The sequence below is a fragment of the Mytilus californianus genome, unplaced genomic scaffold, assembly GCF_021869535.1.
Source record: "Mytilus californianus isolate M0D057914Y unplaced genomic scaffold, xbMytCali1.0.p SCAF_7, whole genome shotgun sequence".
Taxonomy (NCBI): Eukaryota; Metazoa; Mollusca; class Bivalvia; order Mytilida; family Mytilidae; genus Mytilus; species Mytilus californianus.
Genome location: NW_026262723.1, coordinates 81,104,621 through 81,176,709, shown reverse-complemented (window position 1 = coordinate 81,176,709; position 72,089 = coordinate 81,104,621). Strand labels below are relative to the sequence as shown.

Genomic DNA, 72,089 nt, shown 5'->3' with positions numbered 1-72,089 from the left:
ATGATTTACATGTACATGTAGGTTCTCTTTCTATTTAAATGTATTATAATTTTTTCATGTTTATGTTTGAAATCAAAGAATATAATTTCGTTGTAATACAGAATACAAAATGATTTTGTTAAAACCACATTGAAAACGCAGAAATTGACAGATTCTGCACATAGTTTCACCAAAATTAGCCATTTAGTATCAAACAACAACGCGATTCTGGCTATTTTTAAGAAAACATCTATTTTTTCATGAAAATCAAAGAAAAGAAGGTACATTTGTACTTTTTTTCAGGAAATGTTGCTTAAATTGTGATTTCTATTGCTGAAATGTGTTTCGGTACATGTATATCCCTTCACAGTGACAACACACTTTATCCAGAAATGTATACTATAAGTGTTTAAGCCTTTTTGTCTCAAAAACATATGCCTAACTATATAGCAGTTTCTTAAATACCATATAGAAAGTACAGTGAAAGCACTTTTTTCAATATTGACAACTAAAAGAAGGCTCTTTTGGTCACAACCTGTACATATTACTGTTATTATAATAAGTACGTCTAAACACTGTTATTATATACACTAGCTGTATATATTCAACATTTATGGAGGGTGATATTACCTATTCTTTCAATTTATTTATTTGAAAATTGAGATTTTATATGTGCACCCAATCAGAAGCTTGAAAATGCTTATTACACACTATAGGGTATAAATAGGAGTATAGTTCAGTTGTTTTCACTTAAAAAATTACAACAGGTGTTTTCAAGGCTCAGTGTACATCATGTTATCAAGTTTAGTCATTAGAATGGTCAATATTTACCAAAAAAACTTGAGGTTCCATATGGCATTTCATGCTTCAAGGTGTTTCAATGCACAAAATTATCTTGAGAAACTTGCATATTAAAAAGGCTATTTTCTTCTTTTTACTCAACAGAAGTCTTTAAAATAATTTATTACATTGCTTGCAATGATTTACCGTGATTTCCCAGTGAAATAAAAACCGAAAATTTCCCATGTGAAATAAACTCGGTTATTTCACTCCTCTGACGTCATACAACAATAGGTGTTGTCAAGACGTTGTCGATGACGTCGCATCAAAGCAACAGTGAATGCGTAGAAAAAGATATAGTTCTTTAAATTACATTTTTCTACTTTTGATTCCACTAAAAATCCCATTGTCAATGTAATGAAAAGAATAACTAATCAAAGAATTCAAATATCGAAAAAATATTCAACTCGTGACCGAACAACATTGATAATTCACTCATGCGCTACGCGCATTCGTAAATTAAGGGCATACGATAAAGTTTTGATCCCATGGTGAATTTGTGGCGAAAGTTTGCATACAAGATATAATTCACCTAGTCAATTCAAATATGTAATAAAATATATACCTTCATGTGCTACTTTTAGAGATAAATGGGATCGTTATTTTAGACATTTACTGGAAATTTCGGTTTCTTGGACATATCTATCCTCTGGAAAGACATACCTAACTTTTTTGTTTCAAAAAATAAACGCAAGTAGATTTTTGTTAAAGCATCTGGAATATCTTCTCTACATAAGTGTGTTTTGAATTTGTGTAACAATATTTGGAAATTATTCATTTCATTACATTTTCATGATTTTAGTTAAAGAACTGAATTTTTGCTGGATACAAATCTATCTAATTTAAAATAAAATTCATCGGTGATTTGTTCATAAAAATTGGCACAAATAATCGTCATACATAATCAAGCCAAATGTCATTTTTAAAAAGAGGGGTTCATGAACTCGTTTTCAATTAAATCAATCTGAATGATAAATAGCGGTCGAAAATGCATCTTTTCCCGATATGTCAGTTTGACGTCGTGAAAAATAACATTTTACGTTAGCAACGTCATTATCTCCCCTGTAATTGTATCGTATGCCCTTAACTCTCTGAGTCCCAAGCGGACATATATGTCCACCACCGACCGGGTCCCAAGAGGACACATATGTCCATTTCACCTTGTTATGAAATGTTATCGAGTAGAACTTGGTAAATAACCGACAAAACTTATATAATTATGTACTCATTTTAAAACCGTGGTCTCCGCAAATATTTTACACTTATTTTCATGCAAATCTATCCAGGCAAAGATCATCAAACAGACCGTCAATGTTTTGAAAAAATTGTTACATTTCTCCAGTTAGCTTTCATTTTCTTTATCATAGTTTACTTCTTATAATCTGTGAAGTAATTTATTCTCAAGCTGGCAAACTATAGGATTTTGATTTTATTAACAACAGGTTCGATATTTAGTTCTGAATATTTCTCGGTATAATGTTTAAAAAATTAAGAATATTGACAATTTGTGTACTAAGGTTTTGGCGTTTCGTGACGTCAACGAAATTCATCTAAATGATGTCAAATATTACGTCGTAAATAAAGGCAACAGTAGTAAATTACTGACTGTCGGGCACTCACCGTCGTCTTCATTTACTTGATAGCTGCAAAATGCTAACTAAGAATAAATTAATAACGCTTTTTAATAAATAACCAACACAATTTTAAGAGATGATATTTAGTACTCATCCTTGACATGAATAAGTTTGACAAAAAAGCATGCTTGTTGAATACCTCTATGTCATTTGGTCTCTGGGGAGAGTTGTCTCCACGTGGTTGTCTCATTGGGTATCGTACCACATCTTCTTATTCTAATATTTTGGAATAATCTTGAGTTCCAAATCTAAACACCACAGAGAATGTGACTTAACATATACATATCTTTTAATATGCCAAACTGGTTTTTAAGAGGTTTTGTTGTTAAAATATACCAAGATTTCCATTTCGAATTTTGAAAATGCGAGACCACACAAAAAAAAAATATTATCGACAAAAATTCAATTTCGGGACATCGTCATAACTTCTAAAAAATATATGTGTAGGCCAAAATATTATATTTAAGTCAGTATTTACGTTTTTGTTCTTCTTTTTTTTCAGAAAAAGCTGAATTATGAGAAAGAAAAAAACATATTGAATCAAAGATACAATTAAGTTCAAATATAAATAACAAATGGATTTGCAAAATATGATATATTAGTAGTTTGCATCTCTATGATTTGAGTAAATAAAAAAGTCTAGTAACTAATCAGTACAGGATGCATACTCATGTATAATAGTGCACTTTTATGTTTTGAATTTGATTTGCTTTTTGTTATTTTTTTTCTTTTTAATGCTCTTCAATTTCGTTACTGTTTTTGTTTCCAACTTTTCATTTGAGAGAGACGAAACGGGCGTCTTGCAGACTTAGTTATGATAAAAATTAGAAGAAATTGTATGATTACCAACGAGACAACTATCCACCAAAGACCAAATGGCGTAGAAGTTAGCAACTATAGGTCACCGTACGGCCTTGAACCTGAAAACTTTTTTTTGTACAATAAGCAAACATTATGACGATATATCAAACTCTAAATAGCATTAGTATAGACAAGTTGTAAGCAACTATCACAGGGGGAAGGGGGGAGGGAGGAGGTCATACTTATTCCTCGTCCTTTCTACGTCGATTAGTGAAATATGAAAGAACATTAACACTGTGACCATTGTTGAAGAATATATGATTCTAAATGACCCATTTTAACGAAAGAAGTTTTAAATAAAAATCTTCTATAGAATATTATGTTGCAAACTAGATGTTTAACAAGCCACAATCAATCAAAATACAAAGTGATAATGGTCTATATATAATATTATCCCCTTTCTTGCAAGATCATAAAGAAGACAACAACATTTGCTAAATGAAAAACCAATCAACTTAAAATATAGATCTCTGATTTCGTTATGTCCATATTTAAGAGTAAGCGAACTACGACAGATCTTCATTTTAATCAGATTGAGGAAACACTTATTTAGGGCATGACATATTGTGGTAATACCAAAAATGTCTTCTAGATGTCTATTTGCGGTTTTGTTGTTTGCTTGCTGTCTCATTGATGTATACCCTGCATCTCCTTTTATTCATAACTGTTCCGTATTGAAGATTGGCCTGTTCTAATAGAATCACCCCTAAACTTCACTTCCCAAAAAACATAGTAAAGTGAGTTTATCATTTAGTAACTTTTGACAAACACGTACAATAGAACAAATGCATCAGTGTTTCAAGGGGTTAATTAGATGACTTAGATTTTATCTATTTTGTCCAAATTATTGGAAGGCTTTTAAAAAAAATAAAAAATGGAAATCTTTGAGTAGATGTACAACGCCAGTGTTTCCTTTATTTGCTGGAGAATTATTTTTTTCTTTGCTATTCAATGATTATAAAATATTTATTAGTCCCATTCTTACATCTCAACTTTGTCTAAATTACAGGGTTCATTCCATCGTAACTGAAAAGAACTCGTATAAAGTTGGCAAAATGTAATTCCACATTGAGGCTATAACAAAAAAAAAATCCTAGATTCTCATCCCCATGTGATGTTTGGCTATTTTCTTTCTATTTGCTAAAGGTTTCAACAACAAAAAAATGATGAAAAGTTAAATTGAAATCGGAAAAAAAAAGAATTCAATTTGTATGGAATGGTTCTTTGAATTATTTAGATAGTTAAATAATTTTCGAATTTTTGAAGTAGTCTGACGACGCATTACCGATTAAACAGACGGACATAAATAATCCTATGGCATGCTCTTTTAAGACGGAGTATACAGATGTATGCTTTAGGTAAATGCATGTATTTCAATAAATGACGTTGTTTATCATCTTAAAAACGTGTTATAGGAGTTCCACATAAGACAGCTGTGGCGTTCCATATACCCACCATGGTGCTCGTTAGTTTAAACTGAGACTACAATAACAGATTTTTAGATCTTTGTTATAGTAGTCTGTTTAAAATGCCCTGTGCAAGTCCGTTCATTTTCCACAAAATTCATATAGCTCTGCCGGCCTTTTCCAAAGTATTTTATACGTAGTGAAAGCTTCCGCATTTTTGTTGCATGGAGTAATTTTAGAATTTTTAAGATTAAACTAGATTTTTATCCTAGTATTTAAGATACAACTTTTCAGTGCCGATGCCTTCAATTCTTTCACTTGTCCTTCTTGGATGACACTGAGTGGTGAAAAAACAATCACAGTACCATCCAAGATTAGCGGAGCCAGTTGGTATAAAAGGCTTTTACCATAGCCAGTGGGCAAAATCGCTAATGTTTCAAGCGTTCCTTTCACGATTTCGTCGAGCACTTCAATCTGTTTAGATTTAAGAATGATGTCAGGATGCCCAAGACGTCTAAGAGGTATTTCATTATCCGCCATTTTTGACACAGTGCCTTTTCACCTCATACGAGTCCTTCCGCTTGTCCTCATGGAGTCAGCCAATCGTATTGCAGAGGTCATATTAAGTGAAGTATTGCGGAGCATGTACGGAACGGATATGAACTCTGCGCCGGAGATTGAGAAAACTAAGGACCACATCAAAACGAGGATGAACAAAGTTACAGAATACATCAATAGTGTGTCGTTATAAAAAGCTAAGAGTACATTTAACAGAGGATTTTGTAGCACGACTGATATACCATTTAGAAATGAGTATGGCAACATCAAAGAATTTTGTCTCACGGAAACTACTAACAAAACAACCAGCACAACCAGAAAAAGCTTTTGTAGTTAGAGCATTCAAATATGTTAGATTTTACCCTTCAACTTAAATTGTTAAATTTACTTACTGAATTGCTACCGTCTATCAAAGATAAATGTTGTTAAGCAGTTAAATTGATTGTAAACTTTGATTAATAAACATCTGTTGACACGAAACAGTCTGTGGTGATTGTAAACACAGAGCAAGAGATAAAAGTCTGAGCCAGTGAAAAAGATATCAATCCATGATTGCTGACATTATTAGTGACTTATATTTGTATGTATACAGATTTTTTTTTTTCATTTGTTGACTGTATATATCTCACTTATTAACAAATCATTCAAATAAAATGTCCTTTTGATGTCGTTAAATGTCAATCAAAGGTAAGTAAAAAGTTGGGTTTTTTTTTTGCAAATCTTCTTGTTCTCTGTTTCTAACTTACTTTCTGCGTTTAACAATAATGATAAGTATAACTATGGCAATAACAACCAATACACCAATACAACAACCAACTATTAATCCTAATGGCGACGAATATGTAATAAAGATCACAGTACACCGGCCCATACATAAATGATCATGTCGGTATAAAGTCATATGAGATAGTATTAGCCTTTTCTGTCATTCGAAAAGGTAACAGATGTTTTTTTTATTTGTTGTGCATGCATATATTAATCTAATTTATGCTATGTACTTGCAAATGCCATAAAAAAACTACGTGTTAGGTTGTCGTTTTAGTCCGTGAACTATTGTTGACATGATTATAACTGTTTTCTTTGGAAAGTCCTAACTTTTTTCGTGCCTTCCGGCATAATTTAATGACCTAATTTTTCGGTATGTAACAGTGATGAGTTCCAACTGAGTTTTGCACTTTAAATTTTACCTTTCGATAGATAAAAAAATGATGAAATGAAAAATGGTAATATATAAATGGGAGTAAATTGAGTCTTTATTTTTTAATGGTCCAATTCAAATTGAGACTAGTATGTGCATTAAAAAAATGGTTCCAAATGGAGGAAAATTCCGAAATTGAAGAGACTATGATGAAAGGGGTGTCAAGAGTCTGAACTTCAAGAAACTGGAACTCAATCTTACTGTGAACAACATTTAAATGAGAATATGCAGTTTTGCGAACGATCTTTTTTAACAGTGTATGTAATATAGAAAGTAGTTTTAGTAATTTGAGTAATGAGGAAAAGTTTTTATTTATGTTTCATGACGACAGAGTTTGCTATTTTACAGCCAAAATCTGCCATGAAGTACTTTTTAAGAGAAAGTGTATTTTATACTCGTAATAACTGTATATAATGTTGTTTGATTTTTGTTTAATTGTTTTTAATATTATGGTGTTTTATGCTAAGATATATTGATATATCATGTTATATATGTAATATAAATGTATTTTTAATGTGTGTTTTACAGTCTCTCATAACTCTTTTTAGGTTGGCTCTTTTATAAATTGATCTGTTAATATTATATTGTGTTTTATATCAAATGTTTTAAAGAGGTGAGACTCTAATAAAGTATTTGTTGTTGTTGTTGTTGTTTAAAATAAACAGATAAGTACTAATTTATTATTTGGTATAAATCGTTATTTTTTTAATTACATATATATGCGAAATAAACAGATTACCGTTATTTGCTGTAATATTCCGATGATCTCTGTGCAGTTAATGTGTATAACACAGAGTGGCTAATTGTTCTGTACAAAATCTGGACACGAGTGATACTGATCCGTTTGGAAAAATGGTTATGACAGCACAGACATCTTCGTCGCAACCTTCAATAAGGAAAATTCTTTGGACTTTATTCAAATTTGTTTATTATAGGTTTCCCATATTTTAATTTATATAGGTTATTTGCAGCACAGCAAATGTCATGTAAAAGTAGAACGATGTCGGTGAATATTTTATTACTCATATCAGTTTTTCTCTAACTGATTTAGTTTTTGAGATATAAGCCAAACACTGCAATCCTCCCCCCCTCCCCCCCTCCAAAAAAATGTTCTATTGTAGAAATGCTCGTCATATTTTGTTAACAAATTAAACATTTGGAAGTCATTATACACTAGACATACATGGGATCATTCACACAACATTTGATTAAAATCCATTTAGTGGTTTCATATGAGAAATGTTTTTAACAAGGTTATGTCGACGACGTTTTTCTTTCTAGATATTTTTTTGTACTGATTTGTATTGTTTGAATTTTCTGAACGTAATATTAGCCCACTCATAGAGATTGAAAGGTGTACGGTTAAGGCCTCAAATTTACCCCAACTCATGTGCATATGCCTGTCTCAATCAGGTACCACTTCAGTGCTTGTCTACTGTCATAGAAATAGGAAGATGTGGTATGAGTGCCAATGAGACAACTCTCCATCCAAGTCACAATGTGTAAAAAGTAAACAATTATAGGTCAACGTACGGCCTTTGACACGGAGCATTGGCTCACACCGAACAGCAAGCTATAAAGGGCCCCAAAATGACTAGTGTAAAACAATTCAAACAGGAAAACCAACGGTATAATCTATATAAAAACGAGAAACGAGAAACACTTAAGAACCACATCAACAAACGACAACCACTGAACAACAGGCTCTTGACTTGGGACAGGTGCATAAAAATGCAGCGGGTTTTAACGTTTTAACAGGCGCCAACCTTCACCCTTACCTGAGACAGTAGTATAACATTACAACATAAAGTTCATAAGCTTAAATTTCCTTCGATTAAAAAAAAATAGATTTACCGATTCACATAGAGCGAACGAAAACTAGAAATATAAAAAATATAAGGGAAAGTAAAAATACAAGACAATGGAACACATGTATCGTGAGCATGAGACATTTTTTAAATTTTTTGTTGGCAGGACTGAAATTATTACTATACCATATATAATCAAAGTGCTGTTTACTCGGATGAACCCAAGATCTGATGGCTGGCAAATAAATAAATAAAAAAAATGTTCTACCTCCATGCGGACTACAAGCAGGTGCTTTTTAAAGTCAAATATCAAACACTTCAGCCACATTTGAGACGTTAACATACTAGTATTTAACATGCAATCAATTGTCTAGGTTCTGTGGACATAGAGGGTCGAAAGGGATAACAAAAACTAAAAGAACTCCCCAGTCTATGCTCTTACTCCTAAATGCCGCGTGCCTAACGGAGAAGAGGCAAAGACGTATTTCCAATTCTTTGGTTAGAACCTGTCGGTATTCGAACCCGCAACTTCCCTCATTCGGGGGGAGTACGCTACAAACAAACCAAGAGGCGGTCAAAGAAAATTAAATTAGCATATAAACTTTAAACAATAACTTTGTGACAAATACAAAATAAGTAATCAATATAACTGAAATTCACATATATATACACAATCATTTAATTACAGTAAATAGTCCAGAGTCCCATGTCCTCAGTTCTAATGACTTTTTTTAATGTAGGACCCCAATTTATTTACTTGTAATGTTGTTGATGGGTTGAACATAAAAATCACCTTTTCTTCATCAGACAAATCTTGAACAGAAAAGTTTATTTCCAAATTATCACAAAAGTTGTTTCTCAGCTCCCTATTTGATTCACAATCTAATAAAACATGTTTTTCATCTTCTAAATAAATATGTGTTACATTGAAGACATAATCTCTGCTCTCTAGGAATATTAGAATGTCTTCCTTTTTTCTATATTTAAATTATGGTCACTAACTCTATGTTCAGTTCTTAATTTTCGATATATAAAATTTGGTGTTCTTAAATAGTCTTCAAAAATCAAATTTTGTTTAAGGCTCTTACATGAATTAAGTTTACTTTTTACAACACTTTTTGCATATAAAATGTATAAAGTTTTCAAAGTCATTTTTAGAAATTGCTGTTATATAAACCTTTAAATGAATTATTCATTTTTAGGTCTGAACTAGTCATGATCTTGTAGGATTTGTGTAATATCTTAATTAAGTTCAAATAAGAATATTTTGTCCATAGGTAAACCTTATAATGATTACATAAAAATACGGACGCACACATAATAATGTCTTTGAAACAATTATTCTATTAGAACTATTGTACAAAATAAATGCATTCAGTTTCATATATTAATCCTATGTTAACCATAATAGTTTAGCGTTACCTGTTAAGTTGATAAGAAGTGAAACCTGATCGTTCGATGATGTAAAAAACTAGTGATAGTATTCAAAAGGTAGACAACTTTGATATAATCGTTCGTCATATACAATATACAATTAATATTCATCCGCGTGCATTATGGGTACTTAGATGAACCATGTATCTAGGTACCTGTTTGTTATGATGATATTAATAATTTTTTACTGATATATATTACTCAAGACAAAACATGTTGATTACAAATAAATGTTTTTAAAAAGATATTTTCATGAAATTTCATTGATAATATTAATATATACGAAGCGATAAATAATACTATTTTGCACTAGATAACGATAACGATAACAGCGTATTTACATGTATACGCAGTAATGCGTGTTTAAAAGCACACACAGAAATTGCCATAGCATTACTTCGGATTCCCTCACGGTAGTTCGAGTAAAAATGAAGTTTGTGGTGAACCATTTGGGTCGGAAAATACTTCCACATTTTTCAAGAGTAGGGAAAGAAATACAAATAATGTGAATATTCAGAACCCCGATCCAATCTTTCTTTTGCTAAAAGAGTTCATTATTCCCTATTTTATATCTACTAAAAGTATTCCATTCTTAATAATTGCCATTTTAGTATGAAAAATCGGCGTTAAAAATATATATGTTCAAAATTATATTTCCGCTGATTGGTTGAACTACACTGTGACGATCCCAAAGATTAAGCCGCCTCACAAAAAAATCCTCTCCTCAAATGTAATTCCTGATGAAGTTTACTGTTTAGGTTATATATACATCTTTACAAAAATATATAAAACGTATGTTGATATGCTTATGTATGTTTATATTCATTTACACTGCATTATAGTTTATGGAATTCTATAACAATTTTGTTATGTAAAGCGCTAGTGAATAAGGATCTCTCGCGTTGAACGGCATGATTGATACATTTCAATTACCTTCTTAGTCTTCTATTGAGAATTCAACCTTTTTGTTATTCAGAAATTTCGGTAAGCATAATTTGTTATTGATTTTTATTGTATTTTGGTTCCGTCGATCTTCTTGACAGTAAGGAACAATCCCATTTTATAGAAATGTGAACCGAGCCGATTTGTATTTAGGTCACGGAAATTTTCATTTTATCTTGATTTTTTTTATCAATATAATTTCTGAATTAACTGTATATGTAATCTATCTTTGTATTTAATGTGTCACCGTTCACATATCTTTTGCACGTCATGATTTTTGTTTAAAAATAATGCAAGGAAAATGGCGTATGCATGTGAGGAATTATATATGTAAGCACATAAAGATGGCGGACGATGTTCTAGAATAATGTAGAATCTGACGTCATTGTATAATCACGTGACATTATTATTTGTAAACAAACAGGCATCCAACAGAATACGTGTCGGGACTTTTCAAACCAATAACAATGTGCAATCAATCGTATACGCTAATGGAATTTTTTTTCGTCTCTTAGTAGGTATTACAGTTGATTCAGTATTGAATACACACATGTAGCATACAGGAAATGAAAAGAAACAAATCATAAAAGGTTAAAGTCTACAAGTTTATAAAAAAGTGGAACAGTACACTGTGTTTGTGTGAAAAAAAGTTTACTTTCCCTCTATTTTTTAACATACTCATATTATAAAGAGTGACTGATGTACGTAGATTTGTCCCCCCGTTTGCTAATTGAAAGCAAAGAAAATTTAGTTTATGTATCGGATGTACATGTACATTAACCCTCTTGCTGCAGCTACTTTAATACGATTGCTTTTTGTGTGCCAGGAAATACAGCAGTTTGACGTCTGTGATTGTCAAATGCCCAATAGACCACTTTCGAGTTATGTCCTTCACCGGAAAAGTTCTTCAATTTTGTGCGCCTTTGTGACGTCATTTACCAGATAGAGGGGATCGCCTGTATCCCTGCTCTATTAAATTTCGTCAAGCGTCTTTGTGATCGTCATTATGCAGGATAAACTAGAAATAATATTTGTTCCGTAAGTGCTTAATCGCAATTCCCTAATGATAGCAGTGCTGAATATCAATTATAAGAATTTAATTTGCCGAATAATTCGCGCAATATAGCATTATCATTTTTCAACCAATCGCTCAACACAGGAACGGAAGTGACGACGCCCCTAAACGCACGAATGATGTTCACTAAACCAAAGTTTTTGACGGAAATGCAACGAACTCGAAAGTTGTCTATTGCGACGTCATTCGATATACGATGTCGCCCCTTATAATGACATTAAATTATCGACCCATTGAAGAAAAATATTACACTGTGTAACCCTCTCGCTGTCGCTAATTTTACATGGTTGCATTTCGTGTTCCAGAAAATACGACACTGCAGCTTGACGTTTTTGATGTCACATGCCCAATAATGACGTCATTCGATATGTGACGTTACGCCGCCCTAATGACGTTACATTGGGGACCCATTGCATACAAATAGTACACTGTTTAATCTTCGGTATTTTAATTGAAAAAGATACAGCAATGATAAGAAGCTTGCGTAATTGAATATATGGACATATGTGTCCCTCTGGCAGCAAGAGTGTTAACCTTCAGTGTTTTTTTTTAAAGAGATACAGTTATGAACAGGTGCTTGCATAAATCAAACATATGGTCATTTGTGTCTCTCCTGCAGCAATTGTGTCCCTCCTGCAGCAAGAAGGTTAAAGAGTTATAAGTCGTATCTTTTCATAAAAGAATTGGGATATTGTTGACAGTGTATGGAAATATGTTGGTGAGTTGCAGAGTTCCTGCATGAATTCTTGTATGCATATTGATCATCGATTGGCTTTACTATTGGAATTATTTTAAGTATTTTTTTTTATTTTGTATACGTTCAAACCAATAACGTATGTAATCGTATCTACATTCATATATGTAGTGATGGAATATTCAGCATGCTGTAAATACGTTAATGCATGAGTGGTGAACTTTATATTTTACGTTTATGTGCATACAATCTATGCTGACTTTCACCAAGACTGCTCTGGATGTAAGGGTTAAGGGTGCAAATTATTACCCTATGGAACGAAGCTCCTGTTAGAGGAGGAAGATCAAGTAAAGTAACAGGCAACATTTGGCTTCTCAGTTGAATTTCAAAACAAAATTTTGTGACCAACTGATCAGCATGTTGCAAGTGTAATAAAACGTAATTAAAATTACATTGTACACTTTACTTAAAATGTACTTTTATTTTTAAGTCTAGACAGTTCAACTGTACATGTGATAATTTAAATTTTGTATTCGGATTTGTATTTTGTGATTCGAAATAACTAAATCATTGACCTTTTAATAACATAACAACATTGCACCCTAAAACACCACATTGTGTCCAGACAACTGTCTCATCCATACATAGCTTTAAGTCTGCACGAAGCAACATTTTGAAAAATGTGATTTTAAAAAACCGTTAAATACTTTGAAGAAAAAACATGAGTGAATATATTTTAGTTAAAGTACACAAACAAAAATTATGGTTGGATATAATTTTTGGATAATTTTGCTTTACCCCTGCATTTTATGCATGAACTTTTTGTAAAGTGCACATTGTGTGGTCCCAAGTAAGGAGTAATATATGTAGGACTCAAATCCATGGTGGGTTCCAGATCTATGGCAGATTCCTTATCTATGGTGGATATGACGTCATGCCATTCCCAATCTATGGCAGATTTTTTAGAATCCATATCAATGGCAAATTTTCTAGTTTCCAAATCTATGGCAGATTTTCCAGTTTCCAAATCTATTGCATATTTTCTGCAAATGGAGGACCTATGATTATTATTTTCGGTAAACGGAGTACCTGTGATTATTTTTTCTGCAAATGGAGGACCTATAATGATAACTCACACCCATGGCGGGTTCCAGATTTATGGCAGATTCCAAATTTATGGTAATTATGACGCCATGTCAAACACAAACAATTTAACATATGTACTGAAAGTTTTTATGAGGTGGCATCTTTTTTAAGTCAATTTGACATCGCTAATTAGGATAACCTGGATAAGTAGCCGGTATCGGGCGGCTTGTTCTTTCTGTTTTTGGTAGTGATATTGAAAATCCCATGTTTTTCTAAATCAAATTACAATATATATATAATAATAACAGCAGAAAAGCAATTAAATTATTGAATCCCATGTAATTCTGCACATTTTGGTTATAAACACGACTCTGTAGCTCTGAGGAGAGGCGGCGGCGGATTTGCAAATGACTGTTTTGCCAATTAAAAGTGTCCCATGTTATATTACACTTTTTACATTGTTTATAGTCCCCATAGATATCAAATAGAAGCTTTACGTTTTCCCTTACAACTGGAAAGACAAATCTTCTAACAGATATTTTCTGTGATCTATAAAGTGATTCTTTTTTCTCCAGGTCAATTAATTCCTCCTTTGAAAGACATTGTCTATGTGGAGCGGCTAAGTGCTTACTTTATTTGTACAAATGGTAAGAATTTTAATCGTAAAAATAGTTTTTTTTAAATATTTTCGTACCATTCTATCATTTAATTGTTCATTCAAAAACTTGATAATTCTTGCGGATCACAATTTATTTCTTTTTAATTTGCAAATGAACAGTTCCTTTGCACACCCTCCAAAAACGATTCTAGATTAGGGTCCTTGGAAACAGGCCTTCTTTCATTCGATACTACATAAACGTCATCTGGAATGATATTCGAATCTATGGTCATCTATGTGTTCCGCGATCGTAAGCGACGGCGACGACGAAATATGAGGGTTTGGATGGGGGGTCCTTCATTTGTATATTCTTTAATTTTTCTTTTTCTTTAAATTTAATTTTATTCTGTAAAACTCTCATAAAAACTAGTTTGCTATCAAATTTATCTGTAATTATGTCACTTCTTTATTCTGAACATCCTTCATTTTTGTAATCGTATTTTATTACAAAATTCTTTTATTTTCCAGTTATTCTTTATACTTTTGCACTCCATTATTCTCTATTCTTTAATTTTTTTTTACTTAATTTTCTCTATTCAATATTTATTTTGGACATTATTCTCTATTCTGTAAACCCCATCCAGACCCACTAATATGCTGTTATTTAATTTTGACGTTATAGTTTACTTTTTTCCCCGGAAAATTACGCAATTTTAAAATCTGCCATAGATTTGGAAAGAAACAAAATACTGCCATAGATTAATGATTTGTATGGAGTTTGTGACGTTATATTGACCATAGATTAGGAATCTGCCATAGATCTGGAACCCACCATATGAGAAATAGTCTTCTGGCTATTCCTACATTTTGAATTTTCATATTCTGTCTATTCCTACATGGAAAGAACAATAGATGTTGTGATTGCAAAATATGTTTTTTTAGTCATTAGTGTCTAATCAAATAAGAGGTAAATTTACCTGTTCAAAGTAAAGAAAAAATAACAATTAAATGAAATTAATGGTTAATTTATACTGAATAAAATTAATTTTGTTAGGGTGAAATAATGAATAAAAGTTTTTTTTTGGGGAAGATCATCTTTAAAATTCAAAACCACCAAAAATACAAATTTACTTTTTAAAAAGAAGGAATTCAATCATATTTCAGTAACTAAACTGCTTGCTTCAACATCAAATAACAATCAATGTTTATTACGAATAAGTTATTATTTATTTAAAAAGAAATTTCATAATTAAAGATCATTTATTATAAATTGTTAAGTATTGTAATTATGAACAATACAGTTATTTGACTATTAAATTAAGCTATGCCAAGTAACTTTGAGCTCTGATATGGAGGAACGCATAAAACATGGCTTGCAGACAGCATACAAAGAAAACGACAACCTCCATCTACTTGTTCATAGAGCTGATGTTCTACCACTTTTACCACCAAATACAGTTGAAGATATTTGGTTTAGAATGGTGCAGATACTAATATACCAACTCTTGCTTTCACTTATTATATTACTAGCAACTGGGTGGAAGACAACCAAAGCCTATGGAACCATTACAAAGTTCAATAGTCTATTATAGTCTCACCACATACATACAAAATATGACATTTAATACACAATATAAAATTTAGAATGCATGTGCCATTCTTAAAAGAACTAGAGACTGTTATATACAATATTAAAACATCAGAATAAAACATAGTTTTGCTATTTACACAAAACATAAAAGTGCAATATCAACATGCACATTCATGGATAAAAATGAAACATGTACATAGAAATACCATCTTCAAATTTCAACGATATAAAATACTATTTCGTCGCAATAAAATATTATTGCAGGTTTTGGCAACAGAACTACAAACATTTTCATTTTTGAATAAAAATATAAATTTTTCATCATCTGATAAAGTAATAATGGACATGTTAACAATACATGTTTTTCATCTTCTATATTATCACAATTGAAACACAATCTTTTATCTAAATCTAATGTTTTGTAACGACCAGTTTCAATTTTTAAAGGTGCTACTCCACATCTAAATTTAGCATATGCACTGCGACACCGAGTAGGTATATTTTGTAACAAATATTGTTCAGTAGAGTATGAAAATTTAAACAATTTATAAGTTCTCAACTTATTTCCTTGACCATAAGGATCAAGCCTTGTACTCCATTCAGTTTTAACTGATAAATTGTATTTTTACCCAGTATATACTCATCTACATTACAAAATCTGTCCATATTGTAAAGTTTCAAAATTTCCATAACTTTATAACTCCAATTTTTAATTTTATAACTACCTTTTCTAATTGACCAGTTGAACACTTTATAATTTATTCTGTCATTATCCATTTTCGTACATCTAACCCAGTGTCTTAAAATGATAGTCCACTGTTTAACATATGGAGGCTTCCAGCCCATGTCACCTGAAACAGCATCATTGGGAGTTTACTTTCCAACTCCCATATAAAAACTCAAGGCTCGGTTCTGAACTGCTGAAATGCAAGAGAACTCACTCGTACCCCAAATAGCTGAGCCGTAATTGAAGACTGGCCAAACTAAAGTGTCAAACAATTTGGTGAAAATATTGTGTTGGAAGCCACCATGTGCCTTACATTTTACAATAAAAAGGCCTAATGCTCGACTTGCTGACTTTGCAACTGCCTTTGCCATAACTTTATAATCTAAAAATTCATTTAATTCCAATCCTAAATATTGATAACTAGAAACATAATTAATGACTTCACCATTTATATTAAAAACAAAATCTGATCTTATCACAGAGGGATTTCTAAAAAATGCATGATTTTCGATTTACTTAAATTAACTCAATACACCTAATACACCAATCAATTTCTACATATCTTCTGTATTTTCAGACAATAATACAAGATCATCTGCATATAACAAAATAACAACCTTTTCATCATCAATGTCTATACCAACATTTAATTCTTTTATATCATGAATTAACTTATTAATGAAAATATTAATTAAAACATGACTGGATAAAACACATCCTTGTATCAAACCAGTATTACCACTAACCCAATCAGTAGTGTTACCGTTCACACGAACACAGCATTCTATATTTGAATAAATGGCTTGCAAAGCAAACATAAACTTTGTACTAATACCTATATCATTTAATTTGTTAAACAATAATGACCTGTCAATTGTATCGTATGCCTTCTTAACATCTATAAAGGAGACAAAAGTTGACAATTAACACCTTTTTCTAGTTTCAATAATTGACGTCAAAGAGGAGACATGGTCAATTGTACTCCTGCCTTTAATAAAACCATTTTGTTCATCGTTAATTATCTCCCTTTCATCAGCTAATCTATTATTTAAAACACTACAATACAGTTTGTAAGCACATGGTGCACATGGTGCTAAAGTAATACCTCTGTATGCCAATGGATCTCTAGAATCAGAAGTTGAACATTTTGGTATTGGATTAATTATACCTTTATTCCAAGTATTTGGAATTGTACCAGATTTAAAACATAAATTAAATAGTTTTGTTAAAGTACAAATAACTATGAAAGTTTTACACAGTTCAGACTGAATTAAATCTACACCTGGACTTTTGTTATTCTTTGAACTCATGACAATATTGTGAACTTCATCAAAAGTAATTTCATTATCTGATAAATCACAAACAATAATATTTTCTATATTTAAATCTTCATTTACAACTTTAGGATCTGATTTATCAAGTTATAAAAACAATCTTTCCATTTCAATACTGAGTCCAAATTGTTTGTTACAGAGCCATCTGACAGCATAACTTAATTCGGAATAGCTGATTGTCTTTCGTTGCCTATACCAATGCTACCAATTTTTCGCCAAAATAGTTTTCATTCTCTTTCATTTCCACTAGTTTCATCTGTTTTTACCTTGATTAATTAGTCAATTGTTGTTACAACATAATCCAACTTTATCTCTTTGTTGACAAAATAATTCTGGGAACTCCTACATGAATTTCTTAATATTTTAACTATAAAATTCAAAATGTAGGAATAGCCAGAATAAACCTTGAGAAATCAACAGTCACAAAATTTGTGTCATAATTTTTAATACAGGTAATCCACTTATTTGATGGGTGGTTAATGAAAAGAATCGGTCAGTCAGCATTTAAATTTTAATAAATTTTCACACGATCTCGCAGTTGGTAACGTCTGCCGTAGTTGCAAAACACACCTATTTCTTTTTTTTTTTTTTTGGCTTAAATGAAACTGCGCATAATTATATTAAAGAACCAATAATTGTAAAAAAATTTTCCCCCTTTTTATTGATAATTGGACTTATTTTGTGGCAGTCACCATTACACAATTAACACTTCCAGCTGCAATAGCAGGTGAGGAACCCTTTCGTATTTTGTCTCCTGCTTAAACAATGTCGGCCCAGGTTAAAATGCGTGCTATTTTTGGCTTAGCCAATGACGGTAAACTATTTGTTAAAGATTGCAATTACAATTTTATTTTATTCCAATATAATCTTAATTGACTAGGATTGTCAGTCTTCCTACTGAAGATTGGTGGTTCTATCTGGGCACTCTGGTTTCCTCCATCAATAAAAACTGACCGCCACATTTAGCCAATAGTGCTGAAAGTGGGGTTAAAACACCAATCAATCAAAAAATAATTACATGTACACATATAGGTCATGTTTAACGGGAACCACTTATGGGAAGTCAATGATATGACTGGCAGAATAAGATAAGATATTCATAAGTGTAAACTCTAAACAATCGGATTGCTACTTAATCCATGAGAAAAAACAAATAAAAAATAAACAATACAAATATATGTAACATTTAAAAAAAATATTTAAAACAAAAATACATTTTTTTTACATAGTTATAATTAGAGGTGAGGGAATACCAAAATTTATGGCTGTTTTCGAGTGACCTATAGTATTTTTATATAGTACTACTACTTCTACGAAACCCAAATACATGTATATGAATAGATCAACTATGTCCCTGGAATTTATAGAAAAGAAAGACTTGACCAATTTTTATAAAACTTGGCATGACTTAAGCTTAGGAATTTATATGACTGTTAACCCAGTTTCATGGCAATAGGATTTATAGGATATATAATAGGGCCATTTTATTTTTGAACTTTGGTTGTTTTATTTTTGAACATTTTAATTCAACAATGTCAAATATCAAAATTTGGGCCTAAATAATTTAATATTGCAAACATTCGCTTTTAAAATGCCCTAATGTAGACAAGGCTTACGATAGCAGGCGACTTGGGCAAAGAAATCGCTTTCCCGTCGGTCACTTTGTTTTGCCGAACCGTCAAAAGCGATATGTAGTAACCCTGGTGTTATCAATAGTCGATTGCAGTCGCTTTTGACTTTGGCAATTTTCCATTTTTACCAAGTCAATGAAACAGCAATTTTTCATTTATAAATAAAGAAATTCTAAATTATAAATGATTTATTTCCTGAGAAAAGATGTGAAAGTATTTACTTTACAGATTGGTCGTATGTTATTTCAAAGAAACAACTTTTATGAAGTACATGTACTTTCTTTCACGTCCGGTATATGTTACTCGAGAGCATATATCAAAACATATATATTTCCATGTAAAGGCATTGTATTTATTGATTAAAGTTGCTGAACTTTATTAAATCTATATATCTTTTTAATGATAAACAATGAATTTCATAAACATGATAAACAGAATAGTTTCTGATTGAATTTTTGTTGATATATGATACTTTCTTCAAATTTCTTTTTAGTGCTAGATATTTAGTTGTTAGTTTCTGACAAGAGGAAAAAATATAGTTGTGTAACCATAAATGATTATTTAAGACATAAACTGAAGCAACTGTTTCTTCAATTGTATTCTCAGGTATGCATTGAACAATATAAAAACTAATTAAATAAATAAGCTGTATGGAAATGTAATTTTTTCCCATCAATTTAAAAATTTAAAGTTTTTTGTTATAAATAATTCCTCCATATATATTCAATGTACTTTGAATGGAAAGACAAGTTACAAATAACATACCACAGGAGTATTAGATGGTCTTGGCCATGTCAGACTGAGAATTATATTTGGTAAATTTAGACTAAGGTCTTTTTACATATGAAAAACATACACTGATAAAGAATCTATAAGAAATTGAAATTTGTTACTTTTTGATCAGATGACCTACGTCTTTGCTGCATTTAATGTGCATGCGAAAGTTGGAAAAAAGGGGGAACATATATATATGTACATGTTGGAAGGCATGGTTTCTTTTTCATTTTGCTCAATTTGTTATTCCTTGCATAAACATGATAAGTGGGAAGAACATGACAATGACCCTCCTTACACCAAATTATTTCAAGAAAGGGGTATTTATTTATTTGTGCACGTAGCAACATCTACTTGCTATTTACTGACTATTTTTACCAGAACTTTGTATAAGTTTTATATACATATACATTTATATTTACATATAATATAATTAATTGGCATGTCTATTTTCAGAACCTCCGTTCCATGTACTTAGTAATTTGGCATGTTTGTTAGCGGTGTTCCTGAAGAGCCTGTAAAGCAAAGTATATCACTGGGTTGAGCTCTCCGTTTACGTGTATTATTAAAGTGTTTTGCATTGAGCTCAGTTCATTGTTATGCAAATGCATTCTTTGTGAATTTGAGATTCATAAACAGACAACCTATATCTACATATGAACTGCAGGTGAGATGGTTGAAACTGTCAGCACAAGAAATTAATGAAGCAGCATCCACGGAACATAAGTAATTAAAGAGAGATTAAAAGAATTAGTTATATTTGAACCAAATATTTCTTCAGTGATAGCCAAATAAAAAAAAGCACATTGAAATATACTAAAAATTGCTACCTGCATTATAATACTTGATGGTTTTGTAACACCTTTTAAATCATCTGTCCTTGCTACTGAAAAGTCCTTAGTGCAACTGCTTATTCATTTATACATATGGACGAAACTCACAAGGCCTAGTCAGTTTCTAAAATCATCTTTCAACTTTATCGTTCATTCGTTTATTTCTAAATTTGTGTTAATGTTTATAACCAGATTATCTCTCTTAATGTTTATGATACAATAAAACTGCATCCTACAGGTTTCATTTATATTTTTATCCACATAACTAGAACAATTCTGCAATACCTTTTTCATTTGGAATACTACGGAATCGATTCATAGTTCATATTTCCTTTAGTCTACACTATTTGTCATAATTTATTTATAGAAATTAAAATTCATAAACAAATAAATTGGAATTACTATGTTATTAAAATTATTTCATACTGGTAAAATTTGTAGCTCATCTAGCCCCATGTGCATTCCAGGTATTATCGTCACTTTGGACTATTATACATCTTCTTAGAAACAATTTCGATCATTTAAACGAAATCTTCTATAAATAATACTGGGATGATCCTCAACTAATTTAAAGTTCCAAGTAAGAAATGGCCACCACAAGGGACAAAATAGAACCATACGAGAAGAACATACATACAGGTTCTGACTCATAAACCATCTTGCATCTTAAAATCACATCATGCACAAATTTACCTAATATGTTCATCTACTAATTTTGATTTTTTGCATTATAATATCAAGAAGCAAAGTAGTGGAACATATTACAATCATTTGGTAATCTATACAACATGTACAAATAGTGTCTTCTCCATGACAGTCTTGGACATAAAAGCCAAATATTGAATAAACGACCCTGCTAATTTTTAGTGTATGGTACTGGTCTGATATTCAGAATGGTTGTCACTGTGGAACACAGCTCAACATGAGACACTATGGGGAAAAAAACATAGAAAGTTTTTTTGACAGAAAATACTGTCAAACATTCAAACATACTATCCACACTGATCTGTGTCCACGCTTGTAAATAAAAATTTATAAATAAATTAAAAAATATCAAAAATAAATAAATAATAAAAATTCTTCTAATACTGTTCAACTTCCGATTATAATCTAAAAATAAAAATATCAAATGAGCAGATCTCATTGAGCCGTTACATTTACGTAATGCCTGAGTTAGAATGTTATATAAACATTTTTAGTTGTAAAAGAAGCTGAACTATATACACATTTCATAACAATAGTATATTTTTCATCGAATCAAAGATACATATTTTTTCTAAGTGTATGGCTGGATCAGTTGATTTCAAAAATTAATCCTAAACAGACACGAATCTAGGATTTTGATAAGGGGTTCGTTATTCCGCCCATCGAGCATTCTTCAACATTACCTAGAGAAGCTTATTTTTCCACAACACGCAATACATTTTTTTCAGATACTATATTAAAGCAATAGGCTAACTATATTTGGTGTATGGTATGATTGTAAAGTGTACATAGAAAAACAAAGGATATGGGGTATCCATCTATGACACTAAATCAGTACATGCACAGCAAAAAACACAAAAAAGCAAAGGAACAGCGCTTTTATTACTGTACTTCATCTCAAAGTCACAGTAAGGCCTTCAACAAGTAGCAAGAAAACTAAACTCACCTCACTGTAATTTTAAGACGGCCCCTAGTACCGGTTTGGGAGACATGTCTGTCTGGCAGGGTTCATATGACCTTTACCTCATTTACATTTTACTCTATGTGCTTGATTTAAAGATTTTAATTTTTTGTGTAATACAAATGTACTATAAATATGTCAGCAATTAAAAGCATTTTCTTGTACATAATTTCAAGATTATGTAGTGTATTTGTCCAACAGTGTTAATATTGTTGATAGTTTTATACCATTGAAAACTAGTTTTGTTGTTATATTGGTGCTCTTTGATGAACTTGTTTTTTTCCAATTTTGACTTTTTTCAACTATCAATCCGTCAGAATATTTAAAAGTTAATTTGAGCTGAATTCACAATAACTCCATTTACAGGTCAATTTCATTATTCCCTATTGCCAAAAAAATCACGTTTCTCCAACAAGAAATCATTTACCTGTATGCAAAAATTTTAACTGTTGGAAAAACGTGAACACACCGATTTTTCTTCTTCTGATTTTCGGATGTCTAATGTATGTTGCATCGATATTCTTTAGAAGTTAACTTGACAGCTATAGTATATTTCCTTGACTAGTTTATTGTTTAACATATTTGAACAAATTTTACTACTTTTAAAAAATTGTCTTAGAATGAATATTTCTATACGATTTTAGGGACTTCAATGAATTCCTCCCCTTATGGTAATTGAAAAGTCCAAAACTTTTATAATGAATGAAGACTTTTGGGATCTTCCGATCATAATGTTCTCTGTAAATCAGGATAACGTTTCGAATTCCGTCATACTCCGAAAGAATGGAGATTAAGGACAGTCACTAAAATATGTTTAGGAGCTACAACTTGCCTACACTGTGACATGGAAAGATAATACAAATTCCCTTGAAATGGAATTTAAAATATTGTACGGTATGATGGTTAGTAAATTTAAAATATGTATTTATTCTTGTCATATTTATAAATTAAATCAAACAAATCAGATATGAGCGATTAAAAAAAAATCACATACATGTTTAAAATTGTCGGTTGGTTTAGTTTTCTAATTTGAAATCAGTCCACAGCTCCTTAATCTAATGATACTTCCTTTGCACAGCAAAACATATGTTCCATTGATGAAATGATAAATCGATTTGTTAATTTGACACATCAACGGTCAATATAGATTTAAAATGACAAGATAAACAAACGTCAAAGCTGATTTATTTCAATATTTGAAAATTTTATTTCAACTTTACTTCTTACAAGAAAAGCTTTATGATACTATGCAAATAATTAATATAGCTGTGAGTAATAATAGCATTAACGATTTAAACATTGCATGTACTACTAATAAAAAGTCATAAGACGCTCCGAATTCAGAGCATGCGATACAGGTCTCCGTTGGAAAAACAACAACATAAAACACTTAAAAGCGTCAAACCCTCAAACTGACCTATTCTATAAATTTGACAATTATTAGATAAAATAAAATAAGACTAGATTTAAACAACCCGTAAATTTTTATTGCGCTATTTAACAAGATATCAACCATTATGATACATTTATATTAATAAATAACAATACAATAACAATTATAAGTAACAAAGCAATATGCTAAAATCAAGTAAAATCCTTCAAATTTATGTTCAAACACCAGCCAATAAATTATCTATATCTTATAATGTAGTGTATTCATAAAATTAAAAGACAGAAACATTATAAGAAGGATTTCATTTTGATTAGGGAAATGTTTACATATTGAGGACTTGGTTCTCTAACACCAACCAATATTGGTTCGCACAATAAATACAGCACTATTCGTCACAATCAACATTCTTTTTCCAATCACAATTCCCTGTTCTAGTATTCCACCAAAATGGCGGAGGACAGTCACGTATATATTGTGTAATCCCTACACATGTTATGTATTTGGAACAATCTGGTAAATGTGGATAATTCCAAAGAGACTTGCAAACGCAGACATCTAAAAAAAATACAATCAACTACAAATGCTTTATGTCATTATCAATTTTATTCATAAATACAATCTGATATGATACTGACTGATACAAAATGCAAATTATAATGAAATAATTGAAATTTTGTTTCTGTTATTTCTTTTTAGTTAGTGTCTCTTTTGTTTACGTTAAATACATCTTTTTTTTATAAATGTACATAGTAGTATATTTTTGAGTGTAAAGATTCCATTTATAAGTTCGTACAGAACATTCTTCAATAGATCTACATTTGTAATTTTAAAGCTAATTTACATTTGTTGGGGTCTAGGTTTTGCCCACTCTCGGTCGTACAGTGACCTATAGTTGCTTACATCTACGTCATTTGGTCTCTGATGGGCAGTTGCCTCATTGGCTATCAGACCATATCTTCATAGTTTATATTGAAGAAAGAGACAATGCACGCAAACTATGTTTGATATTTTTTTTGTACAATTATTTTTGAACAGCGATGAATTAAAAGTGTATATATTATTCAAATGTTGAAAATCCTAAGACTTGGTTATACATACCTAAAGTTACTGTTTTAGGTGAGGTCGTTATAAATAATGTCAGTGAAGTTGTAGCAGTATGTATTGGCGTCTTTGTTGGAACTATTGATGAAGATTTAGAAGTACTAGTTGATTTCAGTATTATTAATATAGTACTGGCACTGCTTATTGTCTGCGTGTCTAAAGACGTTGTGAATGGCTTACTAGCACTTGTAAGTGGTACTGATATAGACTGTGTAGTAGAAGATAAAGCTACTGTTGTTATTAAAGACATGATGATACTAGTTGCAGGTTTGATTGTTGTTGTTCTTGTTGAAGACTTGAGGGTACTAGTAGATGAAGGCTCCTGTGTTGTTGATCAAAGATCACAAATTGAATGAAAACATCTCTTTTTTTTAAACAAAATAAACAGTCATCAGTTTATGGAAACTAAACTGGAATTAAACGTACCCTTATATTGTTGTAGTTGAAACCTATAACATCATATGAGGGTTCTCGAGTATAAATTGACTATCGATTATAAATCTGATACGATTTACTTTACATTTGTTCATACTAGAGATAGAGAAGCCTATTTTGTGTATTACCTTCAGTATGTTTTGGTTAGAAGCACTTGTGTAATAATACCAAAACATATCATCTTATTTACCTATTGGAGACAGATCGATTGTTGGAGTTGTTGGAGTACCAGGCATCATAGATGAAGACATTGGATTTTGACTTGAGGAGGGAGATATTGATGTGGAAGTGACGGTTGAACTTTGGGTTGATAAAACGGATGATGAATTGAATGAACTAGTCGAAGGCGATTTTTGAATACTAGACGCCGATGAAAATGACGGCAAAATTATTGAATCGTCGATGTAAAAGTACTAGACGTAACAATTGGTGAAACTGATGATGAACTTGGAGCAAATGTCGATGTTGCCTTGTTTGATACATTTGTTTTTATGGTACAGACTACATTGCTGGGATAATCACGGTATTTTCTGTTTGAGTTATAAAGTAAATTAGTTGAACAGTTCATGTGGAATGCCACCCCTCCTTCACAATTATAAAACTTGGAACAATCTTCTGGATCAGCATAGCGTCTACTGAATTGAGCATGGATAGCCTGTAATATGATTCAAAATTACGATTAGACTATTTTTACCGAAAAGTTGTAGCAGAAATGATTTGAAAGAGTTAATAGGCTGAGGTGAATTGCAAATTTAAACTGTTTCAATATATTAAAAAGCTGTTAGCCTGACAACTTGCATGTTTGTACCTTTAAATCTTAAACCTGGCAATATTCATCATACCGACAAAAGTTTAGTTGGTATGTTGTTGTAAATTAATATTACTTTTTTTTCACAGTGCTTGAAGTGGGTAGCATTTGTAACTCAAGTTCTAAGATTTTGAAAAAAGGATCTATCATACAAATTTAAAGTTTGATCTTAGCCAACCGGTAATGTCGTATATAGAATAGAGAATAGAAACGAAAAATGGGTCAAAGAGAGAACAACCCGACCAAAAGGCAGAAAACAGAACATTGCCACGCAAGTAAAATATTTATACTTATACTATAAATAGGAATTTGTATTGATTCTTTGAAAAATTATGATTGTGTGGCAGACATGGGGTATCAATGATAATTTGATATGTAAATTATATCTAGCTCTTACAAGGTTTATATTTTTAGATCACAATATAAAACAAACGAATATTAGTCCTTTATTTGCCATATTTCAATTGAATTTCTTTAATGAGAAATGTTACAATCTGCACCTGCTTTATTTTTTTCGGATTTAATGTAGCTCGCACTGATTCAAAAATAATGGGATAAAAGGATTGAAAAAGTGTCATTTTTTATTATTATGTAGGATTCTTAAATCTAATAATTGTGAATGTTCCTATAAAAGCTTTTTTTGGAATGTTGGAAATATGCATTGGACATTGATTAGCTTTTCAGAATAATGGTGTCGAAAGATTCATTTTGACCTTGTTATTATTTCGCGCTCTGTGCAACTCTTAACTGTTATCCCTTTTGTTCATTTCACTGTACGATATACCTGAACTAGTTCCTCCATGTGTCGTCGAACCAGATCCTCCTTGTGTCGTTGAACTAGACCCTCCCTGTTTCGTTGACCTGATGTTGTCGGCATTGCAGAAGACATTACAGTTTGGACTGCAGGAGTTGTAAGTGTGCCACCATTCTAGGCAATTATCAGTCCATCCTTATTTGTATTTAAAAGAGGGTATTTACGATTACTTTTAGAACATGTCTGCTTGAAATCATCAAGAGGTAGAGACCACAACATGGCACCACCATATCCCTCGGACACCAACCATTCAATCTGCAAAAATTATAGAAATATTGAAACTGAAGTTTCCAGATTCAAAATTTCACCCGTGAAATAAAATGCCAAAAATTAAACTAGTATGCTAATGTTTGAATCTAGAATACTTGTCCTTGTTTGTTACTAACAAAAAACATAGTGGTACATGGTTAATTTTGTTGTCGTAGTTGATTTGAGTGGCAGACAATACAATGGTTTCTTAGTATACTATAATATTTAGTATACTAGAATATCAGCAATCTTTCTTTTTGCTACTGCATCTACTGAATAGATTTCATCAAAACACGTACGATTTTTAGTATATTTAGTGTTCACACAATTTAAGATTTTTGCGTATGTCACTTTTATTTTTTTTCTAATGTTAATTTGACACTTTCATAACCCGGATTTTATAATTCAAAGGAATAAATGGTCAAACTGAATGCTAACTTTAATTTGAAGACTAACTTATTCGTCGAAACCAACCCACAATGAACCGTTGGTATACTGTGGATTCATTTATTTTCGTGGGTATCAATTTTCGTGGATAGAGAAAAAAAAGACATTTGGTGGTATACGTAAATTCGTGGATCGCTGATAACAAAAAAAAAAAATTCAGATACGTAATACGTGGATTTCGTTTTGATTTAATAGAGCATATAACCTCCTTGGTTTGATCAATAATAAAACAAACAAAAAGAAGGAATTCATTGAAAAAGTTTTGAATTGTCAAAATCCTCGCTTGGTCATTCTAGGTTAAAATGTTCATTGGAAACTTCTATTACAATAATGGACAGAGACAATTTATTATTTGTTTGTTTAACAATTTATAAATTCTTGTCGAAATTTTATAAGGCATTCAAAACTCTATAATTGAAAGCTCAGTTCCCTAATCACGATATAATAAACAGTCATATAAGTAAAAGGTGTGAAAATAAATGTTCCTGTCTTAGAATATAGCAAAGTACTCTCGACCAATGAAATTGTAGAATTAGATGCCTCTTAATTGTGAAGAATGAATGTAAATCATGTTCTTAGTAAGGGATTATCCTATTATTTAGGTCTATTTACTGTAACAGTTCAAAACAAAGAGTCTCTACAACTGCCCCGAAGCACATTTATCAGATTGAAAGGATTTATCACACAATAATTGAAACTGACTAAAAGTTGAATTGTGAAACAAACAAAAATCTCAAAATAAGTTGAAGTTTACTGGTGCAGTAAAATTGGTTCCGTGAATTTTATTATGAAAATATTAATAACTTCAAATTACTATAAAATTAAACAATACCAATCAATGCAAAAAAAAATTTTAAAAAATCTTTCAGATAAAAAATAACCTAAATCTTTAGCTTTCCAAAACTTTGATTACTTGATCAGCGGTCGGGAAGAATAGTTATTTCCAATACATGTATTCATATAAAAAAAACAGGAATTCAATTTTGAACATATTAAAAACTTTTAAAGGCATTATTTTGGAAAATTTCCCTGACATAATGAAACAGTATTAATAACTTTTAAGGGCATTATTTTTGAACATTTCCCTGACATAATGAAACAGTATTTGATGTAAAAGCCGGACTAAATTATTGGCTGTGAAATAAAATTTAGTTGTAACTCAAATGTATTAATTGATTTAAACTGTAAATAAAAAAGGATAATTCCTCACTAAAATATTACATGATTTACATTCATACTCACAATCAGGAAACATACAATTCATACCTTTTTTTCTACTGTTGTGTCACCTAATATCTATAACGCATTTTTTATAAAAATATTTCCCAAATGATAAGAAAATCCTCACATCACTAAAACTTATCCGTAAATGACATGCCGAAAAAGGAAGTCATGCATCAATTATAAACATTGTACTGACAATGAAACTAATTCTTGAATAGATCATTTGAGCCTTGAGCACTTTACAATATTCTAAGTTTGTAAGAGAATGATAATCCCTGACTTCATGAATAGTACTTGCTAACGCTCGTACTTATTCATGAAGAAAGGGATTATCATTCTCTTACATATACATAAACAATATTGCCTACGGGCAATATCCCCGTACTTAATCCTATTGATTTTTAATCACCAGTAAACCAAACTATGACACGGTAATTAACAACTTGCAGTTATTTTCCATGAACAGTTTAATCAATTTTAAAAAGTAAATTATCACTGATATTCGATATATTAATTATTGATTTAATCAAAACACTTGTATCTTCTTTCAATAAAAACACGAGTTATGGTACAATGTTTATAGCTAGTCAACACTATACTAGAACTGCATAACATAACCGGAAATAAACATCCGACTCCATACACATTTCTCGGGATTATTCTTCGTTGAATTCTTAAATTCGTGGTTCGCTGTGACCCACGAAACCCACGAAAATTGGTATTTCACGAATAAAAATGAATCCACAGTAATTTGGAACCATGTTTTCTCTGTCGTACACTGTCCGACCTTTTCCACTTTCTTTAAGAGCACATATCTGTTACAATGATAATTTCCATGAATAATATTAACTTTGTAAAAATTATATTGTTGATGAGAATTATTTCTAAGACTTTTAGCTGTAGACAAAAGTATACTCTAAACTATAAAAAAAAAATAGAATAAAGACTGACAACAGTCGCAGGAGAATATCGATGTAGATGTGCATTTGTAAAATATGCTAAAAAATATGGCTGTGTTGAAAATGAGATTCGTTTATGGTTTATTTAATGGGTTTTTGTTAATGGTTAACAAAATGGTACTGCTTTCAGGGAAAACAATACACGTTAAAAAAATCTACGCTCGAAATGGAACAATAAAGCCTGTTTAAACAAATCATACGAATGTTTTTGCAAGACATAAAGATATTGAAAACAAAAGTATAATATATAATACCTCATAATAAGACATGAATCCAGATTCTCTGGTATATTGTCCTTTTATACCTGGCCCGCTAGCCGCCGCTCCGATACTTGTCTGACTACCAGAAAATGTGAATGTTCACCCGTACGCAGCTAAACCAATAATTAATTTTTCTTTCGGTGCTCAAGAGTAAACTTTTCTGAATGAGAAATATATTTTGACAATATTGAGCACAAATTTACTTATGCACGCATTTACATTAAAAGTTTAGGATAGATAGCATGCTTATCACAAAACCAGAGTGCTATTTTTAGTATTAGATTACTCCCAGAACGTGATGTGTCAGTTCAAGATTTAATGTAGTAGTTGAAAATATGCATATGGGTTTCGCTTATTGTTAAAGACCGTACGGTGACCTATAGTTGTAAACTTCTATGTCATTTGGTCTCTGGTGAAGAGTAGTCTCATTGGCAGTTATACCATATCTTCTTTTTTTTATATAAAGAAAAGTGATACATGCATAATTCAGGATATACATGGTTTTCTTGACGTTAAACCTGAGGTAAAATATTAAGAGATCTGTGAAAATAAAATAAAAAAGATTGTATATATTGACACCTTAATCAACCCAGTCTATCCGGAGATTATTTAACTTATATAAGTTAATATTTAAGTATTTCTGATCGCCGTATTCATTGGACTTAGGAAATAAAGGACCATTATGTCCTGTAGTAGATTGCCAGGATCCATGAAGGTCGTAAGACATAATGTTGATAAAATCCATGTACCTATAAAAATAGGTAAACATTGTAAAAATGCAACATAATGTTAGCAAATATTGTAACAGATGAATGTTGAATTGAATAATCCCCAACACAATAACATATACAATGTACCACAACCTAAACAATACGAACTAATGTTTTGAACAAAACTTTTATGAATAAATTGTAATGAATACAATGAAAATGATTAGACAACCTGTATCTTATCATTGTTGCACGCGTATAAAGGGAAAAATAGAATGGAAAGAGGCCTACAGAATATTAAGCCAACAGTTTTGGGATCTCAAACACTCCGATACGTATCTGAGTGTTTACACTTTACATCTATTGGTTTTTATGATACTAAAAAATAATATATCAAAAATAGCTTACTGTGCCATTGTGAGGATATCATATGCGGTATCTGCTGTGTATTTTCCAGCAGCTACTGCAGCAGTCAAAAGAAGACAGACTAAACCAGAAGTATGTGATTCTGCATCAAAGGCTTCTTTAAGTTTCTGTTACGTAAGGATTTTTGACATATATAATCTTAAATAAATAGTGTAGAACCAATATGAATGAGAGAAGTAAGGAAGCGTTAATGAGACTCAATATCACATTAGATATTAGACATCAGACATTTTTTTTATTTTACCAATCATGGGCCCTTAGCAGGCAAGATACATAAACATCATAATATAATAATTATTATAAAGCATGCAAGTTTTTGGTGAAAATACACAATACACAAAGAAATACAGAAAAATATGAGCAATATAGGATTGTATTACAGTATGAAGCATTTAGTGTAATGAGATCGATTTTATATATATATAAAAAAAATAGATATAAAATTTATTAACAGGAAATAAAAGAACCAGACATATAGTTTCTCATTTTGTAGTAGTTCTCCTCATGGCCAGTGCACAGCAGTGAGGAACTTTACATCACCACAATGCAGAGGTCATAAAGGGGAGGTCATTCAGAACCAGCTGCAGATATTATAAGATTATCCCCAATAGTGGTTCTCCTCATGACTAGTGCACAGCAAGAAGGGGTTGACAATGCTACTGTGCAAGATTCATCAAGGGACGGTGCTCTAGAACTCGCCATGGAGAAATTATAACAAAGAAAGTAAGTGCACAAATACACAACGAAAGTTGCTGACAGTATATCAAGAACTATATTCTGCATTTACTTTTCATTTTTATATTGAAACATACGGTCTTATAACATACATGCAAATAGTTATAACTGAACTAATAATCCAAAGTTGACTTTGTCTTCAGGTTTACCACCCCTGTTTGATGGATATTCCCAGTCTATATCTAATCCTTCGAAAATATATTTCCTCAGGTACTGTATAACTGAACTAATAAATTCTGCCCTTGAATCGTGGGTGCTGACATCTGAGAATATACTACACTTCCAGTGGTCCAACCACCTAGCGCTAGTAATGTTTCTAATGATGGATTTTGTCGTTTCAAATCATTTAGCTGAGCATGGCTGTCATAAATATATAAAAAAAAACATTTCAAAATAAAAATTCCTTCTTCTACTTTCATTTTGAAATGTTTGGTACCCGATTTCGTGGCTACTTTAGCTCTCTTTATTCATTTCTTTGAGAAACACATTTGAATCTTATATTGAACTAAACACAACCCCTGTTCCTTTGCTTTTTGTGTTTTTTGCTGTGCATGTACTGATTTTTGTCATGGAAGGATACCCCATATCCATTGTTTTTTCTATTTTATATACACAATAGAATATAAACTCATCATAGATACCAAGTTTGCCAGATTGTTTCAATTTTATCTATAAACCCGATAAATAAATAAACCTAATTTCGATGACAACTCCTGTACTTTTACTTCTGTCTTCTATGTTTTATCGAAAAATGCAATCTTTATCAACCAACAAACTAAATTTTATCTGATATTACTGTTTCCCTTCAACACAGGTCAAGAACTCATTTAAAGTAATTGTAAATTGTCGACTAAATCTTACAGTTCATAGTCATTGTACTCTAGTTTCTGTATCATGTTGCCATGAAGTTTACCAAATGCATAGATAATATGTGTACACAAGTATGGATCTATATCACTAGGGAGGAACTTCCCAGTACCAAGTCTGTACTGTGACCAATTAGTGTAGTAACAAACTCTTTTGTATTCTGTGGATTCTAAAATATGTTGTGGATTCTAAAATATGGAAATAAATATATTGTTCATACAGAGAATAAATACCTTAAAGATGAAAAAGGAGTTAAAAAGCAATGATAAAACGACGATATTGCAGATTTACAGCTTCAATATTTGCATTTTCATAATTCAGTTTTTATCAATTTTATTAGGGGATATCCGCTAACTGCTGAAAATTTTAATTCAAATTATAAAGATCTTTGAGTTAGACAAGTTCACATCACCGACAAGCTCATTTTTAATTTACCGATATTCACAATATCACAGCTTTATGTTTGTACTTGAGGTTTTAACTTCAATATTTTTTTTACATATGAACATTTCTTGTTCTATAATACTTAGAGATGACAAAAAATGCAAATATGTAATTTGACAAATTTTTAGTATTATCTAAAAATTAATCGACAATTTCGAATTCACATGAAGATTAATTTTTTTTATATTTTAGATGCAAATTAATCTATTTAGGATTTCGGATGTCTTTTATTGCAAGTTTTGTCTTATTTTGTTTTATCAAATTTGTCCTCGGACGCATATGTTCACGTAAATATTTCATGCCTAGTCAAGTCATTAAACAAACAATCAATGCTGACGGTGGTTAAAACAAATAAAAAAGAAAGTGTTCATAACTGTCACATACAAGTAATATAGCTTTTTTTATGTCTTTCAATATCCTGGTTAGTTCGAAATATTATTTCACTACTATTTTTCATCAAATTACTTTGACAGATTCCTCTGGGGCTATGTTGGTATTAATGCAAAGATCAACTACAGCCCTTGGATGGTGTAAACTTCCCAAAAAACGTGTATGGTGTAATGGTGTATGGCATATGGTGCAATGGTAGAAGGTGTATGGTGCTATGGTGTATGGTGTAAGGGGAATGGTGTAAAAGAGGGACGAAAGATACCAGAGGGAAAGTCAAACTCATAGATCGAAAACAAACTGACAACGCCATGGCCAAAAATAAAAAGACAAACAGACAAATAATAGTACAGATGACACAACATAGAAAACCAAAGACTAAGTGTAATAGTGTAACGTGCGATCGGGAATGGTGTGAATGAATGGTGTACGACATTTAAAACTATGCAAAATATTGATAAGAACTGATTTTTAATTTTATACAATGATTTACAATATTGTGATCAAAATTCGTTTTTTAAAATATATAAATAACTTTGTAGTGGCACGCTTTCTTTGAAATTAAATTGCATTATGGTGTAATGTGTAAGGTGTATGGTGCAAAGGTGTAACGTGTATGGTGTAATGGCACAGGGTGTATGGTGTAATGGTGTATGGTGAATGGTGTAATTGTATATGGTGTTAGTGTGAAGTTTACACCATCCAAGGACTGTATACTGTTCCATGATTGTAAATAGAATAAATTTAATTGGTTTTAAAATACAGAATTGCCGTTCTAATCTAATATACATATATTCTCTTTGAGATTAAAATGTGTATACTAATACATGTATATGGATTTAAAAGTCGGATGTATCTTTGCAGCGTATTTAGGCATCCCTTGCTTTATAATATTTAGGTTTGAGCATTCATAATGAAGAAAAGCACGAAATTTAATGTGTTCATTGACATTTCTTATATAATAAAGGGTCTACATTTTTTTAATTTAAAACATGATCTTACAAAATTCATTCATTGTCATTTTGGTAATTTATTTAGTAAAATAAAGCTATCATGTGTTTAATTTTATGTTATTGAATACACGTCAATTTGGATCCAATTTTTCCAATCCAGTGACACACTTTTACCCCAAAATCAAGACTGTTATCACCCCCCCCGTCCCCAAGGAACGCATTGATTTTCAAAATATTCATTTGTACTCATTATATTTTAGTCTCGTAACCATAAAACACAGCTAACGGTTCACAAAATTTAAAAAGTCGAATGATAGTTAAACACAAAGTTATAGCACTGACATAGTTCTATACAATTCTTTTAAAATGCAAAATAAAAACCTTTTATTCTCCTAAAAATATATTAAACTTCCTGGTTTAAAAAAGATATTGATATTTTACTGACAATATATATGACATGTATGGGGTGAAGACGACCTGTCTCAGCATATAATAACACAAACCCCGAGGGTCGATGTTATCACAAATAACTACATATCTCCACCTATTTCCTCGTTTGCATTGTGAGATATGGTAGACAGTTGATTTTTTTTTTATTCACGTTTTCAAGACGTTTCTTTACATGATCCGATCAAAGACTATATGTTTATGATATATGTGAGAGAAAAACATTTCTTTAAAACAAAAATCATGGTCACTGAGGAGAGTGGACTCAACTGCATATATATATATATATATATATATTATATCATGTCTTGTACTTTTACTATTCTTGTGCTGTTTTGTGAACTGTTTTATTTTGTTATTTTTATGTCTACATGCCATCAACCTCATTGGGGTATAACTGTGCATTTGAATAAATAAATTAATTACAAATAAAATGAACCCCAGGAGAGTAAGATAATGATATTGAATCCAGAAAAATATGATAAAAGTACTTTAAAATACATACCTGCTATATAGTATGATAAAGCTACCAGAACTAATAGTAGTCTCTGAATAATCATTGTCAGTATTTGGTCAGTCTTACCGTCGATAACTGATCTTTGGCAGTTTTTATTTCCACAATTTGTATATCAAGTTTCCGGTTGGACCGTTACACATTCTCTGAGGCTCACCCATGACTTGAGATATATTTATCATTTTAATTGTCCGTCTTATTTTTTAATTACTTTAGCCGTACTTCAATTAATATTATTTTTTCCCGTATTTGAAATATTCAAAGTCGTAGTTTATTGTAAGTAAACATGACTGGTCAAACAATGCGTCACTTGTTTACATAGTGCACTGGTCATTATGAAATATCTTTTGTCTTCCATTCAAGTACTAAGACGTAATACTGTGCATAACATTTTAACAGTTGAAAGACCTTAAATGAAATATGATAGCATGGGCATTACTGATTTATATATTTCTAGTGTTTAAAATACGTCAATATGACCTTATCTCTTTATGAATAAAAATACGTTAGTCTTGTACTTTTTATAGGACATATTTGTAAAGAACGTTAAAATCTTTAACACAATGAAAACAGACAAAAAGTAAAATTAGAGGGTATGTCAGTACGTTTTTAGTTCCTGTGTCCAAAATGGCCTTTATAAGCTAATGACCTTGCTTTTCGTCTGTTGTCCGGTCATTCATTTGTTGACTTTTCACATTTTTTATCATCTCCTTTTAAAATACTGGAATTAACTGAATACTTTTTCTTTGGAAATAACATCATTTCATTTCGTGGAGAGAAAGGAGTGGTTTCACTCAGTGTTAGAATGGGTCCTAAGATATTAATGATTTTTAATCAGGTCAAAAAACTAAACATTTTACAAATTTGACTTTGGAGCCTACAATATACTCTTATGGAAAGATTTGTTTACATAGCGTTATTGCCTATAAAATACACCAATTTAGATCCATGTTAGGCCATTTTTATATTTTATTTTAAAGATAACAATTAATGCACCATTTTGCCTAAAGTGAACGTTATCCTATGTCTTTTGAAACATTTTGAATTCTTAATATTTAGTATTCAAATTTTGCTGGTCACGTTTGTTGCTTTCAATTTTTGACTTTTTGTACCGAATCTAAACTTCTTCTGATTCTTAAATTTCTTCAAAAGCGATTTTTCATACAGTTATGGTCACTTTCTGTTTTGTATAAGCTTCTGACATGATGAAGCAAGCATTTTTTGCCCGATTAAAAATGCAGTCACTGCCCATCACAACTGCAGGAATAGGCAAGTGTCACCAACATGTACTTTGTAACAGTCAATAGTGCAAGCTGCTACCTAGATTTGACAATTCACAATCCTCCCCAAGTATTCAGTCGTCTCTCTGATAGGTACATTATTACACCGCATGTATGAATCGTGGTGATGCCTACTCTTTATTCACATACATTTTTTGTTACCAGGTTAATTTCTTTGTGTGTCTCTTGGAATCCTTTGGATACACGATTGTATCTGTAAGTAATTGTTCAATAACTAAATGCTCATTAATAAATGGTAAGTTTTTCAACGAACAATTTCTCGTTACCATGAGTTATATGGTTTAAAGTTAGCTGAACATTGTCCTTGGTAATCAGATCGAGCGGGATTCTCTTAATGGATCTGAAAGGGGTTTTAATGATGCAGTGCAACGATATTCTTCATTGCTGCCTCCTAAACCCTGACTTCTTATTTCTTACTTAAAATATAAATTAGACTTCTTTAAATATCCCCCTTCTTAAAGTTTGAAATGACTGGTAGAAGGCGATGAGCCCCTTTTAAAAATATTTCAAAATATATATTTTTCCATCATCGTCAATCAGTTTTGCCCAATGTCATCAAAAAGCATCAAAAAGCAATTAACAGCATTCATCATGTGCTAAGGTTAGACTTATCTTTTTAGTTTAAACATATTTTATTTGCTTGAATATCCAATCGTTTGGAACAAATTCAATAGCATTCTACCACGTGTGACAGTAAAGAATCAATTCTATAACTTATGTCTGAAGTACCATAAAATCATCAATATGTCAAAAGAATGTACGCACATTCTGCCACACGGTGTCGTTACTAATATGCAAAATTAAGACAAACACCAAGAAACCAATTTACTTTTATTTGGTAAAACATTTTTTTACAAAAAAATTAATTCAAAATGAAAGAAACTTACATGATTTTATAATTTTCAATGAACAAATATTTTCAACTTATAAGTAAAAATTGCAACTGAAAAATGATGACAAGCTTAACTAAAATGTAAACTAAAATACATTTTTTTTTAACTTCATCAATGTGTCGAAAAGTGTATACGTAGGTATGCAAAATTTAATTTTAGTACCATTTTGTGTGATGCAATTCGATTCTTCTTTCATTAAATTTGCATGCAATGTAACGTTAGTGTCGGTATCAAAACAATTGATTGACTAGAACAGGTTCATTATTTACTGATTTTTTTCTGTACGGAGTGCTTTCTACTTGATATTAATTTTTTTTTTATTGAATTGAAACGTTTCACCAATTAAAGGTCAGGACAGGTCTTTCGCATTCGTTCCGTTGGTTGATATAGTCGAGCGTTTGAATTAATCATGTTGTATGGGCTCCCCCTTTTTGAATTTACCTTGGAGTTCGGAAATTTTGTTAACACTTTTTTATTATTCTTTTGCGCTATTTACAGTTTCAGAAATATATCAAAAGTGCTATGAATTAAAAAATCATATATATCAAAAGCGCCAAAATCGCATTATCAAAGGCGTAAATTTTTCTTGCAACGGTTAGATGTTACTCAGTACATGTAAAATACAAAATATTGCAAGTAAAAAATACATATATATTAAAATAATCTAAAATATGTGAAAGCCATGACATATAGAATAACGAGAGACGGTTATTTACATAAAACAATTACTTGGAAAAACTGTAAATCATTAAAGAAAATACAAAAAGAAATATGTAAATATCTACAAGGCATTCAGTTCCAAAACGTCTACTAAAATGTATCTGTAGGTTTTGGCACACAAACGGATATTTATTACTCCCCGTAGAATCACAGATACCTTTTCTTCAATATAAATCTTGATTAGAAAAGTAAAAGTTCAAACCGTCAAATTGTATATGTTTTTTCGAAAAATATTGCAACGGAGGAACCTCTAACCAAAATAAAGTAATTTGGATCTGGAAGAAAAATTTTGCTTAAATTCCAACAAAAATCTGGTTTTGGTTAAGATTGGCCATTTTATATCGTTTTTGAAAAAAAACAAAAAAACAAAAAAACAAAACAAAACAAAAAAAAAGTATTTCAAATTTTAAAAATTGCAGTTTTCAGCTATCTCCATGCGTTACTAATATGGGCTGACTAATACATTTTGTTTAGAAGTAAGTCATTTTACTGTTTATACCTCAAAGTACACAGATGTAGCTGTGCTACTGCCATTTACAGCAAAACATTGGTAGACGTTATGAAAATGGTTCCAATATGAAATTTATAGAATTTTTAGAATTATGTTTTTTCCATAAATGATGCAAAACTTAAGTTGACTATGTACAAAAATATTACACTTGAAGTAAAAATATCAACTGAAAAATCATGAAAAGTAATACTAAAAGTAAACTAAAATACAATTATTTTCAAAATTTCATTCATGCGCGTCGAAAAGGGTACATGTATGAACAATTTAATTGAGTCCCAATTTGTGTGACGCAAAACACTTGTGCAGACAATTAACAATGCGAATCTGCTTTCTAAAATAACGTTACGCATGGAATGTCAGAATAGTTGTAGGTACCAAAATCTTTGAGTGAAAAATATGTCTAATGTATTCTGATTTATTTTCAGCACTGCGGGTTTTCTGCTCGGTTTGAATTTTTATTGAACTGAAACTTCAAATCAAATGCAACAAATATAGGTTATCATATATTTCGTATTAACAGTTTCAGAAATATATCAAATGCACAATGAAGGAAGTACGCCACTAATTCATGGCCCCATTGCTTTCTATGTTAAATTCCTCAATTTCAAGCAGGCACAGCTCTTTTGTTTTAAGTACAAATAAAGTGACAATCATTGCTTGTCAAAGCAGCACTTTATGGTGTCTTGTACTGAAAAAATCAACATACCTTCAATGGCATATAAGAAAGAACTTGTTCATGGAACTTCGGATGTACCAAAACAGGTACTACAGATCTGACAAACAGGCAAAATGTACCCTCGTTTTAAAATTTGGTGCAGTTTTTTTTATATTCTAAATTATATGTCAAAAAGTGTTCTACAATGATCATCAGTCATTCAGCTTTCATTTGATACCAAAAATACTTAAATATTCTACATATTTTGAAAGTTACGCTCATGCGTAGGAACTATTTTGTGTTAAATATGTTCTACTTTCTGGTATGTGCTTTCTAGCCGGGCCCGAATTAGTGGTGTTACACCTAAAACATTTACATAAATTAAAAGCGCCTAATCTCTGCACGTTTTGGCACACAAATGGTTATTATACCCCCGTACAATCACATATAAGGTATCTTGACTAGATAAGTTATTTAAACCATCAAGGTTTACATGTTTTTGACAAATTTTGAATCGAAGGAATCCCTTACCAAGATAGAGTAATTTGTACCCGAAAGGAATATAAAGCTTAAATTCCAACAAATATTTGGTATTGATTAAGATTGTCCTTTTATACAGTTTTTGAAAAAATACTCAAAATATTCCTAATCTCAAAATATTTCGTTTTTGTCCTATCTCCATGCATTTAATATATGTTTTTTTTTTTTCATTTTGTTAAGAAAAAGGTCATTTTATTACAAAGTACTCATGTGTATTTGTTCTGCTGCCATTTAAAGTAAAAATTAGAAGAGATTTTGAAAATGGATCTAATATGAAATTTATAGAATTTTTAGAATTAACAGTTTTCCATAAACAATGCAAAAATAAAATTAACTATGTATAAAAATATTGCACTTTAAAAAAAATATCAACTGAAAAATGATAAAAAGTTATACTAAACGTAAACTAAAATACAATCATTTTCAAAAGTTCATCCATGCGCGTCATATGTATGACAACAATCAAAAACATGTGAAAGTCATGACATATAGAATAACGAGAGACGGATATTTACATGAAAATAATTACTTTGAAAAAGTCGTTAATCATTAAAGAAAATAAATATGTACATAAATATAAATTCTACAACATCTATTTAAAATGTCTCTGCACGTTTTGGCATAATATATTATACCCCCATACAATCACAGATAAGGTATCTTGACTAGATAAGTTATCTAAACCACCAACGTTTACATGTTTTTGAAAAAAATGCATCGAAGGAATCTCTGACCAAAATGAAGTAATTTATTCCCTAAAGGAATATATAGCTTAACTTCCAACAAATATTTTGTTTTGATTATGATTATCCTTTTAATACAGTTTTTGAAAAAAAATACTCAAAATAATTCAAATCTCAAAATATTCCGTTTTGAGCTATCTCCATGCGTTTATAATATGGTTATTTTTTTAATTTTAAGAAAGACGTAATTTTATTGTTTAAACCAAAATACACAAGTTTGCTGTGCTACTGCCATTTAAAGTAAACATTGAAAGAGGTTTTTAAAATTGATCTAATATGACATTTATAAAATTTTTAGGAATTGACAGTTTTTCCGTAACAATGCAAAACTACAATTAACGATGTACACAAATATTGCACTTTAAGTAAAAATCTCAACTGAAAAAGCATGACAAGTTTTACTAAAAGTAAACTAAAATACAATTGTTTTAAAAAATTCTTCCATCCGCGTCGAATGTGTTACTTAAATGAAAATTTTAATTTGAGTCCCAATTTGTGTGACGCAAAACACTTGTGCAGACAATTAACAATACGAATCTACTTTCTAAAATAACGTTTCGCATGGAATGTTAGGATAGTTGTAGGTACCAAAATCAGTAAGTGAAAAAAATCCAATGTTTTCTGATTATTTTTTTTTGCACAGGTTGTTTTCTGCTCGGTTTGAAATTTTTATTGAACTGAATCTTCTAATTAAATGCAACAAATATAGGTTATCATAAATTTGCGCTATTAACAGTTTAAGAAATATATCAAAGGTACGTCCAATGAATTAAAAATTAACACGGTTTAAAAGCACCAAATCGCAAACGTCAAAATGTACTTGCCACAGTTAAATGTTTCCTAGTACATGTATAATACAAAACATTGCAAGTAAAACATATGTATTCCAATTATCAAAAACATGTGAAAGACATGACATATAGAATAACGAGAAATGGTAATTTACACAAAAAAATATTAATTAGAAAAAGCCGTTAATCATTGAAGAAAAAAATTTATATACATGTATATATGTGTTTTCAAAAAATACAAAGCTGTGTTGGTTTCAATACAGAATTATTCAACGTATCTTAAGTACAAATACTCTAATTTTCAAGATGAACCTTGTACATTGTATTTAATGTACATTTTGCAAAGAACCAGAGACTATGGAACACTTACTGTCGGGCTGTCATATTGTAGCAGACTTTTGGCACCATCTGAATTCTTGGATTTTTGAAGCAACACATATTAAAATTCCACGTAATGTGGATATTGTTTTTTTTGCTCTCAAAAAAAATTATAAACAAAATTTCATAAATGAAATAAAGTCATTTCACTATCTTTGGTTACAGTCTGTTATATTTGTTTTTCGTTTATTGCTTTTAGCATAAATCAGGCCTTCAGTTTATGTATTTTGAACTGTTTCACAATTTGTCATGCCAGGGTTTATTATAGCTTATTATGTATACGGAATGGGGTTTGCCCATTGTTAATGGCCGTACGGTGACTTGCAGATGTTTACATCAGCGTCCTTTTGACTCTGGTGGGTAGCTGTCTCATTGGCAATTATACCAGATATCCTTATTTTTATAACAAACTTAAAGGTACTGTGCATAACCTGTGATTAAGTTATAAGTCGTTAGTAGGTAGACCTTACTGAAATGTTGGAAGGAGAATTAATTAAATAAATGTCAAACTGAGCAAAATAAAACGATCATTTTCGATTCCCATAGTACAAGGGAAAATAAGGTTTAGTATGTCCTAAAACAATATTTGTTTTGTTGATATTTAAAAAAAAGGGTCTTGCAATAAAAAAAACTCTGATGTTATCTGTAATCTCTTGTAACACAACTGCATACTAAATTATTTTATATTTCAGAAAAAAATATGTTGAAATGACGGACGCAAAAAAGAAATGAAAAGTTCCATTTCCTTTTTTTTTTTTTTTTTTTTTTTTTGGTCCGGTTGTGATTAAAATGGTTACTACCATGTAAATTTGTACATTTTGCACTTAAAGAAAAAAATAATTAAATATCAAATAAACATAAATACGATACGACAACAACTATAAAACAATGATAAAAAGAAATATAACAACATCTACACCATTGTGAATGTGCAGAAAATGACGACGAAAATGCAAGTTATTAGAACCGTCATCATGGATTAACAGTCAGGCCTGCACAAAATGTGTTTCCCATAGACTCTCTCCCTTATATACACATATATGGAGTGCATTAAATTGTGCAGCAGCACAAGACGAGTAAGTAGTTAATAATTATTATTGAAAACCGTCAGCGGACGAAAAATCCTTACTACTAAACCACCTTTCTTTTATTTACATTAATTCAAAAAAGGGTGTAAATAAATAGGATTATATTAAAACAAAAGTTCCTAAACAAAACGGTATTGATCACCTTTCATGATAAAAAGTCATGACAAAAAGCATTACGAACTAAAAAAATTAATAAGAAAATGCCAATAAAAATTTTAGTTGAAGAAATAAAAAAAATGTTATACTTATCTTCTTTTTTTCTCTCAAAAATTGGTAAATTTGTGAGAGAAAAAAAAACATACCACATCTTCTTATTTATTATAACAGTTATATTTGGTATTTATCAATATAAAAACTAAAAACCATTCATCAAAGTAAGACAAAGTTTTTAACTTACTTCTGCCCGTAGACATTAACTCCTAAAACCTCGAAATTAATATCAATTTTTTTAAGAAAAACAGAGTGGTTTTTCTGTAATTTTAAAATACATCTTATATATGTTCCGGACCATATGAGTATTTGGACCGTACGCGTATGGTCATGACCATATGGGTATATACTCAAACGGTCCGACCATACGCGTATGGTCCGGGTAATTAACATGATGAACATTGAAAAGGTGTCACAAATAAAGTGTTTCTAAAATGAATTTTTCATTTATACAATCATATGGTAACCATTGTTACATGATACATGAAATAAAGTGAATTGTATTCACAATTTAAAAGTATTATAGTATAATCTTCTTTGCGTGGTCATTATCGACTTGTTCCTACGAAACAGAAATGTCGACTTTTGAAAATAACTTCTAGAAAGATCTAAACGAAATGTTGAACAAGAAATAAATTGTTTTAATCGAAGGCACTTATTACATTAAATCATCTTGTCTTATTTATTTACTTTGGTAATTAAATTGGTCTTTACTAAATTAAAATTTCTTAAATATTTCAAATTGATATTAGTTTTTTTATGATTTCTAATTCCTATTCATACGATCTCACAATAACAGTAAAACCGTATGAATCGGAACAAGAACACATCATTTAAATGAAAATAAGTAGAAATTAGAAGAATTTTGTTTTCAAAAAAAAATTTAAGCACTCAGGAAAAAAGAAAAAAAGGGTCAATGCTCCAACGTCTGTGGTTTCACTTACGGACGAAACAATCGACAGGATAAAGGCTTAAAATTGACTATTGCAAAGGCTATGTTAGTTATACGTCCTTGGTCAAAGGTAAAGGAAATCATTTAGAAACTGTTTAGCCGTTTTGGGTTTGGAGAATGAGCTTTGTGAAGTTTTTTATATTTATTAAAAAACATACCTATATGGTCTAAATACCCATATGGTCCGGTCCATTAATGACCAAACGAGTATATACTCATATGGTCATGACCATACGCGTAAGGTCCAAATACTCATATGGTCCGGAACATATACACAAAACCCAATTAGAGTCAAAAAGGTCATTACCGTTTACCTAACATCTTCTCATTCATTTAAAGAAGTAGTGTCTTCATACGCTTTATAATTTTAATTTACACTCATATTATAAAATAAATAATAGAAAAGAAAGAACATAATTATTATATATCTTATTTTTAAATTTACACAAAAAACGCAGACATTTTCAATGCTTTTTAAGAATTTTACATGCCTTTATATTCTAAGCATTCATGTGTCTTGAAAATTAGCATTCAGCAATCAAAATGCAAATCAGAAGCAGATTTATGCATCCTGCCCCCCTTATGGACCTTCATATATGATAAATTCTGTTATGTACATGTGTAACTTCCAATCCACTTTACTATTTTCATCAACGGATTTGATACGAAGTAACACTACGGACTTCACTAGTGGAGAAGGATTTGCTGACCATCCAGGAAGAATAGAGTTCACCCTGTACTCACCTAGTGTTCGTGCTGCTCAATCTTAAGTTTTTTTGTGTAGCGTTTTGCGAATTGTTTGTTCTTAAATAATATTTCTTTGGCCATGGTACTATCTGCTTTTATTCGAGTAATGGTATTTGTTTGCAACTTGGTATATTCTCCCTTTTCAGAATGACATGTGAGACCTTAAATGTGTAGACAAAAATATGCACAAACAATTCTATTCATTTAGAAATGAGAAGAACTGATACACTCTCAATTCTTTTTTACCACAATTCCATTCATAAAGAAATGAGAAGATCTTAGACATCTAAAATTCTTTTACCACTGTTTCATGAAGTTATCAAAAATGACTGAATATTGAAATTTAATCTTTTTACACCTTCTTTGAATGTATGGTACGGGTATTCAGTTTCCAAAATGTTTGAATCTACTTTTCAATTATTCTACAGGTTACACTATAAATCTTTGAAATAATCCTTAAGTGATTTTAAAGCTGACAATGAATTATCCACCCCTCCCACATGGTAATTGTGTCTTAACAAGATTTTCAGAATAACATAAACGGTAACAATTTTACTGTACCTGATGCGCATTTCTTTGTTCCAAGATGTACTATTTTCAGAAATGGTAGTCAAGTTGGTCATTGGACATAAATTTGAATTTTGACACTCTTAGAAGATTTATTGCTACGTATTGTTCCTCTTTAGTTACTATTTTCAGAGAAGAAGCTTTATACAAATTTAAAGGACGATCGGACGACGAAATTTAAAATGCTCATTCCATCATTAATTAAAAGATAGAAGGGGCGTATGACAATTGCGCCGATTTTAAAAAGTTTTGATCTTTCATTTGCGCCGATTTGATTCTTTCATTTGCGCCGATTAAGCACATGTAAATTACAGGTGAATGTTATTTTTTAGTTATCAATATAAACCTCTTCCGTAAGCCAGTTGTACATATGTTATAAATTGTCAATTATAACATGTATATAACTGTTGTCCCCTGCAAATAGATTGTTGTCGTTTTCATCTGGCACATAAACTGGTGGAGGAAAATCCAGTCTGTTGGTTTTAGTTTACATTTTTAAACAGAGTATAAAGACAAAACAAATTACACTGGTAAAAAGCTCCTTCTGATGACAGATGTCATGTATTCTTAGACTACGTATTATTAAAGTATTTATATATGATTAACACCCGTTGAAAATTGTAAGAGGACGAATAACAGTTCTGAATCGTTTCATTCGCATAAATTGACTTCTATTGCTTGAAATCCTTATTTCACCTCCCCGTGGTGAGCAGGGCACAACAGCTATATACATGTTATAATTTTCAACAGAAGAGATTTGTAATGATAAATAAAAAATAAGAAATAACATTCACCTGTAATCTACCTGTACACAATCGGCGCAAATGACAGAAAAAATCGGCGCAAGTGAAATAAAAAATCGGCGCAAATGAAATGCAAATCGGCGCAAATGCAAAACGCCGGATAGAAGGAATGGTACGAAAAATCGAAAAAGAAAAGCAGAACGATGATTGACTAGGTAGAAAAAAGAATGGACGAATTTTAAGAAATGAACAGCAAATCATTAGTAAAACAACAGCAACTTTAAAACGAAGAAACGAGGTAAAATGTGTTTGTAAGTTATATAATGATACCAATACATTTATCCGAGAAAACCAACCATACTACGAATAAGGATTCTGATAATGATTCTCCGTTATATGATCATAGTGCTTGTCTGCATCTGTATTTCGAGGTTCCATGTATGTTACCCTGTCATATTGTTTATCTGGTACTTCTATAGTATTACTAGGGTCACTATAATCCTTTGCTAATGAATATATAGCGGAATCGCCAAATGGAACATCTGTATTCGAGTACATTCCCCCATCTGTGCTTGTAGAACGTTTTTTGCAATCCTCCAGTGGCTGTTGGTTTGTCTGAATGTTTTGGAGATGTCCATTGCTTAATATAAATGATCTATTTACTAATAAACATGATATTTCATAACAATGATATAATGCTTTGTCGAAACGTCTAAGGGTCATGCATATCAAGATTATATAGACAACTTTCAACAATGACATTGACTGAGATTATTGTAAAAAAAACATTCACAATGCAAAAAAGAAACCATCAGCACCGAAAACACAAATAAGTATCTACTGAACTGTATAAGTTAAAGTATGTATGTCATTATAACGTACAAAAAAGATTACAAACTGTATGATGAAACTTTCACCATTCACCAATACAGAATTAAGGATTGTTTGATAATCAAATTACAAAGCAGCTGTTCTTAATGTAATCCAGAATAAGCGCTTCGAATGCAACAAACCTTTTCGATTAAATTTTAGTAGCCTTTTGGCTTCGAGTGCGAGAGATCGTTTGCTCTCCATTAAAACAGACTTACAAATCTGTATTATAATATTAGCTTCTCCTTATTCAGAGTAAGAATGCTTGACATACATTCCTACTTACTGTCGTTTTTTTTTTCTCTTCTTGAAGATTGGTAAGTATGAGAAACATGCTGTGTTAAAATAAAAGAATCACGCTTCTTCATGCTAGGCAGTCAATAATGTTAACAACCATAGTTTTCGACTGGCAGTTACATGCAACAGTTATTTTACGTACACATCCCATCAGTACCTGAAAGAAAGAAAATAAAAGCTTCATTCGGAATAGAAAGGTAATAAATGTCTTCTTTTTTATTTTTAGCTTTTAGGGATAGCAAAATTAGTGCAGACCGAATTTTTTTTTAAAGTGCACAACACTTTTTTTTTAATAAACACTTTCAGGTAGGAAAAAAAAATAACTCTATTTAGAATAAATAACAGAATCACTATTTTCAGAATCGTAAGATAACTATGTGTACTTATTTTGAGATAACTTATTTTGAATGTTATGCTGTTAAATGAGCTATGAATGTCATAAAAAGTACAACAGAAAAGCACCATTTCCGGAAATGATAATATTACATAGTAATGGCCACAACGCAACTCAAGAGGGTTAACAAAGAAATTAAAAGTATGTTAGACGAGTTGAACTGTTTCCATACATTCAAAATGTTAGCTTTATAAATAAAAACAAAGTGTTTCATGTTAATGACTTAACAACGGTATATTGTCTATAATTTCATCAAATAGGAACCTTTTAGTCGAAAGAAATCAAATTTCATTTAAAATCATTTATTGACTCTTCACATTGAATAATCCGCGAAGCAGATTATGTAAAATGTGAAGAGTCAAAAATTAATTTTATGGTTCAATAAATTAAAAATAAATTATTGGTCCAAGGACACAGTTATCGTCCTTTGGTTTTCGTTGTCTACGAATATAGTCCCTAGTGTGAACAGTGTATAACTTGCATTTTTTTTATACACTTTCCCAATTTATTCCTTGATATTTTATGCATGAAATATTAAGTAAGGGGATGAAATTACATGTTAAAAAAATTTGGGTGCTGAATCTTTATGTTAAGTAGTGATTTGGTCCAGTTAAAAAAGGTCAAAAATTAGAATGTCTGAAGCTGTCAAACTGAATTGTAGCCCCCCTTAACACAGAATTGTCAATATTTTGAGTTAGAGCTGGTAGAAGTTTCTATAATTTTGATATTATTTGTATCAATAGTAGTACACTACACTGTAAAAATCTTTTTGAGATAGAGCAGGTGCGATTTTTTTAATTTGAATTTATTCTCTAAAAGAAATGCACTACGAAATAACTGTGTTCTCGGGCCTAAGAGATGAATTCCGTAAATGTAGATTCTGTACTTTGGCAACTTTCCTGAATGGTTTGCTGGTTTCAATTTGTCAAACTCAATAAAAGTAAAGGATTTACATCTTTGTTTGACAGAAATTCTGTTAAAATGTCCCTTTTTGGCATTATACGGCTAAATAAGCATTTTAAAGCAGTTTCCATTTTATGCCTAAGAGCCATGCTGACTTTCTATCTGACAGCATTTTATGTTCCTGATATTTGTGTTTCTATGCTAAAATCAAATTTAATTAACCATTTGTGAACTCTGAATCTAGAGAAAAGTAGATTATCACAGAAAAAATGTGCAGAATATTTGTATTTATGTCCCTGGTTAAACGGCCTGTTTGATGTATGTGAAATGTGAAGAGCTTTGTACATATAATCTGTAGTCCATCACAAATATTTCACTAAATCTGTAAAAAAAACACTTTACAATGATCAGTACACCCTATTCATTTCATATGCTACCATAATTTTCTTCTTTAGGATAGTAAGTGGTTCAAATATATGCCAATTGAGACTAAAACTACATGCAAGTTTTCCATTGAAAAGTGAAAAACTGGTCATCAGACCATACTGTCTGCAAAAAAAAGTTGAATTCAAGAGTCCTTTTGCAATAAGACTTCTTGTATCATGACATCTTAGCATAGAAATGAGCAAAAAGTAACAAATTTCCATTTCTTATAGCCTCTGTGTGCATTTTTATATGTAAATATGGGCTACGGCCTAAATCGACTCTATATAATTCTCAGTCTTACATGGCCTAAGACCATTTTATAGTCATGTGGTATGCTTTTTGTAACTTTTCTTTACATTTAAAGTACATTTAATATATATGGAAGAATAATGTATGGTTAAAAAACTTCAAAAACTTCAAATTGGTTGAAAAAAATGCATGTTTATGTAAGGCTTCCCTTAATTCGAAAATCTCTATTTTCAGGCACAGGCTCACATAAATTTGACTTTTGAATAACTGTAATAAATCTGATAAATCAAATGAGTGTTCCGTTGCTATTAATACTTATTACATTATATTCAAGAGTATTTAAAAAGCAAATTTTTGCAATATTTAAATTTTTTAGGCCAAAATCTTGACAGTTGAAAATATTTGATTTAAACGTCAAAAATAAACATCCAAATTTCAATACTAAAATGGCCCTAGTTTCTATAATATATATCCTATGGCCATGAAACTTGGCCAACTATCTTATAATTTCCTAAGCTTAGGTCATGCAAAGTTTTATTAAAGTTGGTCAAGTCTTTCTATCCTATTAGGTCCAAGGACACAGTTATCGTCCTTTGGTTTTCGTTGTCTACGAATATAGTCCCTAGTGTGAACAGTGTATAACTTGCATTTTTTTTATACACTTTCCCAATTTATTCCTTGATATTTTATGCATGAAATATTAAGTAAGGGGATGAAATTACATGTTAAAAAAATTTGGGTGCTGAATCTTTATGTTAAGTAGTGATTTGGTCCAGTTAAAAAAGGTCAAAAATTAGAATGTCTGAAGCTGTCAAACTGAATTGTAGCCCCCCTTAACACAGAATTGTCAATATTTTGAGTTAGAGCTGGTAGAAGTTTCTATAATTTTGATATTATTTGTATCAATAGTAGTACACTACACTGTAAAAATCTTTTTGAGATAGAGCAGGTGCGATTTTTTTAATTTGAATTTATTCTCTAAAAGAAATGCACTACGAAATAACTGTGTTCTCGGGCCTAAGAGATGAATTCCGTAAATGTAGATTCTGTACTTTGGCAACTTTCCTGAATGGTTTGCTGGTTTCAATTTGTCAAACTCAATAAAAGTAAAGGATTTACATCTTTGTTTGACAGAAATTCTGTTAAAATGTCCCTTTTTGGCATTATACGGCTAAATAAGCATTTTAAAGCAGTTTCCATTTTATGCCTAAGAGCCATGCTGACTTTCTATCTGACAGCATTTTATGTTCCTGATATTTGTGTTTCTATGCTAAAATCAAATTTAATTAACCATTTGTGAACTCTGAATCTAGAGAAAAGTAGATTATCACAGAAAAAATGTGCAGAATATTTGTATTTATGTCCCTGGTTAAACGGCCTGTTTGATGTATGTGAAATGTGAAGAGCTTTGTACATATAATCTGTAGTCCATCACAAATATTTCACTAAATCTGTAAAAAAAACACTTTACAATGATCAGTACACCCTATTCATTTCATATGCTACCATAATTTTCTTCTTTAGGATAGTAAGTGGTTCAAATATATGCCAATTGAGACTAAAACTACATGCAAGTTTTCCATTGAAAAGTGAAAAACTGGTCATCAGACCATACTGTCTGCAAAAAAAAGTTGAATTCAAGAGTCCTTTTGCAATTAGACTTCTTGTATCATGACATCTTAGCATAGAAATGAGCAAAAAGTAACAAATTTCCATTTCTTATAGCCTCTGTGTGCATTTTTATATGTAAATATGGGCTACGGCCTAAATCGACTCTATATAATTCTCAGTCTTACATGGCCTAAGACCATTTTATAGTCATGTGGTATGCTTTTTGTAACTTTTCTTTACATTTAAAGTACATTTAATATATATGGAAGAATAATGTATGGTTAAAAAACTTCAAAAACTTCAAATTGGTTGAAAAAAATGCATGTTTATGTAAGGCTTCCCTTAATTCGAAAATCTCTATTTTCAGGCACAGGCTCACATAAATTTGACTTTTGAATAACTGTAATAAATCTGATAAATCAAATGAGTGTTCCGTTGCTATTAATACTTATTACATTATATTCAAGAGTATTTAAAAAGCAAATTTTTGCAATATTTAAATTTTTTAGGCCAAAATCTTGACAGTTGAAAATATTTGATTTAAACGTCAAAAATAAACATCCAAATTTCAATACTAAAATGGCCCTAGTTTCTATAATATATATCCTATGGCCATGAAACTTGGCCAACTATCTTATAATTTCCTAAGCTTAGGTCATGCAAAGTTTTATTAAAGTTGGTCAAGTCTTTCTATCCTATTAGGTCCAAGGACACAGTTATCGTCCTTTGGTTTTCGTTGTCTACGAATATAGTCCCTAGTGTGAACAGTGTATAACTTGCATTTTTTTTATACACTTTCCCAATTTATTCCTTGATATTTTATGCATGAAATATTAAGTAAGGGGATGAAATTACATGTTAAAAAAATTTGGGTGCTGAATCTTTATGTTAAGTAGTGATTTGGTCCAGTTAAAAAAGGTCAAAAATTAGAATGTCTGAAGCTGTCAAACTGAATTGTAGCCCCCCTTAACACAGAATTGTCAATATTTTGAGTTAGAGCTGGTAGAAGTTTCTATAATTTTGATATTATTTGTATCAATAGTAGTACACTACACTGTAAAAATCTTTTTGAGATAGAGCAGGTGCGATTTTTTTAATTTGAATTTATTCTCTAAAAGAAATGCACTACGAAATAACTGTGTTCTCGGGCCTAAGAGATGAATTCCGTAAATGTAGATTCTGTACTTTGGCAACTTTCCTGAATGGTTTGCTGGTTTCAATTTGTCAAACTCAATAAAAGTAAAGGATTTACATCTTTGTTTGACAGAAATTCTGTTAAAATGTCCCTTTTTGGCATTATACGGCTAAATAAGCATTTTAAAGCAGTTTCCATTTTATGCCTAAGAGCCATGCTGACTTTCTATCTGACAGCATTTTATGTTCCTGATATTTGTGTTTCTATGCTAAAATCAAATTTAATTAACCATTTGTGAACTCTGAATCTAGAGAAAAGTAGATTATCACAGAAAAAATGTGCAGAATATTTGTATTTATGTCCCTGGTTAAACGGCCTGTTTGATGTATGTGAAATGTGAAGAGCTTTGTACATATAATCTGTAGTCCATCACAAATATTTCACTAAATCTGTAAAAAAAACACTTTACAATGATCAGTACACCCTATTCATTTCATATGCTACCATAATTTTCTTCTTTAGGATAGTAAGTGGTTCAAATATATGCCAATTGAGACTAAAACTACATGCAAGTTTTCCATTGAAAAGTGAAAAACTGGTCATCAGACCATACTGTCTGCAAAAAAAAGTTGAATTCAAGAGTCCTTTTGCAATAAGACTTCTTGTATCATGACATCTTAGCATAGAAATGAGCAAAAAGTAACAAATTTCCATTTCTTATAGCCTCTGTGTGCATTTTTATATGTAAATATGGGCTACGGCCTAAATCGACTCTATATAATTCTCAGTCTTACATGGCCTAAGACCATTTTATAGTCATGTGGTATGCTTTTTGTAACTTTTCTTTACATTTAAAGTACATTTAATATATATGGAAGAATAATGTATGGTTAAAAAACTTCAAAAACTTCAAATTGGTTGAAAAAAATGCATGTTTATGTAAGGCTTCCCTTAATTCGAAAATCTCTATTTTCAGGCACAGGCTCACATAAATTTGACTTTTGAATAACTGTAATAAATCTGATAAATCAAATGAGTGTTCCGTTGCTATTAATACTTATTACATTATATTCAAGAGTATTTAAAAAGCAAATTTTTGCAATATTTAAATTTTTTAGGCCAAAATCTTGACAGTTGAAAATATTTGATTTAAACGTCAAAAATAAACATCCAAATTTCAATACTAAAATGGCCCTAGTTTCTATAATATATATCCTATGGCCATGAAACTTGGCCAACTATCTTATAATTTCCTAAGCTTAGGTCATGCAAAGTTTTATTAAAGTTGGTCAAGTCTTTCTATCCTATTAGGTCCAAGGACACAGTTATCGTCCTTTGGTTTTCGTTGTCTACGAATATAGTCCCTAGTGTGAACAGTGTATAACTTGCATTTTTTTTATACACTTTCCCAATTTATTCCTTGATATTTTATGCATGAAATATTAAGTAAGGGGATGAAATTACATGTTAAAAAAATTTGGGTGCTGAATCTTTATGTTAAGTAGTGATTTGGTCCAGTTAAAAAAGGTCAAAAATTAGAATGTCTGAAGCTGTCAAACTGAATTGTAGCCCCCCTTAACACAGAATTGTCAATATTTTGAGTTAGAGCTGGTAGAAGTTTCTATAATTTTGATATTATTTGTATCAATAGTAGTACACTACACTGTAAAAATCTTTTTGAGATAGAGCAGGTGCGATTTTTTTAATTTGAATTTATTCTCTAAAAGAAATGCACTACGAAATAACTGTGTTCTCGGGCCTAAGAGATGAATTCCGTAAATGTAGATTCTGTACTTTGGCAACTTTCCTGAATGGTTTGCTGGTTTCAATTTGTCAAACTCAATAAAAGTAAAGGATTTACATCTTTGTTTGACAGAAATTCTGTTAAAATGTCCCTTTTTGGCATTATACGGCTAAATAAGCATTTTAAAGCAGTTTCCATTTTATGCCTAAGAGCCATGCTGACTTTCTATCTGACAGCATTTTATGTTCCTGATATTTGTGTTTCTATGCTAAAATCAAATTTAATTAACCATTTGTGAACTCTGAATCTAGAGAAAAGTAGATTATCACAGAAAAAATGTGCAGAATATTTGTATTTATGTCCCTGGTTAAACGGCCTGTTTGATGTATGTGAAATGTGAAGAGCTTTGTACATATAATCTGTAGTCCATCACAAATATTTCACTAAATCTGTAAAAAAAACACTTTACAATGATCAGTACACCCTATTCATTTCATATGCTACCATAATTTTCTTCTTTAGGATAGTAAGTGGTTCAAATATATGCCAATTGAGACTAAAACTACATGCAAGTTTTCCATTGAAAAGTGAAAAACTGGTCATCAGACCATACTGTCTGCAAAAAAAAGTTGAATTCAAGAGTCCTTTTGCAATAAGACTTCTTGTATCATGACATCTTAGCATAGAAATGAGCAAAAAGTAACAAATTTCCATTTCTTATAGCCTCTGTGTGCATTTTTATATGTAAATATGGGCTACGGCCTAAATCGACTCTATATAATTCTCAGTCTTACATGGCCTAAGACCATTTTATAGTCATGTGGTATGCTTTTTGTAACTTTTCTTTACATTTAAAGTACATTTAATATATATGGAAGAATAATGTATGGTTAAAAAACTTCAAAAACTTCAAATTGGTTGAAAAAAATGCATGTTTATGTAAGGCTTCCCTTAATTCGAAAATCTCTATTTTCAGGCACAGGCTCACATAAATTTGACTTTTGAATAACTGTAATAAATCTGATAAATCAAATGAGTGTTCCGTTGCTATTAATACTTATTACATTATATTCAAGAGTATTTAAAAAGCAAATTTTTGCAATATTTAAATTTTTTAGGCCAAAATCTTGACAGTTGAAAATATTTGATTTAAACGTCAAAAATAAACATCCAAATTTCAATACTAAAATGGCCCTAGTTTCTATAATATATATCCTATGGCCATGAAACTTGGCCAACTATCTTATAATTTCCTAAGCTTAGGTCATGCAAAGTTTTATTAAAGTTGGTCAAGTCTTTCTATCCTATTAGGTCCAAGGACACAGTTATCGTCCTTTGGTTTTCGTTGTCTACGAATATAGTCCCTAGTGTGAACAGTGTATAACTTGCATTTTTTTTATACACTTTCCCAATTTATTCCTTGATATTTTATGCATGAAATATTAAGTAAGGGGATGAAATTACATGTTAAAAAAATTTGGGTGCTGAATCTTTATGTTAAGTAGTGATTTGGTCCAGTTAAAAAAGGTCAAAAATTAGAATGTCTGAAGCTGTCAAACTGAATTGTAGCCCCCCTTAACACAGAATTGTCAATATTTTGAGTTAGAGCTGGTAGAAGTTTCTATAATTTTGATATTATTTGTATCAATAGTAGTACACTACACTGTAAAAATCTTTTTGAGATAGAGCAGGTGCGATTTTTTTAATTTGAATTTATTCTCTAAAAGAAATGCACTACGAAATAACTGTGTTCTCGGGCCTAAGAGATGAATTCCGTAAATGTAGATTCTGTACTTTGGCAACTTTCCTGAATGGTTTGCTGGTTTCAATTTGTCAAACTCAATAAAAGTAAAGGATTTACATCTTTGTTTGACAGAAATTCTGTTAAAATGTCCCTTTTTGGCATTATACGGCTAAATAAGCATTTTAAAGCAGTTTCCATTTTATGCCTAAGAGCCATGCTGACTTTCTATCTGACAGCATTTTATGTTCCTGATATTTGTGTTTCTATGCTAAAATCAAATTTAATTAACCATTTGTGAACTCTGAATCTAGAGAAAAGTAGATTATCACAGAAAAAATGTGCAGAATATTTGTATTTATGTCCCTGGTTAAACGGCCTGTTTGATGTATGTGAAATGTGAAGAGCTTTGTACATATAATCTGTAGTCCATCACAAATATTTCACTAAATCTGTAAAAAAAACACTTTACAATGATCAGTACACCCTATTCATTTCATATGCTACCATAATTTTCTTCTTTAGGATAGTAAGTGGTTCAAATATATGCCAATTGAGACTAAAACTACATGCAAGTTTTCCATTGAAAAGTGAAAAACTGGTCATCAGACCATACTGTCTGCAAAAAAAAGTTGAATTCAAGAGTCCTTTTGCAATAAGACTTCTTGTATCATGACATCTTAGCATAGAAATGAGCAAAAAGTAACAAATTTCCATTTCTTATAGCCTCTGTGTGCATTTTTATATGTAAATATGGGCTACGGCCTAAATCGACTCTATATAATTCTCAGTCTTACATGGCCTAAGACCATTTTATAGTCATGTGGTATGCTTTTTGTAACTTTTCTTTACATTTAAAGTACATTTAATATATATGGAAGAATAATGTATGGTTAAAAAACTTCAAAAACTTCAAATTGGTTGAAAAAAATGCATGTTTATGTAAGGCTTCCCTTAATTCGAAAATCTCTATTTTCAGGCACAGGCTCACATAAATTTGACTTTTGAATAACTGTAATAAATCTGATAAATCAAATGAGTGTTCCGTTGCTATTAATACTTATTACATTATATTCAAGAGTATTTAAAAAGCAAATTTTTGCAATATTTAAATTTTTTAGGCCAAAATCTTGACAGTTGAAAATATTTGATTTAAACGTCAAAAATAAACATCCAAATTTCAATACTAAAATGGCCCTAGTTTCTATAATATATATCCTATGGCCATGAAACTTGGCCAACTATCTTATAATTTCCTAAGCTTAGGTCATGCAAAGTTTTATTAAAGTTGGTCAAGTCTTTCTATCCTATTAGGTCCAAGGACACAGTTATCGTCCTTTGGTTTTCGTTGTCTACGAATATAGTCCCTAGTGTGAACAGTGTATAACTTGCATTTTTTTTATACACTTTCCCAATTTATTCCTTGATATTTTATGCATGAAATATTAAGTAAGGGGATGAAATTACATGTTAAAAAAATTTGGGTGCTGAATCTTTATGTTAAGTAGTGATTTGGTCCAGTTAAAAAAGGTCAAAAATTAGAATGTCTGAAGCTGTCAAACTGAATTGTAGCCCCCCTTAACACAGAATTGTCAATATTTTGAGTTAGAGCTGGTAGAAGTTTCTATAATTTTGATATTATTTGTATCAATAGTAGTACACTACACTGTAAAAATCTTTTTGAGATAGAGCAGGTGCGATTTTTTTAATTTGAATTTATTCTCTAAAAGAAATGCACTACGAAATAACTGTGTTCTCGGGCCTAAGAGATGAATTCCGTAAATGTAGATTCTGTACTTTGGCAACTTTCCTGAATGGTTTGCTGGTTTCAATTTGTCAAACTCAATAAAAGTAAAGGATTTACATCTTTGTTTGACAGAAATTCTGTTAAAATGTCCCTTTTTGGCATTATACGGCTAAATAAGCATTTTAAAGCAGTTTCCATTTTATGCCTAAGAGCCATGCTGACTTTCTATCTGACAGCATTTTATGTTCCTGATATTTGTGTTTCTATGCTAAAATCAAATTTAATTAACCATTTGTGAACTCTGAATCTAGAGAAAAGTAGATTATCACAGAAAAAATGTGCAGAATATTTGTATTTATGTCCCTGGTTAAACGGCCTGTTTGATGTATGTGAAATGTGAAGAGCTTTGTACATATAATCTGTAGTCCATCACAAATATTTCACTAAATCTGTAAAAAAAACACTTTACAATGATCAGTACACCCTATTCATTTCATATGCTACCATAATTTTCTTCTTTAGGATAGTAAGTGGTTCAAATATATGCCAATTGAGACTAAAACTACATGCAAGTTTTCCATTGAAAAGTGAAAAACTGGTCATCAGACCATACTGTCTGCAAAAAAAAGTTGAATTCAAGAGTCCTTTTGCAATTAGACTTCTTGTATCATGACATCTTAGCATAGAAATGAGCAAAAAGTAACAAATTTCCATTTCTTATAGCCTCTGTGTGCATTTTTATATGTAAATATGGGCTACGGCCTAAATCGACTCTATATAATTCTCAGTCTTACATGGCCTAAGACCATTTTATAGTCATGTGGTATGCTTTTTGTAACTTTTCTTTACATTTAAAGTACATTTAATATATATGGAAGAATAATGTATGGTTAAAAAACTTCAAAAACTTCAAATTGGTTGAAAAAAATGCATGTTTATGTAAGGCTTCCCTTAATTCGAAAATCTCTATTTTCAGGCACAGGCTCACATAAATTTGACTTTTGAATAACTGTAATAAATCTGATAAATCAAATGAGTGTTCCGTTGCTATTAATACTTATTACATTATATTCAAGAGTATTTAAAAAGCAAATTTTTGCAATATTTAAATTTTTTAGGCCAAAATCTTGACAGTTGAAAATATTTGATTTAAACGTCAAAAATAAACATCCAAATTTCAATACTAAAATGGCCCTAGTTTCTATAATATATATCCTATGGCCATGAAACTTGGCCAACTATCTTATAATTTCCTAAGCTTAGGTCATGCAAAGTTTTATTAAAGTTGGTCAAGTCTTTCTATCCTATTAGGTCCAAGGACACAGTTATCGTCCTTTGGTTTTCGTTGTCTACGAATATAGTCCCTAGTGTGAACAGTGTATAACTTGCATTTTTTTTATACACTTTCCCAATTTATTCCTTGATATTTTATGCATGAAATATTAAGTAAGGGGATGAAATTACATGTTAAAAAAATTTGGGTGCTGAATCTTTATGTTAAGTAGTGATTTGGTCCAGTTAAAAAAGGTCAAAAATTAGAATGTCTGAAGCTGTCAAACTGAATTGTAGCCCCCCTTAACACAGAATTGTCAATATTTTGAGTTAGAGCTGGTAGAAGTTTCTATAATTTTGATATTATTTGTATCAATAGTAGTACACTACACTGTAAAAATCTTTTTGAGATAGAGCAGGTGCGATTTTTTTAATTTGAATTTATTCTCTAAAAGAAATGCACTACGAAATAACTGTGTTCTCGGGCCTAAGAGATGAATTCCGTAAATGTAGATTCTGTACTTTGGCAACTTTCCTGAATGGTTTGCTGGTTTCAATTTGTCAAACTCAATAAAAGTAAAGGATTTACATCTTTGTTTGACAGAAATTCTGTTAAAATGTCCCTTTTTGGCATTATACGGCTAAATAAGCATTTTAAAGCAGTTTCCATTTTATGCCTAAGAGCCATGCTGACTTTCTATCTGACAGCATTTTATGTTCCTGATATTTGTGTTTCTATGCTAAAATCAAATTTAATTAACCATTTGTGAACTCTGAATCTAGAGAAAAGTAGATTATCACAGAAAAAATGTGCAGAATATTTGTATTTATGTCCCTGGTTAAACGGCCTGTTTGATGTATGTGAAATGTGAAGAGCTTTGTACATATAATCTGTAGTCCATCACAAATATTTCACTAAATCTGTAAAAAAAACACTTTACAATGATCAGTACACCCTATTCATTTCATATGCTACCATAATTTTCTTCTTTAGGATAGTAAGTGGTTCAAATATATGCCAATTGAGACTAAAACTACATGCAAGTTTTCCATTGAAAAGTGAAAAACTGGTCATCAGACCATACTGTCTGCAAAAAAAAGTTGAATTCAAGAGTCCTTTTGCAATAAGACTTCTTGTATCATGACATCTTAGCATAGAAATGAGCAAAAAGTAACAAATTTCCATTTCTTATAGCCTCTGTGTGCATTTTTATATGTAAATATGGGCTACGGCCTAAATCGACTCTATATAATTCTCAGTCTTACATGGCCTAAGACCATTTTATAGTCATGTGGTATGCTTTTTGTAACTTTTCTTTACATTTAAAGTACATTTAATATATATGGAAGAATAATGTATGGTTAAAAAACTTCAAAAACTTCAAATTGGTTGAAAAAAATGCATGTTTATGTAAGGCTTCCCTTAATTCGAAAATCTCTATTTTCAGGCACAGGCTCACATAAATTTGACTTTTGAATAACTGTAATAAATCTGATAAATCAAATGAGTGTTCCGTTGCTATTAATACTTATTACATTATATTCAAGAGTATTTAAAAAGCAAATTTTTGCAATATTTAAATTTTTTAGGCCAAAATCTTGACAGTTGAAAATATTTGATTTAAACGTCAAAAATAAACATCCAAATTTCAATACTAAAATGGCCCTAGTTTCTATAATATATATCCTATGGCCATGAAACTTGGCCAACTATCTTATAATTTCCTAAGCTTAGGTCATGCAAAGTTTTATTAAAGTTGGTCAAGTCTTTCTATCCTATTAGGTCCAAGGACACAGTTATCGTCCTTTGGTTTTCGTTGTCTACGAATATAGTCCCTAGTGTGAACAGTGTATAACTTGCATTTTTTTTATACACTTTCCCAATTTATTCCTTGATATTTTATGCATGAAATATTAAGTAAGGGGATGAAATTACATGTTAAAAAAATTTGGGTGCTGAATCTTTATGTTAAGTAGTGATTTGGTCCAGTTAAAAAAGGTCAAAAATTAGAATGTCTGAAGCTGTCAAACTGAATTGTAGCCCCCCTTAACACAGAATTGTCAATATTTTGAGTTAGAGCTGGTAGAAGTTTCTATAATTTTGATATTATTTGTATCAATAGTAGTACACTACACTGTAAAAATCTTTTTGAGATAGAGCAGGTGCGATTTTTTTAATTTGAATTTATTCTCTAAAAGAAATGCACTACGAAATAACTGTGTTCTCGGGCCTAAGAGATGAATTCCGTAAATGTAGATTCTGTACTTTGGCAACTTTCCTGAATGGTTTGCTGGTTTCAATTTGTCAAACTCAATAAAAGTAAAGGATTTACATCTTTGTTTGACAGAAATTCTGTTAAAATGTCCCTTTTTGGCATTATACGGCTAAATAAGCATTTTAAAGCAGTTTCCATTTTATGCCTAAGAGCCATGCTGACTTTCTATCTGACAGCATTTTATGTTCCTGATATTTGTGTTTCTATGCTAAAATCAAATTTAATTAACCATTTGTGAACTCTGAATCTAGAGAAAAGTAGATTATCACAGAAAAAATGTGCAGAATATTTGTATTTATGTCCCTGGTTAAACGGCCTGTTTGATGTATGTGAAATGTGAAGAGCTTTGTACATATAATCTGTAGTCCATCACAAATATTTCACTAAATCTGTAAAAAAAACACTTTACAATGATCAGTACACCCTATTCATTTCATATGCTACCATAATTTTCTTCTTTAGGATAGTAAGTGGTTCAAATATATGCCAATTGAGACTAAAACTACATGCAAGTTTTCCATTGAAAAGTGAAAAACTGGTCATCAGACCATACTGTCTGCAAAAAAAAGTTGAATTCAAGAGTCCTTTTGCAATAAGACTTCTTGTATCATGACATCTTAGCATAGAAATGAGCAAAAAGTAACAAATTTCCATTTCTTATAGCCTCTGTGTGCATTTTTATATGTAAATATGGGCTACGGCCTAAATCGACTCTATATAATTCTCAGTCTTACATGGCCTAAGACCATTTTATAGTCATGTGGTATGCTTTTTGTAACTTTTCTTTACATTTAAAGTACATTTAATATATATGGAAGAATAATGTATGGTTAAAAAACTTCAAAAACTTCAAATTGGTTGAAAAAAATGCATGTTTATGTAAGGCTTCCCTTAATTCGAAAATCTCTATTTTCAGGCACAGGCTCACATAAATTTGACTTTTGAATAACTGTAATAAATCTGATAAATCAAATGAGTGTTCCGTTGCTATTAATACTTATTACATTATATTCAAGAGTATTTAAAAAGCAAATTTTTGCAATATTTAAATTTTTTAGGCCAAAATCTTGACAGTTGAAAATATTTGATTTAAACGTCAAAAATAAACATCCAAATTTCAATACTAAAATGGCCCTAGTTTCTATAATATATATCCTATGGCCATGAAACTTGGCCAACTATCTTATAATTTCCTAAGCTTAGGTCATGCAAAGTTTTATTAAAGTTGGTCAAGTCTTTCTATCCTATTAGGTCCAAGGACACAGTTATCGTCCTTTGGTTTTCGTTGTCTACGAATATAGTCCCTAGTGTGAACAGTGTATAACTTGCATTTTTTTTATACACTTTCCCAATTTATTCCTTGATATTTTATGCATGAAATATTAAGTAAGGGGATGAAATTACATGTTAAAAAAATTTGGGTGCTGAATCTTTATGTTAAGTAGTGATTTGGTCCAGTTAAAAAAGGTCAAAAATTAGAATGTCTGAAGCTGTCAAACTGAATTGTAGCCCCCCTTAACACAGAATTGTCAATATTTTGAGTTAGAGCTGGTAGAAGTTTCTATAATTTTGATATTATTTGTATCAATAGTAGTACACTACACTGTAAAAATCTTTTTGAGATAGAGCAGGTGCGATTTTTTTAATTTGAATTTATTCTCTAAAAGAAATGCACTACGAAATAACTGTGTTCTCGGGCCTAAGAGATGAATTCCGTAAATGTAGATTCTGTACTTTGGCAACTTTCCTGAATGGTTTGCTGGTTTCAATTTGTCAAACTCAATAAAAGTAAAGGATTTACATCTTTGTTTGACAGAAATTCTGTTAAAATGTCCCTTTTTGGCATTATACGGCTAAATAAGCATTTTAAAGCAGTTTCCATTTTATGCCTAAGAGCCATGCTGACTTTCTATCTGACAGCATTTTATGTTCCTGATATTTGTGTTTCTATGCTAAAATCAAATTTAATTAACCATTTGTGAACTCTGAATCTAGAGAAAAGTAGATTATCACAGAAAAAATGTGCAGAATATTTGTATTTATGTCCCTGGTTAAACGGCCTGTTTGATGTATGTGAAATGTGAAGAGCTTTGTACATATAATCTGTAGTCCATCACAAATATTTCACTAAATCTGTAAAAAAAACACTTTACAATGATCAGTACACCCTATTCATTTCATATGCTACCATAATTTTCTTCTTTAGGATAGTAAGTGGTTCAAATATATGCCAATTGAGACTAAAACTACATGCAAGTTTTCCATTGAAAAGTGAAAAACTGGTCATCAGACCATACTGTCTGCAAAAAAAAGTTGAATTCAAGAGTCCTTTTGCAATTAGACTTCTTGTATCATGACATCTTAGCATAGAAATGAGCAAAAAGTAACAAATTTCCATTTCTTATAGCCTCTGTGTGCATTTTTATATGTAAATATGGGCTACGGCCTAAATCGACTCTATATAATTCTCAGTCTTACATGGCCTAAGACCATTTTATAGTCATGTGGTATGCTTTTTGTAACTTTTCTTTACATTTAAAGTACATTTAATATATATGGAAGAATAATGTATGGTTAAAAAACTTCAAAAACTTCAAATTGGTTGAAAAAAATGCATGTTTATGTAAGGCTTCCCTTAATTCGAAAATCTCTATTTTCAGGCACAGGCTCACATAAATTTGACTTTTGAATAACTGTAATAAATCTGATAAATCAAATGAGTGTTCCGTTGCTATTAATACTTATTACATTATATTCAAGAGTATTTAAAAAGCAAATTTTTGCAATATTTAAATTTTTTAGGCCAAAATCTTGACAGTTGAAAATATTTGATTTAAACGTCAAAAATAAACATCCAAATTTCAATACTAAAATGGCCCTAGTTTCTATAATATATATCCTATGGCCATGAAACTTGGCCAACTATCTTATAATTTCCTAAGCTTAGGTCATGCAAAGTTTTATTAAAGTTGGTCAAGTCTTTCTATCCTATTAGGTCCAAGGACACAGTTATCGTCCTTTGGTTTTCGTTGTCTACGAATATAGTCCCTAGTGTGAACAGTGTATAACTTGCATTTTTTTTATACACTTTCCCAATTTATTCCTTGATATTTTATGCATGAAATATTAAGTAAGGGGATGAAATTACATGTTAAAAAAATTTGGGTGCTGAATCTTTATGTTAAGTAGTGATTTGGTCCAGTTAAAAAAGGTCAAAAATTAGAATGTCTGAAGCTGTCAAACTGAATTGTAGCCCCCCTTAACACAGAATTGTCAATATTTTGAGTTAGAGCTGGTAGAAGTTTCTATAATTTTGATATTATTTGTATCAATAGTAGTACACTACACTGTAAAAATCTTTTTGAGATAGAGCAGGTGCGATTTTTTTAATTTGAATTTATTCTCTAAAAGAAATGCACTACGAAATAACTGTGTTCTCGGGCCTAAGAGATGAATTCCGTAAATGTAGATTCTGTACTTTGGCAACTTTCCTGAATGGTTTGCTGGTTTCAATTTGTCAAACTCAATAAAAGTAAAGGATTTACATCTTTGTTTGACAGAAATTCTGTTAAAATGTCCCTTTTTGGCATTATACGGCTAAATAAGCATTTTAAAGCAGTTTCCATTTTATGCCTAAGAGCCATGCTGACTTTCTATCTGACAGCATTTTATGTTCCTGATATTTGTGTTTCTATGCTAAAATCAAATTTAATTAACCATTTGTGAACTCTGAATCTAGAGAAAAGTAGATTATCACAGAAAAAATGTGCAGAATATTTGTATTTATGTCCCTGGTTAAACGGCCTGTTTGATGTATGTGAAATGTGAAGAGCTTTGTACATATAATCTGTAGTCCATCACAAATATTTCACTAAATCTGTAAAAAAAACACTTTACAATGATCAGTACACCCTATTCATTTCATATGCTACCATAATTTTCTTCTTTAGGATAGTAAGTGGTTCAAATATATGCCAATTGAGACTAAAACTACATGCAAGTTTTCCATTGAAAAGTGAAAAACTGGTCATCAGACCATACTGTCTGCAAAAAAAAGTTGAATTCAAGAGTCCTTTTGCAATAAGACTTCTTGTATCATGACATCTTAGCATAGAAATGAGCAAAAAGTAACAAATTTCCATTTCTTATAGCCTCTGTGTGCATTTTTATATGTAAATATGGGCTACGGCCTAAAACCACTCTATATAATTCTCAGTCTTACATGGCCTAAGACCATTTTATAGTCATGTGGTATGCTTTTTGTAACTTTTCTTTACATTTAAAGTACATTTAATATATATGGAAGAATAATGTATGGTTAAAAAACTTCAAAAACTTCAAATTGGTTGAAAAAAATGCATGTTTATGTAAGGCTTCCCTTAATTCGAAAATCTCTATTTTCAGGCACAGGCTCACATAAATTTGACTTTTGAATAACTGTAATAAATCTGATAAATCAAATGAGTGTTCCGTTGCTATTAATACTTATTACATTATATTCAAGAGTATTTAAAAAGCAAATTTTTGCAATATTTAAATTTTTTAGGCCAAAATCTTGACAGTTGAAAATATTTGATTTAAACGTCAAAAATAAACATCCAAATTTCAATACTAAAATGGCCCTAGTTTCTATAATATATATCCTATGGCCATGAAACTTGGCCAACTATCTTATAATTTCCTAAGCTTAGGTCATGCAAAGTTTTATTAAAGTTGGTCAAGTCTTTCTATCCTATTAGGTCCAAGGACACAGTTATCGTCCTTTGGTTTTCGTTGTCTACGAATATAGTCCCTAGTGTGAACAGTGTATAACTTGCATTTTTTTTTTATACACTTTCCCGATTTATTTCTTGATACTTTATGCATGAAATATTAAGTAAGGGGATGAAATTACATGTTAAAAAAATTTGGGTGCTGAATCTTTATGTTAAGTAGTGATTTGGTCCAGTTAAAAAAGGTCAAAAATTAGAATGTCTGAAGCTGTCAAACTGAATTGTAGCCCCCCTTAACACAGAATTGTCAATATTTTGAGTTAGAGCTGGTAGAAGTTTCTATAATTTTGATATTATTTGTATCAATAGTAGTACACTACACTGTAAAAATCTTTTTGAGATAGAGCAGGTGCGATTTTTTTAATTTGAATTTATTCTCTAAAAGAAATGCACTACGAAATAACTGTGTTCTCGGGCCTAAGAGATGAATTCCGTAAATGTAGATTCTGTACTTTGGCAACTTTCCTGAATGGTTTGCTGGTTTCAATTTGTCAAACTCAATAAAAGTAAAGGATTTACATCTTTGTTTGACAGAAATTCTGTTAAAATGTCCCTTTTTGGCATTATACGGCTAAATAAGCATTTTAAAGCAGTTTCCATTTTATGCCTAAGAGCCATGCTGACTTTCTATCTGACAGCATTTTATGTTCCTGATATTTGTGTTTCTATGCTAAAATCAAATTTAATTAACCATTTGTGAACTCTGAATCTAGAGAAAAGTAGATTATCACAGAAAAAATGTGCAGAATATTTGTATTTATGTCCCTGGTTAAACGGCCTGTTTGATGTATGTGAAATGTGAAGAGCTTTGTACATATAATCTGTAGTCCATCACAAATATTTCACTAAATCTGTAAAAAAAACACTTTACAATGATCAGTACACCCTATTCATTTCATATGCTACCATAATTTTCTTCTTTAGGATAGTAAGTGGTTCAAATATATGCCAATTGAGACTAAAACTACATGCAAGTTTTCCATTGAAAAGTGAAAAACTGGTCATCAGACCATACTGTCTGCAAAAAAAAGTTGAATTCAAGAGTCCTTTTGCAATTAGACTTCTTGTATCATGACATCTTAGCATAGAAATGAGCAAAAAGTAACAAATTTCCATTTCTTATAGCCTCTGTGTGCATTTTTATATGTAAATATGGGCTACGGCCTAAATCGACTCTATATAATTCTCAGTCTTACATGGCCTAAGACCATTTTATAGTCATGTGGTATGCTTTTTGTAACTTTTCTTTACATTTAAAGTACATTTAATATATATGGAAGAATAATGTATGGTTAAAAAACTTCAAAAACTTCAAATTGGTTGAAAAAAATGCATGTTTATGTAAGGCTTCCCTTAATTCGAAAATCTCTATTTTCAGGCACAGGCTCACATAAATTTGACTTTTGAATAACTGTAATAAATCTGATAAATCAAATGAGTGTTCCGTTGCTATTAATACTTATTACATTATATTCAAGAGTATTTAAAAAGCAAATTTTTGCAATATTTAAATTTTTTAGGCCAAAATCTTGACAGTTGAAAATATTTGATTTAAACGTCAAAAATAAACATCCAAATTTCAATACTAAAATGGCCCTAGTTTCTATAATATATATCCTATGGCCATGAAACTTGGCCAACTATCTTATAATTTCCTAAGCTTAGGTCATGCAAAGTTTTATTAAAGTTGGTCAAGTCTTTCTATCCTATTAGGTCCAAGGACACAGTTATCGTCCTTTGGTTTTCGTTGTCTACGAATATAGTCCCTAGTGTGAACAGTGTATAACTTGCATTTTTTTTTATACACTTTCACGATTTATTACTTGATACTTTATGCATGAAATATTAAGTAAGGGGATGAAATTACATGTTAAAAAAATTTGGGTGCTGAATCTTTATGTTAAGTAGTGATTTGGTCCAGTTAAAAAAGGTCAAAAATTAGAATGTCTGAAGCTGTCAAACTGAATTGTAGCCCCCCTTAACACAGAATTGTCAATATTTTGAGTTAGAGCTGGTAGAAGTTTCTATAATTTTGATATTATTTGTATCAATAGTAGTACACTACACTGTAAAAATCTTTTTGAGATAGAGCAGGTGCGATTTTTTTAATTTGAATTTATTCTCTAAAAGAAATGCACTACGAAATAACTGTGTTCTCGGGCCTTAGAGATGAATTCCGTAAATGTAGATTCTGTACTTTGGCAACTTTCCTGAATGGTTTGCTGGTTTCAATTTGTTAAACTCAATAAAAGTAAAGGATTTACATCTTTGTTTGACAGAAATTCTGTTAAAATGTCCCTTTTTGGCATTATACGGCTAAATAAGCATTTTAAAGCAGTTTCCATTTTATGCCTAAGAGCCATGCTGACTTTCTATCTGACAGCATTTTATGTTCCTGATATTTGTGTTTCTATGCTAAAATCAAATTTAATTAACCATTTGTGAACTCTGAATCTAGAGAAAAGTAGATTATCACAGAAAAAATGTGCAGAATATTTGTATTTATGTCCCTGGTTAAACGGCCTGTTTGATGTATGTGAAATGTGAAGAGCTTTGTACATATAATCTGTAGTCCATCACAAATATTTCACTAAATCTGTAAAAAAAACACTTTACAATGATCAGTACACCCTATTCATTTCATATGCTACCATAATTTTCTTCTTTAGGATAGTAAGTGGTTCAAATATATGCCAATTGAGACTAAAACTACATGCAAGTTTTCCATTGAAAAGTGAAAAACTGGTCATCAGACCATACTGTCTGCAAAAAAAAGTTGAATTCAAGAGTCCTTTTGCAATTAGACTTCTTGTATCATGACATCTTAGCATAGAAATGAGCAAAAAGTAACAAATTTCCATTTCTTATAGCCTCTGTGTGCATTTTTATATGTAAATATGGGCTACGGCCTAAATCGACTCTATATAATTCTCAGTCTTACATGGCCTAAGACCATTTTATAGTCATGTGGTATGCTTTTTGTAACTTTTCTTTACATTTAAAGTACATTTAATATATATGGAAGAATAATGTATGGTTAAAAAACTTCAAAAACTACAAATTGGTTGAAAAAAATGCATGTTTATGTAAGGCTTCCCTTAATTCGAAAATCTCTATTTTCAGGCACAGGCTCACATAAATTTGACTTTTGAATAACTGTAATAAATCTGATAAATCAAATGAGTGTTCCGTTGCTATTAATACTTATTACATTATATTCAAGAGTATTTAAAAAGCAAATTTTTGCAATATTTAAATTTTTTAGGCCAAAATCTTGACAGTTGAAAATATTTGATTTAAACGTCAAAAATAAACATCCAAATTTCAATACTAAAATGGCCCTAGTTTCTATAATATATATCCTATGGCCATGAAACTTGGCCAACTATCTTATAATTTCCTAAGCTTAGGTCATGCAAAGTTTTATTAAAGTTGGTCAAGTCTTTCTATCCTATTAGGTCCAAGGACACAGTTATCGTCCTTTGGTTTTCGTTGTCTACGAATATAGTCCCTAGTGTGAACAGTGTATAACTTGCATTTTTTTTTTATACACTTTCCCAATTTATTTCTTGATATTTTATGCATGAAATATTAAGTAAGGGGATGAAATTACATGTTAAAAAAATTTGGGTGCTGAATCTTTATGTTAAGTAGTGATTTGGTCCAGTTAAAAAAGGTCAAAAATTAGAATGTCTGAAGCTGTCAAACTGAATTGTAGCCCCCCTTAACACAGAATTGTCAATATTTTGAGTTAGAGCTGGTAGAAGTTTCTATAATTTTGATATTATTTGTATCAATAGTAGTACACTACACTGTAAAAATCTTTTTGAGATAGAGCAGGTGCGATTTTTTTAATTTGAATTTATTCTCTAAAAGAAATGCACTACGAAATAACTGTGTTCTCGGGCCTAAGAGATGAATTCCGTAAATGTAGATTCTGTACTTTGGCAACTTTCCTGAATGGTTTGCTGGTTTCAATTTGTCAAACTCAATAAAAGTAAAGGATTTACATCTTTGTTTGACAGAAATTCTGTTAAAATGTCCCTTTTTGGCATTATACGGCTAAATAAGCATTTTAAAGCAGTTTCCATTTTATGCCTAAGAGCCATGCTGACTTTCTATCTGACAGCATTTTATGTTCCTGATATTTGTGTTTCTATGCTAAAATCAAATTTAATTAACCATTTGTGAACTCTGAATCTAGAGAAAAGTAGATTATCACAGAAAAAATGAGCAGAATATTTGTATTTATGTCCCTGGTTAAACGGCCTGTTTGATGTATGTGAAATGTGAAGAGCTTTGTACATATAATCTGTAGTCCATCACAAATATTTCACTAAATCTGTAAAAAAAAACACTTTACAATGATCAGTACACCCTATTCATTTCATATGCTACCATAATTTTCTTCTTTAGGATAGTAAGTGGTTCAAATATATGCCAATTGAGACTAAAACTACATGCAAGTTTTCCATTGAAAAGTGAAAAACTGGTCATCAGACCATACTGTCTGCAAAAAAAAGTTGAATTCAAGAGTCCTTTTGCAATTAGACTTCTTGTATCATGACATCTTAGCATAGAAATGAGCAAAAAGTAACAAATTTCCATTTCTTATAGCCTCTGTGTGCATTTTTATATGTAAATATGGGCTACGGCCTAAATCGACTCTATATAATTCTCAGTCTTACATGGCCTAAGACCATTTTATAGTCATGTGGTATGCTTTTTGTAACTTTTCTTTACATTTAAAGTACATTTAATATATATGGAAGAATAATGTATGGTTAAAAAACTTCAAAAACTTCAAATTGGTTGAAAAAAATGCATGTTTATGTAAGGCTTCCCTTAATTCGAAAATCTCTATTTTCAGGCACAGGCTCACATAAATTTGACTTTTGAATAACTGTAATAAATCTGATAAATCAAATGAGTGTTCCGTTGCTATTAATACTTATTACATTATATTCAAGAGTATTTAAAAAGCAAATTTTTGCAATATTTAAATTTTTTAGGCCAAAATCTTGACAGTTGAAAATATTTGATTTAAACGTCAAAAATAAACATCCAAATTTCAATACTAAAATGGCCCTAGTTTCTATAATATATATCCTATGGCCATGAAACTTGGCCAACTATCTTATAATTTCCTAAGCTTAGGTCATGCAAAGTTTTATTAAAGTTGGTCAAGTCTTTCTATCCTATTAGGTCCAAGGACACAGTTATCGTCCTTTGGTTTTCGTTGTCTACGAATATAGTCCCTAGTGTGAACAGTGTATAACTTGCATTTTTTTTTTATACACTTTCCCAATTTATTTCTTGATATTTTATGCATGAAATATTAAGTAAGGGGATGAAATTACATGTTAAAAAAATTTGGGTGCTGAATCTTTATGTTAAGTAGTGATTTGGTCCAGTTAAAAAAGGTCAAAAATTAGAATGTCTGAAGCTGTCAAACTGAATTGTAGCCCCCCTTAACACAGAATTGTCAATATTTTGAGTTAGAGCTGGTAGAAGTTTCTATAATTTTGATATTATTTGTATCAATAGTAGTACACTACACTGTAAAAATCTTTTTGAGATAGAGCAGGTGCGATTTTTTTAATTTGAATTTATTCTCTAAAAGAAATGCACTACGAAATAACTGTGTTCTCGGGCCTAAGAGATGAATTCCGTAAATGTAGATTCTGTACTTTGGCAACTTTCCTGAATGGTTTGCTGGTTTCAATTTGTCAAACTCAATAAAAGTAAAGGATTTACATCTTTGTTTGACAGAAATTCTGTTAAAATGTCCCTTTTTGGCATTATACGGCTAAATAAGCATTTTAAAGCAGTTTCCATTTTATGCCTAAGAGCCATGCTGACTTTCTATCTGACAGCATTTTATGTTCCTGATATTTGTGTTTCTATGCTAAAATCAAATTTAATTAACCATTTGTGAACTCTGAATCTAGAGAAAAGTAGATTATCACAG

General features: G+C 30.8%; 2 protein-coding genes and 1 pseudogene across 2 annotated transcripts; all 3 read right to left on the bottom strand.

Moving 5' to 3' along the window:
- Positions 1–24,447: 24,447 nt before the first annotated feature.
- Positions 24,448–25,849, bottom strand: LOC127709537 (uncharacterized). The gene is made up of 3 exons (XM_052215140.1): positions 25,789–25,849; positions 25,161–25,394; positions 24,448–24,617 (listed from the first exon to the last, which is right to left on the bottom strand). Exons 1-3 carry the CDS (start codon positions 25,847–25,849, stop codon positions 24,448–24,450), a joined length of 465 nt encoding a protein of 154 aa, XP_052071100.1.
- A 313-nt stretch (positions 25,850–26,162) lies between these two features.
- On the bottom strand, positions 26,163–30,416 carry LOC127709536 (acidic mammalian chitinase-like; annotated as a pseudogene).
- Positions 30,417–30,939: 523 nt separating this feature from the next.
- On the bottom strand, positions 30,940–47,239 carry LOC127709535 (acidic mammalian chitinase-like). The gene is made up of 5 exons (XM_052215139.1): positions 47,129–47,239; positions 33,092–33,285; positions 32,506–32,590; positions 31,478–31,602; positions 30,940–31,108 (listed from the first exon to the last, which is right to left on the bottom strand). The coding sequence occupies exons 1-5, from the start codon at positions 47,237–47,239 to the stop codon at positions 30,940–30,942; spliced, it is 684 nt and encodes a 227-aa protein (XP_052071099.1).
- Between the last annotated feature and the right edge of the window lie 24,850 nt (positions 47,240–72,089).

Bases quoted from the DNA above. Each gene is read 5' to 3' on its own strand.
- LOC127709537 (XM_052215140.1), bottom strand. From the start codon at position 25,849: ATGTCTTCATCTATGATGCCTGGTACTCCAACAACTCCAACAATCGAT. The intron at 25,395-25,788 runs GTAAATAAGATG...TAATAACAACAG, and splicing joins AATCGATCTGTCTCCAATAG to TAGCTTTATCTTCTACTACA. The intron at 24,618-25,160 runs GTATGTATAACC...TATTTTTTTTAG, and splicing joins ACCTAAAACAGTAACTTTAG to ATGTCTGCGTTTGCAAGTCT.
- LOC127709535 (XM_052215139.1), bottom strand. From the start codon at position 47,239: ATGTACTCGAATACAGATGTTCCATTTGGCGATTCCGCTATATATTCA. The intron at 31,603-32,505 runs GTATATTCTCAG...CTTACGTAACAG, and splicing joins GTTGGACCACTGGAAGTGTA to AAACTTAAAGAAGCCTTTGA. The intron at 31,109-31,477 runs GTAAGCTATTTT...CTATTTTTATAG, and splicing joins GATATCCTCACAATGGCACA to GTACATGGATTTTATCAACA.